The 72,089-nt window shown below is 34.4% G+C and overlaps 2 protein-coding genes across 5 annotated transcripts; both read left to right on the top strand.

Moving 5' to 3' along the window:
* The first annotated feature begins 24,432 nt into the window (after positions 1–24,432).
* On the top strand, positions 24,433–33,084 carry LOC127118872 (uncharacterized). 4 transcript variants are annotated; one of them, XM_051049111.1, is made up of 15 exons: positions 24,433–24,631; positions 25,465–25,534; positions 29,640–29,924; positions 30,011–30,316; positions 30,408–30,524; positions 30,660–30,965; positions 31,060–31,317; positions 31,407–31,478; positions 31,559–31,806; positions 31,898–32,086; positions 32,177–32,287; positions 32,372–32,453; positions 32,542–32,637; positions 32,737–32,836; positions 32,930–33,084. In XM_051049111.1, exons 3-14 carry the CDS (start codon positions 29,640–29,642, stop codon positions 32,833–32,835), a joined length of 2,169 nt encoding a protein of 722 aa, XP_050905068.1. In that variant the 5' UTR covers positions 24,433–24,631; positions 25,465–25,534; the 3' UTR covers position 32,836; positions 32,930–33,084. The 4 variants fall into 4 exon arrangements, with proteins under 4 accessions (XP_050905068.1, XP_050905067.1, XP_050905069.1 ...); XM_051049110.1 differs by lacking the exon at positions 24,433–24,631 and having other exon boundaries at positions 24,652–25,534; XM_051049112.1 differs by lacking the exons at positions 24,433–24,631; positions 25,465–25,534 and adding an exon at positions 28,825–29,187.
* Positions 33,085–41,910: 8,826 nt separating this feature from the next.
* Positions 41,911–43,142, top strand: LOC127121305 (B3 domain-containing protein At3g18960). Its single transcript, XM_051051840.1, has 4 exons — positions 41,911–41,997; positions 42,134–42,572; positions 42,678–42,793; positions 42,882–43,142. The coding sequence occupies exons 1-4, from the start codon at positions 41,911–41,913 to the stop codon at positions 43,140–43,142; spliced, it is 903 nt and encodes a 300-aa protein (XP_050907797.1).
* The last annotated feature ends 28,947 nt before the right edge of the window (positions 43,143–72,089 follow it).

The raw sequence follows: 72,089 nt of genomic DNA, 5'->3' as shown, positions 1-72,089 counted from the left end.
CTGAATATTGATTTGTAAATCCATTTGATGTGTGGTATACGTCCGCTCCTCATCTGTTTTGGGTAAAACGATGTTTTCGTTGATTAATACAATATAGCTTTCGCTAAAATAGACCAACAAACAAACATTTTTCTACCCAGAACTACGTAAGCCTTGACTTCTCTATTGAGATACGTAGGAGCAGGATTTGTAAATCTTGTCAGGCCCACTAATAAAAAACTTAGGTTTAGTCCTTCATCAAAAATCCAAAAACATTTCTTCTCTCTTCTATTCTTTCTTTCCCACCTAATAACTTGAAAAGCCTAACATTTCAAACTAACACTAACGCGCACAACTAACCTAATGGTTCCCGTTGAGTACAACGGACGTGAGGGGTGCTAATACCTTCCCCTTGCGTAATCGACTCCCGAACCCTGATATTGGTTGCGACGACCATAATCATTGTCGTTTTGTCTTGGGTTTTATTGATATTTCCCCTTTCCTTTTTAGGAATAAATAAAGTTCAGTGGCGACTCTGCTCAGTCCATCATTGCGAGTGTGCGATTGCACTTCGCTAGGTCGTATTCCCACTTTTTCATGAGGTGCGACAGATGGCGACTCTGCTAGGGAGTTCTGATTCTCCCTAAGTGAGTCAAGCCTAGTTAGGTCATTTGTGTGCCTTTGTTTGTTTACCTGTGTGGCTTTTTCTTTATTGTTTTGCTATATTTATTGTCCTATTGATATAAATCTGTTGTATTGGTTTGACTATGGTTTGGTGCTTGGATACTCTAATTGCAAACCTTGTGGGAAAGACTTTTTACCCGAGTCTCGAGTAAAAACGTAAGATAGGACAAGGTTGAGTAGTGCGGGTCCGCGAGATGAATTTCTCGTTGGGTCGGTGCGAGAACCTTACTTAGAGTAGATTCTTGAGAGGATGTTGTCGCTCGGCAAGTAAGTTACCGTAAGCTTCGATATTTTCTTTATGGATCAATGACTCTGAGAACCATTTGTAGAACCTTAGTTCTTTGTCCAACTAGGAAGGATGGTTGCGTAGTGTGGGTCCGCGAGATGAATTTCTCGTTAGATCGATGCGAGAACCTCACTTAGAGTAGATTCTTTGGATGGAGTTGATGCCCGGCAAGTAAGTTGCCGCAGGCAGCAAACAATCTGATGGATCCATGACTTTGGGAACTTTTGTAACCCTAGATCATACCCGGTGAGAACCTATTCTTGGAAAGCAATCAGATTCACCAGTACCTCAGACTTTTGAACCCGTGTATTAAAAAAAACAAATATGCATGTCTTGCATTGCATTCATTCACATTCCATTGCGTCTGCATCCCATCATAATGCATGTCATCTTCCAGACAAAATACAAAAAAACTCATCCACCCTTTGTCCATGATCAGCAAAGTGATTCCTGACACGCGTTTAGAACAAAGAACCATGTCTCAAGAGATGATGGACGAGCTAAGGAAAAGTCAAGAAGCATTGAAGGAGGAACTCAATCATTTGAAGAGCCAAATGGGATGGGTCGTGGAAACCCTGCAAGCCTTATTGAGAAAAGAGGGTCATCCCATACCCATTGCTGCAACAGAGGGAGCTACTGCTCCACATCCATCCGGTGTTACCTCGAGTCAAAGGCAAATCTATACGGCAACTCCTCATCTACCGGCATATGGCCCTCCCTCAAGATGTCATCATCAACATCATTTGGCTATTCTTCCTTGTCGCATTACGCGAAAAACCGGCGGGAAAACAAAACAACAGAGCCGCCACCGTGCGTTATTTATCCCAAAAGAGGGAAAGGAAACGCTCGAAGTAAACCTGGAAAAGACATGGTCTCGCGACCAAAAAGAATGGGATCAGGAGTCGGTTATGCGAAGGGAAGGTATTAGCACCCCTACGCATCCGTCGTACTCGACGGGATCCACGCACAAAATGAAGGAATAAAGGTTGCTAGAAACTGCTCAAACAAACAAACACTGGCTGAAAGAGACACAAGAAAACAAAAGAAACTGACTCGGCAGGATATCGCATCCTGGGCCTACGTAGTCTGTCAGGCACAGACATCAGAGTCGACGTAGTTCGGGACTAGGGGAAACATGCTCGCTAGGATGTCGCATCCTATGCATACGTATTTTCTCGGACTAAAGAAGAATCAGAGCACTCGTAGCTCAGCTAACGCACGCAAGACAAAACAACACAGGAAATCGACTGCCAATCGCTGGACTTACGTCAAACTCCACACAAAAACAGGCAAACATGGAAACCGAATGCCAATCGCTGGACTTACATCAGACTCCGAACCAAACTCACGCACACTGGAAACCAAATGCCAACCGCTGGACTTACATCGGACTCCAAGCACACAACAAGAGGATACGGAATGCCAATCGCTGGTCTTACATCCATCTCCTAACACACACAAGAGACAAAACAAAAAGGGCGCCCGGAGAGATCTGCTCATCTCCTCCCTACGTACCTCATCAGGTATGAGGATCAGGGCGACGTAGTTCCCCTACGCAGGGACAAAGGACTAGCCTAACCAGATAACAGAGGGAGACACAACTAGGGAGACTACGACTCGAGCCTAGATGTTATCATGCATATCATCCCTAAGTTAAGGTTGCTATCTAACTTGCACAGGGAGCAAGCTATCCTATACAGCACAGGCAAAGCAAAACAATCACACAAATAGCACACACTATATACACACAAAGTGGGCTCACACAAGGGTTAGGCTGCAAAAGCAAGCCAACTGTATCAGGGTGATGTTAGCTCTTAACCCTAACATTGAGAGTTAGGGTGAAGCTGATGAAAGGTGAGTGAAGGGTGTGCCTCACAGCTCTTATCCCTGGCCTGGGAGAGCTTTAGACAAAAGAAGTGTGGGTTCAGAAAGTGGGAACCCTTCTACACTTATGACACTGACTCAACTGTACAACTGTACAAGGATCTTATGGCATGGTAAATAAATTCCACAAATTGGACAAGAAATGGTGTGACACAAATTGTCACACCTCCAATGATCATATCATATCTCACAAACCAGGAATGCAAAAATCACAAACTCTATACCAAAATGTTCCTAAAGGTGTCTAGAATAAGCATGCAAATTTTCAGCTCCATTGGATCAAGCATCAGAATTTCACAATCAAAATGGTAAGCAAGGTGCAAGGAATGACATGCAAGAACAAACCCTAGCCAAAATATAAATCCACACGTGCACAATTTTTGCAAAAATCATCATAAAATGGTAGACATCTTAAGGAATATGGCACAAAAAACCTCATGTGAATTGGACTAATATTGAATGAGTTATGATTTTTGGAAAATTGGAATGAAAATGAAATTAAAATTGAGAATGAAAATGGATTAATTGTTTTTAAATGGAATAATGGCAAAGTGGTAAATAATCTGAACTCTGGCCGGGTCCAAAACGATGCGTTTCACTTATGTGAAACGCAGGCCAATCCGGTGGCGACACATGACCCAGTACATGCGCAGAAAACACGAAAACGCATGCAATCAGCGAAGGCACGGATCAAATAATTTTCTGGAAACGAAATTCTAGGGTTCATACGCACATTCATCCAATTCATCATTCAAGAACCATTTCGCACAGAAAATCACAAGCAGCATACCAATAGAATCCTCTCTTCATGTACATCAACAATCTAAACTCGAATTAACCTAATTCTTCCTATCAAGCACGGATCGAGCAAAAGAAATCTCACATGTCAATCTTAAGATCAGCATAACTTGCTTAATTCTCAATGAAAATCCACGATTCAAAGTGCAGTACAATCAGCATGGCAAGATCTATGATAAGCATATCAACATTTCAACATTTGCAAGATTCGAATTCCAACCTGATTTGAAGAGCAGAAATGGATTTGAGGTTTCCAGGACTTGTAAGGCTGAAACAGCAACTCTTTGATGCTCAAGTTGATGAAAGGATGATGGATCGTGGCTCAAAGATGCTTGATGTAGCTCAAAAATGCAACTACCATTGATGGAGCTTGATGTAACAGTCCACGATTCTGCTCAACAGTGGCGATTTCTTGCTTCAATTCAACTCCAATAGGCTTGTGTATGTTGGAACAACAAAGATCAATGCCAGTTCTATGAAGATTTTGCAGAAAAAATGAAGAGGAAAAGTTAAGAGAATTTGCAATTTGGATCTAGATCTGGGTAGAAATGAAATGCTAATGTGTTTTCTGTTTTGATTATGCATATATACCATCTGTTAATGATCTTTGCTAATCAAGATTAAGCTAAGCCTTGGTAATTAGTGAAATGAGTGTTTATGTGCAAATTGCTAATTCACCTCATGTGCATGGAAATGCTGCTATAGTACACGAAATTGGGCCTAAACACACTCCAAACTCTGTTTGTAAGCCAATGGAAATGTTGACAAGTGTAAACAATGCATTATGTTAAGATTTGAAAATTCCATCCAAAAAATCAAGTGAAAAATCAAATAATTATGTGATGAGATTTGATGAAATGTCATGAATGATTATGATAGAGCATGTTAAAAGGAGATTGTAGCAAAAAACCCCACTCCATTTGGCCTTGTGGTGTGAAAGTTATCCAAGTTTGAAGTTCAAAATCCATGGACAAAGATTGGATCATATCTTGCCAACCACACATGAGAAATGGATGTTCTTGGACTTTTTGGAAAGGTGAGAACAATATCTTCAACTTTCATGTTGGACAAAATTCCACTTGAAGCTTGCTTGATGATGTAAACTTGAGGAGAAAACCTTTCTATTTTTGGCAATTTCCAATTACAGGTCACTTGCTATTTTTGGAAACTTTTTTTCTGACCTCAAATTCTTCAATGTTGATCTTTATAATGTCAAATGAGACTTGTATGAACATGAATGAGGCCTTTCAAACCATCTCCCACCTTCAAATCCATGAATTCATGCACAGTTGACCACAATTGACTTTCTAGGGTTTCAGATGAAATTCAGCTTGACTGTTGAGCTTTGATCATCCAATCTTTGGCCAAATCACTTCAAAATGATCCCTAGATCATATGAACATGTTGAACCAACCATAGGGATTTGCTTCAATAGGAAATGCACTTGCTTGCTTGCTTGACTGGATCTCCTGACCAGTTGACCTAATCTTGTCTGATGACTTGCACTTGGGCAAAGGACAATGCAATGCTATGCAGTGGACAATGTAATGTTAATGACCTAATCATGAAAATGTATGTACAAAATGGGAGGTACAAATTTTAGGTGCTACACTCCTCAAAATCACCGAAGTCATGTTCAAAGCAAAAATCTGAATCAGAACAAGGGGAACAAAAATCACAACGACCCGATTCCGGTGCCATATAGCAAGCTCTACCCACAACTGATCCAGAATGCTTTGGTGACCCCTCGAGCTCTCACACCTACGTCACCATGCCTGCCATGGTACAATCCAAATGCAACATGTGAATTCCATAAAGGAGCATTGGGACATAACATGGATTCTTGCTTAGCGCTGAAAGCCTTGGTACGAGAATTGATTAACAAAAAGAGCTTAGTCTTTGAAGAAGATCACCCGAAGGTCAAGTGCGGATACCATACTGGAACAATGGGGCACTCCATCGAGGAATGCAAGAGTTTTAAGCTCAAGCTGCAAAGATTGATTGACATAAGGTCACCAACACTCAAGGAGGAAGGCTCAGGTACATATATCTTCATTTCTGGGCCAGGTAATGAGAAAGGGAAAGGACCCCTGAAACCCCTCAAGGTTTTGTACCACAAGGAAGAGGTCAAGGATGTGGCTAATGAGATATCATCATTTCCTGGTAAGAGCATTGAGGTATCGCCTTAGATTTCCAATGTCACGACCCATACCAACGAAAGAAAAGAGAAATGAGTAATGGATCCAAGAGGGTTGCGTTCAACGATGAGATTGAAGGAAAAGCATTTGAAGATCATCGTGCCAATGTCAAAAAACTTCTTGATCCCAACCTTCACGTGGCTGAAAATGAGCAGTTAACAATGCCCAAAGTGCCATACCAGCAACCACTGCCTTTTTGGTCTTCATTACCAACAATCCTGGTTTGCTTCTCATCCAAATCAACAAGCCCAAGACCCAAGATATTGAAATCAGCATAGGCCCCAAACTAACTTGGAAAGAAGAAATGCTCCTCGTCATCCAATCGTCATGACATATAGCCAACTTCTGCAGCCTCTGATTCAAAACTCATTGGTGGTTCCCAAGTCTCTTAAGCCGGTTCCACAACCTTACCCACCCGGATATGACTTAAGTGTGAAATGTGGATATCATGCCAGATCAGAAGGGAATTCAACTGAAGACTGCAATGTTTTTAAAGCCAAAGTACAACAGCTGATTGACAACAGGTACATAGCCTTTCAAGAAGGAAGCTTGGTGGTAAACGTTAACCTATCAACCGGATAAGTGTGAAGATCTCAGGGGGTGTCCCCTGAAGTTATTTGAAGAAGTCAATTCCCTAAAGCTGGCAATCATTTGGTTGTTTCAACATTTCTTTTGTAGTTTCTTCGCATGTTGATTGTTAATTTCTTTTAAGCATTGTTGTTTTCTTTGAATTGGTAAGATTAATGAAATCTTTATGCATCTTTTGAATTAATCCATTCGTATTCACTCGTTTTTCGTTTATGTTAAAAACAAAAATACTCCTCTCATTCACTTTTGTTTATCAAACCGTTGTGTTAACAAAGATTGGAAGGAGGATGATGAAACGAAACACCTGAAATTGTTGTGGTATGCTTTTGAATAAAACCTTGCCGATGATGTAAGGCATTGTTTCAAATCCCCAAACACTGAAGAGATAAGGAGTTAATCCCTAGTCAACCACTTTGAGCCTAGAAGTTGGTGTTTATTTCGGATCTAAAACCCTTAATCTTAACCTGGGGAAGGGTAGTTATGTTCAGATAGTTTGACCGTGCATTCGATCTTTCAAAAAAAAGTTCGTCCATATGTACACCCTCCAATTAGGTTCAACCACATGTTATCCTTCGTGCATATGTTGAAGTGTCGAAGAAGCTGAGAAAAGCTAAAATTAGTGTTCGTTGATCCTCATCCACCAATAATGTGGCAGTCAACACCTTTAAAAAACAGAAAAAAGCCCGCTAAGTCAAATACCACAAAATGACTTAGGCAAAAATCAGGGCATCCTGATGGACCGAAAGCTTCAAAGAAGCGGTCAGGCAAAATTAGGGATAAAGAAAATCAATCAAAAGAGGTCACCAAAATCCTTAACAAAAACAAAATAAGGTGACTGCCATTTCAAGAAAATCTCATCCTGAATCCTCATTTTCACTTTCGCACCTTCGAAGTTGAATGCATGTATTGAATTAACTAAACATAGGAACTGGAGATCATCAAGAAGAAGGGGTGGGTAAAAATAAATTTTGAGCCTTATATCCTTTTGTTTCAAAAAAACCGTTAACCAGACCACGTTACAATCCTTAAAAGACCTAATTGAGGCAGAGTCTATTTTGAAAGCATATAACAGCAAGGTTGCGTTAACCTGACTCCAAACGATCTTTGTTAATCATTTGATCACGTCATCTTGCACACTGTGAGTGACTAGATCATCATGGTGTTCTTATCATTGACCCGCTCACTATATTTCACCCATTCATATCAATAAATTTTGATTTCAAATTTTTGTATAAGCACTGCATTAAAATTACCATTTTTTGAATGAACAATCTTATTTGCAAGTCAACACTTAGCATCAAAGAAATTCCAACAATATATAGTTGAGGAAACTGATAAAGTGAAAGAAATCCAGTTAGGGGAAATCACTTTGAGTATCAGTCCATCTGAGCCAATCACCCAAAGGGTCATTTAGTCAAGAGTAATTTGCTTCAAGACTCAGACTGGGGAAAGCCACCTCAGAAGCTCATTGTGTCCAACTATCTATGGACATACAATCAGAAGTCTACCATTCCAGGTCTTGGTTAGTCAGGGTTAGATCATTGCGGTATTCAAACATTGGGGCAAGCCATCTTGATATCGTCTCATGTCAAGCTATCTCAAACTCACTTTCAAGGTGAACATTTTCAAAGACCCAACAGATTGGAGCAAGATGAGCCATAGAGGGGTAGAACCTCTTTCTTCATGCTTTCAAACTACTCAAACAAATTCTGCCACACGTCAACAACTATTGAGTTTAAGATGAGTGCCCAAAAATTATGCTAGCACGAGTCATTAATCCTCCAAAAGGATCCCATTAGCTAAGTTGTGGTTGTCAAGCTTGATAGAATTCTCCTTTGATAACATCTATCATAAAATATTTGGTTGAGTTCTCGTTGTTGAGGAATCATGATCTCCATAAAAAACCTTTACAAACTCCCCGTCCACTCAGGTGTCAGCATTTTCATATCATGATCATTCATATATCATGCATAAAAGGAAATTCAAATCATACATAGCCGAAATGTACTTCGTGCTCATTTTGCATTGACCCAGGTCTTGTTGTTGATCCTATATCCTTTGACCTCTAATTCCAGTTTGTCTTTGGTGCCCTTAAACCATCATCCGATTTTCGCAATCATTTTCAAGTCCAACCCAATTGGCACCTATCAGAAAATTTTCCATTAGGTTCAATTCCTTTTTGGATTATCCGATGAATTTCCGGATTACTCCTTTGTTTATTGATGTATTTCCATAACTTGTCTGATGTGTTTCTAGATGTTTCCCCACCTATCTGATGTATTCTCGAATATGTTTGTCTTGAATTCTGATGTATTTCTAGAATTTCCTTGATGTATTACCGGATGTGTCTGTATTCTGCTGTATTTCCAGAATATCACTTATAATTCTGATGCATTTCCAGAATTCATTTCTTTTATTCTCTGATGAACTCCCAGACATGTCATTTTTGTTCTGACGCACTTCCAGAACCCCTATGCCACTCCCTAGAATTATTTCAAGACTCATTGGTGTCTCCTAAAATTCAGTTGTTACTAGGCATTATTCCAAGCTCAGTGGTCACTAGAACTCATTTTAAACCCAATTTTTGTTGGAATCACTGTCACTTCATTTGTAAATACAATAGTGTTTGGTATCTAGAGTTTGGTCGTTGCCAACATCATTTAAAGTCCAATTGTCGTTGGCAAAATCTGTTAAAAGTTGGTTGTAATCCATTGCTTACAGTCAAAGTCCAATTGTTGTTGGCAAAATCTGTTAAAAGCTGGTTGTAATCCATTGCTTACAGTCAAAGTCCAATTGTTGTTGGCAACAATCCGTTAAAAGCTGGTTGTAATCCATTGCTTACAGTCAAAGTCCAATTGTTGTTGGCAAAATCTGTTAAAAGCTGTTTGTAATCCATTGCTTACAGTCAAAGTCCAATTGTTGTTGGCAAAATCCGTTAAAAGTTGGTTGTAATCCATTGCTTACGGTCAAAGTCCAATTGTTGTTGGCACGTATAGAGAGTTTGATTACCCTGTCTTTCCTGATGGTTCCGTGAAAGTCATGTATGACTTATCATCTTGAGGAATTCCCAGAAGCTTGGAGGTTTTTCGTGTTAGAACACTCCAATGATGTTGGTTTTGTTTGATTTCTTTGTAAAGAATCATCTTAGCCTTTTGTGTGGATGATCTACTTATAAGAAGACTCCCGTTTATCTTTGTTTTGCATAAATTCCCTGTTAGGAATCTCCAAAATCTTTGATTGGATGAATTTCTTGTGAGAAATCTCCAAAATTGTCAGATGTATTCTAAAGTGTTGGGTCATGTATGAACCTGTTGATGAAACTCGCTTTGTATGTTTCCCAATATTGTCAGGTCATGTATGAACCTATGGATGTATTTTCTTTGAATTTTCCAGTGTCGTTGGGTCATGTATGAACCAGTTGATAAAACTCCCTTTGATTTTTTCCCAAGTGTCGTCAAGTCATGTCTGAATATGTGAGTGAAACTTTCTTTGAATATCCAAATGTTGAGGTCACATATGAACCTATTGATTAAAAATTCTTTGGTTTTCTAATTTTCTTAGGTCATGTTAGAACCTATTGTCGAAACGCTTTGAATTTTTCAATGCTGTTAGGTCAGGTATGAGCCTGTTGATGGAACTTTTCTTTGTACGTTTTCCAGTATTGTCAGGTCATGTTTGAACCTGTTTATGGAACCTTTTTATATCCCCTAACATTGTCAGGTCATGTTTGAACCAGTTGTTGAAAATTCTTTGAATTTTACGGTGTTGTCAGGTCATGTATGAACCTGTTGATATACTCTTTTTGAATTTTTTCTGAGTTTGTTAGGTCATGTCTGAACCTGCTATCAGAACTTCTTGATATTCCCCAGCATTGTCAGGTCATGTATGAACCTGTTGTTGAGCTTTCATTCCAGTATTACTAGGTCATGTATGAACCTGTTTTGAAGAATCTTTCTCTATGATTGTTTCGGTGTTGTCAGGTCATGTATGAACCTGTTGTAGAAAAATTTTCTTATTCGGGTTTAGTAAGTCATGTGTGAACTTACTGTCAAAACCTCTTGTATTCTAAGTGTTGTTTATCAAATTTCACTTTGAGTACTCCTCGGTGTGTGTCTGACTCTCCAGCAGGATTATTTTCCCCAGCGAGTTGGTTTTTACCATTCGTCTGTCTCCCTGTGGACCATCGGCATTCCCCACAGATTGGTCTGTCTAGTAGCATCTCTTGTTAAGGGTTCACCATATCCCTAGTGTAAGACCCCAATTTTGTCCCTAAGATCCCTCATGGCATCATATCATAACATTGCATTGCCTCAAGGATCATTGGACACCTTGCTTCCTTCCCTATGGGTGGGTCATCTTTTTGAGAGTGATTCTTGATCACCAAGCATGTTTGCATTTGTATATCATTGCTTTTCTTTTTATCACTAACCAAAAAGTACAAAAATATGCCATCTAACCTTTGTCTTGTAGATGAAGCATTAACAGGTCAAGGCAATCAAAGGCATTCATTGAGCAATAGATGGTGGTCATTCTTGAGATTTGGACCCCATGATCATTCACAAGAGTTCATATGAGCTATGATGTTATTTTGAAGCAAAATCCCAAGTGGTAGAGGCTTGAATTTCATCAGAACATTGTCAAGTCAACTGAAGACCTAGAAAGTCAACTGCAAAGTCAACTGTGGATTTGGAGGTGGGAAGTGATTAGAGATACTTCATTCATGTTCAAACAAGTCTCATTTGACATTTCAAACAATCACATTGAAGAATTTGAAGTCAGGTCAAGAATTTCCAAAAATAGCAAGTGACCTATAATTTGAACTTTCCAAAAATGGAAAGATTTTGGACCAACTTCAACTCAATATTACATCATCAAGAAGGCTTCAAATGAAATTTTGTTGAACATGAAAGTTGTAGATCTTTCTCTCCCATTTCCAAAATGTCCAAGATCATGAATTTCTCATGTGTGGTTAAGGAGATATGATCAAATCATGGCAAAGTGTGCATGGGACTTCAAATGGGCATAACTTTTCAACCAAAGCTCCAAAATGAGCGGTTCTTTTTATAGTATTCTCCTCTTGACCTCTATTTTCCAAATCATGCATCACATTACATGAATTTTCATCACATGATCATTTGTTAATCCATGGTCTTTTTGGAGGGAAGTACAAAATTCAAAAATGGTGCATTGTTTGAACTTTTTGCCATTACCATTGGTCTTAAAAATTGATTTTAAGTGAAAATGGATCAGATTCGTGTACTGTTCACACATGCATTCCATGCATGGGGGTGAAAATCCAATTTGTGCATACACCTTAAAACTTGATTAATTTCAATTAGATTTGGCTTAAACAGGTTTTAAACATGATTAGCATGGCATATATAAGAATAATCATAACTGCATTTGCCATTAACTACAATTTCAGATCTAGATCCAAAAATCATCCAAACTTTTCTCTCAATTTTTTTTTTGCAAATTCTTCAAACAAAAGCACATTCTATTGGTTGATTCATGCTCCTGAGGTGTTTTTGAGAAGATTTGGACGTGGAATTGGATAAAACCGTGCCATATTTGCTCATACTCAAAGCTTGAAGGTTCCATGGATTTTGCAAATTGAGCTGGATTCGTGTATGCTGGAGCTTCAAATTCATCATCAATCAACTCCATAAGCATTGTAAAGAAGATTTGGAGCATTGGCTGAGCTTGTAGCGCGCGATTCCAACTTTTGCACTTCAAGAGGTCACAATTCGAATCTCTTATTTTTGAAATTCATTGCTATGTTATTGTAGATCGTGTTGTCCTGATGAATTTGAGCTTTGAATCATGTGATTTGGTGCTGTTTTGAGTTAGTTAGGGATGATTGAAAGTTTGATGATGAATTTTTATTTTCTTCGATCCGTGCGTGTTTTGATTTTTTTGCTTGATTTGTTCATGGATCTTTGATGTACATGTGATGATGATTCGAATGCTATGCTTGATTGTGATTTCTGGACACATTTTTGAAAATCTGGAAAATCCAGATGAAGATCATCATGATCTTCATCTTCAACCTTTGAAGTTCATCATTTCCAGGTTTTGCTACGAACTGGCTTCAGATTAGCTACGAACATTTGAATTAGCTACGAAATTTTTGGCGCGTTGGGGTTTAGGTACTAAACGGCGTCGTTTTGATTGAGTGCTCAAATTCAAATGCATACTGACTTCGATTCCGGGCGATGGCAATGTTTTCAAATGCTTTCATATTTTCTCATTTTCCCTCCTTTGGCCATGCTATGCTCATTTTTGATTTTTAATTTTTTCCTTAACTTTAAAAAATCATATAAAATTGAAAACTCATCCAAATTGACTCCAATTTTTTGCTATGTTCTCCTCATGTTGTCTAGTTTTTTTATGAGCATAAATTGGAAAGTTGTGCTTGGCTGGATATTATTTTGTGCTAGAATGATTGATCATATGTCTAATTGTGACCTTGCTTGATTCAAACTATCATGAAATGCTTGTTTCTTATCCAATGAACTTGAAATTTTGCATGATGAAACTAGACACATTGCTGGACATTTTGGTTTTGGTTTGGCATTTTTTCAATGCTCCATTTCTGTTTTATGCATGTGCTAACTTGGTGTGACAATTTGTGTCACACCTTTTGATGTTCAACTTGTGCCATGTGATTGCCATGCCAAATGATGTCCAATGCTTCTGATTTTTTGTATGTTGATCATGATAGATGTTTTGAATGTGCATGAAGTTTTCCAGATTTATTTGAATCATTTCTGTTTTGATTTGAATTTTTCATTCTTGTTGATCACATATGAGCTTTAAAATTGCCTTGAACTTCACTTGATCATGAAATGCTTTTGGTAATTGATTTTGATGTGAGACCTTTTGGAATGTGTCAAGATGTGATTGAAGTTGATTAATGTTAAATTTGAGCTCCTGTTTTGAATTTTTTCTCCATCTTTGAACCTAGGCTTTGACCTAGTGGTTTGTGGCTTATATTTGAGCTTTGATTTCAGGTTGAACATCCAAGTTCCATAGTTGATGATGCTTCATCATGTGATTGTTGATGTTTGCTTTTGATTACTAACAGTTGTGTGTCCTGTAGGTTGATGCTAACTCATTTGAGTTTTCCTTTTGGCTTACACATTTTGTACATTGGGATTGTCTGTTGCTTATTGACTGTTGTCTGTTTGTCTGAGCATTGTACTGATTTGTTTAGTTATTTCCACAGGTACTTAAGTTGCTTTAAGTTCATTGTGAACTTTGCTTTGCTTGGTTGCTTAACCACTTAGGTATAATCTCTAATCTTCATGTAGTCTGGAAGACCTACTGTTATTGGTAGGCACCTGTCTGAAGCCCTCCTTAAGAGGCAATGCTTGTGATTGTTTAATTTTTGTGCCAAGCAGGACAAGTCCTCTTAAGAGGCAATTGGCAGATAAAAGAGATGTGTAATCCATCTCCTGCTACTCAGTGTGTCATTCACCTTGCTCACACAATGTGTTGATGCATTGTGAATAATAACCCAAGATCTTATAGAGTCCATCATTTGTGGAGAAGAGTTCCAACTTTATGAACTCCCACACTTTCTATTGTTTAAAGCTCTCCCTGACCAGGGATAAGAGCTATGAGGCACACCCCTCATCTCCATTTCATCTGCTTCACCCTAACTCTCAATGTTAGGGTTAAGAGCTCAAAATACCCCATTCCAGTTGGCTGTAAAGCCTAACCTTGCTTGAGCCTAATTGATTGTATATAGTGTGTGCTAACTGATTGCTTGATTGCTTAACTGTACATCTTTCATGTTTGCTTTTGCATACCTACTTGCATCATTCCATGTGCTTGTTTTTGCTTTTCATAGCATATTTGATTTATGTGAGGAGTCAGATGTAATACCATTGATTGGGTATCTATTTCCTATGATCATTTGTGGAGGTGGACATAAGACCATTGATTGGCACTCCATATCCTATTTTTGTTTTGTCCATGGAGGAGGCAAGCATAAGTCCATTGATTGGCAGTCGTTTCCTATGATATGGTAGGAGATTGGTATAAGTCCATTGATTGGCATCCGGTATCCATTTTGTTTTGTGAGACTAGTATAAGTCCATTGATTGGCATCTGGTATCCCTGTTTCTCTTTGCTTTAGGAGATTGGTATAAGTCCATTGATTGGCATCCGGTATCCATTTTGTTTTGTGAGATTGGAATAAGTCCATTGATTGGCATCCGGTATCCATTTACTTTGTTCATCTGTTATTTGCATTGTTGCCTTTTCCAAAGGAATCACTTGGATCATCTACATATGATCTCAAGAGGTGAACATCTAAGAAGTTTTACTTCCTCACCCTCCCACCTTTTATTTCTTTAAACCTCCATTTGCATATTAACCCAAAACCTGAAAACTATTGTGCAAACATTTTCATTTGATTTCAAATTAGAAACCTAGGCCTTAAGCCTCTGATTTTTCAAACTTCATTTTCATAATACTTCTTTTGAATTGAATTCTAATCATATCTTGACCACTTTTGTGAATAATCCTAATTGGTTAATTTCACTCACTCAATTGTTTTGTGGCTTTGTCCATTCTTGATAAGTTTTCATACATTAGCCATAGGTTTGATTTATCCTAGTTGGTTGATGTTAATCTCACCTTTTGTCCTTAGTGATTGAATTGTAAGACTTCCTTGCTTATTATAGGGTTAACCCCTCACTAGCAAGTTGAAGCTTTTCTCACATGGTTGACTTGTTGTTTGTATAAGGTTGAGTTTTCTCCCGTGGATAACGAAAGACCTTAGGGCTTTTGTTTTAAAATCAATTCACCCATACTTTTGGAAATCTTTTAGCCGAACTACGGTGTTTTGATCCTTACCTTCCATGGAAAGGTACGTAGGCAACGGGTTCATCCGTTCAAACACAAAAATAATAACTTGTATATTCTTTTCTCATCCCTTCATTCATGTTTGCACAATAAATATTTCATAAACAAATAACATTTCATACAACAAGTTGTGAAAAGAGGTTCCCTAGGAGTACCTAGGACGTTTTGGGTGCCTAACACCTTCCCATTGCGTAATTAACCCCTTACCCAGATCTCTGATCTTTTCATTAGTTTTCTATGTGTAAAACTTCTTAGGCTTTTGTTCGCTTTTTAGCGATTCCTTTGGATAAATAAAAGTGCGGTGGCGACTCGATTCTTTGTATGCTTTGCTTTTGATTTAATCAATAAATCATAAAGTGACGAATACACCGCTACACCTGGCAGATAAAAATTACAAAAAAAGAGAATCTTTCACCCATGCATATCATCTCATATCATTTGCATTTCAGGATCAAAGTCCGGGTCTTCTTAGTATTTAACTATCTCCCACTATGATCATATGAAAAGTGTATTGCTTCATCTTATCATGTTGAAGATACTTAAATAGGGGCAACTGTCACACCCCAATTTTGATCCTGAATCGCTAATTCAATACATTCATCATAACTATTGCATCTCTACATAGCATGTCATGCATTCCATACCGCATAATGCCTAGAATATCAATCGAAATATTTTTTTTTTGGAATTACAGGCGAACCGGTTGAATTAATCGCCAGATGTGCATCAAATCAGTAGACGAAATTTTTTAAAATCAAGCTTGGAAACACCACTTTTATTAATCTATGTTCCGTGTAGTTTAATCTGGTATGCTCGATTTATTTTTCGGCTAATTTTTCGGTCACCTTTTGACCCGGCTGAGCCTTTTAACCGGTCAAAATTTATTTCAAAATTAAAAGAAACGTTGTATTTTTTCAATAAGTATATTTCGTGTTGATCATTTTAGTGCATCCGATTTAATTTTTCGAGCGAATTTTTTCCCGACTTTTATTCGTAATCAATCATTTTTATTTTTGTTTCTTTGTCCAAATATCCAAATTAATTAATCAGATTTCTTCTACTATTTAGTTTGAATTTGGGCTAATTGTTTTAATAAGTTTTATTACTTATTTTATTTATTTAGCATTAAAATATTGATTTTTTTTATAAAAAAAGAGAAGAAGGAATCAAATAATAATTATGTGCATAGGATCCCCCAAGGGATCTTTTTTCTCTACTACCAAACAATTTGTCTCTTTCTCAAATTAGGTGGTGACAACTATTGGTACAGAGAAAGGAATAGAGAAATAAAAATAAAAAAAGAGGATCTTTTTCTTCTCTCTTGGACACACACTAAAGGGGCCTCTCTTCATAACTCAGTAAAAACACCCCTACGGTCTTCTACCTGCGCCGGGTTCATCCTTATTAAACCATTTTCTCACAACATAACCATCGTATCTGTGTCATTTTTCTTCTATGCATCTTCATCACATCGCAGGGACATACTTAACCACCTTCAAAACTCCATTGTCACCACTATAATACCTTCATCTCCTTCTTTGATAACAACGACACAGCTCACCATATACAACATAAACAACCACGCACTGTAGCGGATCTACAACTTCACTGAAATTCCGAACACCACGTCCATAACCTCTCTTCACCGGTCCACTGTTCTTCCTTCATTTTCAACTCCATTGAGCTCCAGCATAACCGTTTCATACAAGAATATTCATTTGCTAAATCCATGCAACAAACTGCAAATAGTCACCACAAAAATCGCATTGCATTTCTACAGCCACAACCAATTCAAGTCACGCTTGGAACAACTCCGAATCGCAGCAAAATTTGACAGTTCAGTTAATACGCGAGGTAACCGTCTCTACGACAAAATCATTATTATTCGTGGTGGTTCAAGTTTTGGTTTCTCCTTGTTTATCTCTCTCAATGGGTTCTATTTTAACTTGCTGATGTTGATTTTCATCTCTCATCATTGTTTAGATATGTATTGTCACCGTTTTTTTTTGTTTTTTTTCCGACTTCGGTTTCACAAATTTTTGCTTCAATTTTGGGTAATGGTTGTTGTTGTTAATCATTTGGATGGTTGTTTGTTTGCGTTGTTGCGTATATTTTGGTTATCGATTGTAGTTCTATTACATTGTGCTTGAGTTGGATTCACATGCTATAACTTGAATGCCGATATCAAAAATTGTTTGAAGTTATTCTTCTATTTCTCGTGGTATAATTTTTTTTCCTCTTTTGTTTCAACTCTAATCTTTGCCACTTATTATTATTCAGTAGAATATTCAGCAGAATATGGTACTTTTATATTAAAGTTTGGTTTAGTTATAATAATGTAGTAAATATTTATGTTGATATTTGCTGCTACTGCTCCTGTGAGTTTGTCCACTTCTTGTTACAGAAAATTAAAAGAGAGAAAATGGTGTTTAGTTTAAATTGTTTTGGTTCACTTTTGAAAAGTCAAATCCAATTATTATTTTGAATCTTTGAAGTCCATGTGTTCCCTTGATGAAAAATGTTACTATCCTTTCTCATGTATTTGATTAATTTGTTTCTCATATGAATGATTTGTATTAGTATATTAAAAGAAATTATATTAGGTTCATTTGATTATTGAGAAATTAGGCTCACTTTTAATTGTCTTATGCACTGTTTGTTTTACTAAATTGTACTTCTTAAGTGTTAGAAATAATTTTGTAAATATTTTTAATATCATGTGGTTGCCGTTATTTTATTTTGGTTGCGTGTGTGATTTTTTTTTTAATCTATGGATTCAATTCCTATGTTGTTATTCCATGATTATTTTATTGATATATTGATAGTATTTCGCCGCGTTATGATTAATCGCATATGACTTTTCGATTGTTGTCAATATGTGCAAACCGACTTTGAGCACATTACGTAGGATTTTGTTTATTTCTCAATTTTCATTTCTCTTTGCACGTTCTTGCGTTATGTAACTTTGATTCACATCCTCGCATCCCGATTTCCATCCGTGCAAATCCCAATTTTACTTTTTTCGATTTAATTTTTAAGTGTGTTGTAACTATAACTTGTTGTGTTATTTATTTTCTTCACATGGCTTACTCTCGGGCCTTCTTACAATGAGACAGTTCTCTTGCACCTACACTTATACATTGCATTATTTGTTGTTTGGGCCCGATTTAATTATTCCAGTACTTTGAATCCCCATTTGACAAAATGTACCCCACTCCCCCGACGTGTAATAATTTTACTGTTTTATTTCTTTATTGCTTGATTGTTTAGTTAGCTACTAACACAAGAATAAAATCAACCATTTCCTTAAGCAAATTTGGAAGAAAAAGATTACCCTGGATGGAATATTCAGTCGTAAACCCGAATATTAAGCCCAAGTTGTAAGAGCTTGTAAGCCCTATGTATTCGTCTTCTCTTCAAAATGCTCCAATATTCAAATCAATTTCATAAGTGAAACTGAAGAAAAAGATTACCTGGATGAAATATCCAGTCGTAATCCCGAATATGAAACCCAAGTTGTAAGAGCTTGTAAGCCCTATGTATTCGTCTTCTCTTCAAAATGCTCCAATATTCAAATCATTTCCTTAAGCAAATTTGGAAGAAAAAGATTACCTGGGTGAAATATCCAGATGTAGTCTCGAGTATTAGACCCAAGCTGTAAGAGCTTGCAAGTCACAAATACTCGTCTTTCAAACTCCAAAATACTTAATCTTTATTAAATACTTTTTCCAGTAAGATGGAAATGGAACGTGGTGGATACCACGCACTCCTGAGACTAGGATTCGAGATGGATATCTCGCTCATCCAAGTTTTCGCCATCACTCAAAATACATCCAACCAATCATACTCTTTTCTTTGCCGTCGTGCAACTAATCAAAAAATCTTTTCATAAATGAAAGATATCTTGTCTTAAGGTGATGCAATGCAATGTTTCGGCCACAATTGTTGAGTTGAGATAAGTGACGTTTTTCTGAATATTGATTTGTAAATCCATTTGATGTGTGGTATACGTCCACTCCTCATCTGTTTTGGGTAAAACGATGTTTTCGTTGATTAATACAATATAGCTTTCGCTAAAATCGACCAACAAACAAACATTTTTCTACCCAGAACTACGTAAGCCTTGACTTCTCTATTGAGATACGTAGGAGTAGGATTTGTAAATCTTGTCAGGCCCACTAATAAAAAACTTAGGTTTAGTCCTTCGTCAAAAATCCAAAAACATTTCTTCTCTCTTCTATTCTTTCTTTCCCACCTAATAACTTGAAAAGCCTAACATTTCAAACTAACACTAACGCGCACAACTAATCTAATGGTTCCCGTTGAGTACAACGGACGTGAGGGGTGCTAATACCTTCCCCTTGCGTAATCGACTCCTGAACCCTGATATTGGTTGCGACGACCATAATCATTGTCGTTCTTTCTTGGGTTTTATCGATATTTCCCCTTTCCTTTTTAGGAATAAATAAAGTTCGGTGGCGACTCTATTCAGTCCATCATTGCGAGCGTGCGATTGCGCTTCGCTTAAGTCGTGTTCTCATTTTTCGAGGTGCGACATATATATAAAAAATGTATCATATAAAAAATTAAAATATCATACGTCATAAGTTTCTGGTTGTTAGATCAATCTTACAACGTATTTTTATTGAAATAAATTAATTCAAATACTTCTATGAGCAGTCCAAGCGTTAAATATATAATTAATTTAAAAAATAGACATCCTATGATATAATTAACTATTAAACACAAGTCTCCTAGTTATCAGATCGTTCCTTGTTATTAATCATTAACAATCTATTATGAATATATATCATATTAATCATTAGTTATAAGTCTCCTCGTAATCAGATTGATACTTATTATTAAACGACTAACAAAAAATTGATTTTATATTATATATTTTTTTTATAAAAAATCCTCTAATTAAGAGAAATAGTAATTTAATATATATATATATATAATTTAATATATATATATATATATATATATATATATATATATATATATATATATATATATATATATATATATATATATATATATATATATATATATATATATATTAAATTAGGAGACTAAGAGACATTTGAATAAACCATGTGTCTTGAAAATCACTACAGAAACTTTATTTTATATAGAGAGATTATAACTAATTACATGATATAGTCGATGTGAGACTATTCGATATACAAATATTCTTAATATTATATTTACAAATATCAACACCCCCCCTCAAGCTTGAGCATATAAGTCAAATGCACCAAGCTTGTTACATATATAATTAGTTCTAGAGCTTCGCAGAGATTTTGTAAACACGTCTGCCAATTGATCATTAGAGTTGACAAAGTTTGTGACGATGTCACCTGATTCGATTTTCTCTCTGACAAAGTGACAGTCTATCTCAATATGTTTGGTCCTCTCATGGAAGACTGGATTTGAAGCAATGTACAATGCGGCTTGATTATCACAAATAAGTGTCATTGGTCTTGCTTCTTCAATTTGAAGTTCCTTGAGCAACTGTTTTAACCAAATAAGTTCACATGTTGCCATTGCCATGGCCCTATACTCTGCCTCGACGCTTGATCTTGCAACTACGTTTTGTTTCTTACTTTTCCAGGATATAAGGTTTCCTCCAACAAGTAAACAATACCCAGAGGTGGATCGTCTATCAATGGGTGACCCTGCCCAATCAACATCGGAGTATCCAACTATCTGAGTATGTCCTTTATTTTCATACACTAGACCTTTTCCTGGAGCACGTTTGATGTATCTCAGAATCCGAATAACAACATCCATGTATTCCTGACAAGGGGAGTTTAAGAACTGACTTACCACACTAACTGCAAAAGAAATGTATGGACGAGTGACTTTGAGATAATTCAACTTTCCAACCAATCTTCTATACCTTCCTGAGTCAGATAGAGGCTCTCCCTGATTGGGTAGTAGTTTGACACCTGGATCCATAATAGTATCAACTGGTTTAGCATTCAATAAACCTGTTTCTTCCAAAATATCCATAGCATATTTCCGTTGAGAAATCACCAAACCATCTATAGATTGGGCTACCTTAATACCCAAGAAGTAACAAAGTTTATCAAGATCTTTTGTCTGAAATTGATTTGAGAGATGTTGCTTTAACTGGAGTATACCCTGCTGATCACTACCAGTTATGACAATATCATCTACATACATAATAAGATAAATACACCCTTGGGCTGAGTGACGATAAAAAACAGAATGGTCAGCTTCACTACGAACCATACCAAACTGTTGTACTATAGTGTTGAATCTGTCGAACCAAACTCTCGGAGATTGCTTAAGACCATAAAGAGACCTGTGTAACCTACACACCATATTCGATGACTCCCCCTGAGCAACAAATCCAGGTGGTTGCTCCATATATACTTCCTCTTCAAGATCACCTTGTAAAAAATCATTTTTGATGTCAAGTTGATGAAGAGGCCAATGTCGAATGGCTGCAATGGCTAGAAGAAGTCTAACAGATGCCATCTTGGCTACAGGCGAGAAGGTATCACTATAATCCAATCCAAAAATCTGAGTGTATCCTTTGGCTACCAAGCGAGCTTTAAATCGATCAATCTTACCATCTGGACCAACCTTCACTGTATAAAGCCAACGACAACCAACTAAAGATTTCCCATGGGGTAGAGGAACCAGTTCCCAAGTACCACTACTTTGAAGAGCACACATTTCATCAATCATTGCTTGCCTCCACTCAGTGTGAGACAATGCTTCACATGGAGTTTTAGGAATAGAAACAGAAGACAAAGAAGACAAACAAGTATACTGCAAAGGGGAAAGACGATGATAACATAAATCAATATAATGTGAAGAAGGATTTCGTGTTTGACGTATACCTTTTCGAAGGGCAATCAGAAGATCAGACTCAGGTTGCAGGATCAGATCCGGTGATGGCGGAGGCGTCGGAGGAGAGTCTGTAATGCCCTCAGGGACAGGTATGACCTCAGGGACAAGGACGACAGGTGTTGGGTGACGACGCTGATATGTTTGAAATGGTCGAGAAGTGGGTGGGTCAGGAGCCCTAGACTGATGGGGGATAATGGTAGGCGGGACATTAATAACTGCCGGAAAAGGTGTGGGAGTACTTTCTTGAATGGGTTCTGGAGTTACGTGACTGGACTCAAAATATGGAACCGACTCGAAGAAGGTAACATCGACCGATACTAGGTATCGTTGTAGAGTATGTGAATAACAACGATAACCTTTTTGGGATCGATGATAACCAAGAAAGACACACTTTAGTGATCGAGCTGAGAGTTTATCAAGACCAGGAGAGAGATTGTGTACAAAACATGTGGACCCGAAGACTCGGGGAGGAATTGGGTGAAGTGGGGAATTGGGAAAATGGATTGAATGAGGGATTTTATTGTTAAGGACAGATGAGGGCATGCGATTTATAAGATAACATGCCTTAGCACAGCATCCCCCCAAAATCGAAGTGGATCATTACCATGGAGAAGTAGGGTCCAAGTGGTTTCTACAAGATCCTGATTTTTGCGTTCGGCTACCCCGTTTTGTTGAGGTGTGTGAGGGAAAGATGTTTGATGGAGAATACCATTGCGTGATATGAAATTTTGAAATTGTTGGGATAAATATTCACGAGCATTGTCACTTCTTAAGGTACGGATAGACACACCAAATTGAGTTTTTATTTCTTGATAGAATTGTTCAAAAATAGAAAATAATCCAGATCCATTCTTCATTAAGAATAACCACGTGTAACGTGAAAAATCATCAATAAAGGTGACAAAATACCTAGACTCAAGAGTAGAGACAGTACGCGAGGGACCCCAAACATCGGTGTGAACTAAAGCAAAAAGGGACGAAGCTCGTTTATTGACTCGATTGGGAAACTGACCACGAGTGTGTTTCCCTAGCTGACACGACTCACAATGTAAATTAGATACCTTCGATAAATTTGGCACCAACTTATGTAGTTTGGAAAGACTGGGATGACCTAACTGAGCATGGATAGTGAGTGGAGAATCTTTGGCTGAGCATGTCTGAGATGACACTGAGAGGTAATAAAGGCCTTGAGACTCACATCAGACACCAATCGTCCATCCCGAACTCCGATCCTGCAGGGTAACATTATTATTAGTGAAGGTGACACTACAATCAAGAGAACGAGTTAAACGACTGATTGAAAGTAAATTAAATGGACAATTAGGTACATAGAGGACATAAGTAACCGAGAGAGAAGGTAGAATTCGAACAGTACCAATCCCTTCGGATCGGGTTTGAGAACCATTGGCAGAAGTTATAGTAGGTAAGAAACCGGATGTAGAGATGGAAGAGAAAAGATTTTTATTACCGGTAACATGATCAGACGCACCAGAATCAAGGACCCAAGATCCAAGAGAAGATGATTGAGAGAGACAAGCAGATGAATTACCAGTGTGTGCTACCGAAGCAGTAGAATCTAAGTTCTGATAATTCTGATACCACCTGAGGAAATCATCGTAGTTTGGCGTAAAGTTATAAGGAGTAGCCATGAGTATCGGGTCTGAAACAATTGCCCTATGGAGAGTGGAGTGGTGGAAAAATTGTCGGGATCGGTCGTCGGATGTGCTGTCACGTGCAGAGGTTTCTGCCGATGAAAAGTGGGGAACAGCTGGATCGGAAGAGGCGCTTCTGCTGGTAGCACTACGCCAAAACAGGTTTTTGGCAGCGCCCCTTAGACAGCGCTTTTCTCCAAAAGCGCTGCTACACGTTAAAAAAAAATAAAAATAAGGAAACTGAATACGTAGATGGCTTAAAGCGCTGCTAAATGGATGGTCTTAGACAGCGCTTTTTAAAAGCGCTGCTAAATGGCCTACCTTAGACAGCGCTTTTGAGAAGGTCCACCTTATACAGCGCTTCTCCCAAAAGCGCTGTCTAAGGCCTTAAAATTATTTAAATTAATCACAACAAAAGCGCTGTCTAAGGCCTACCTTATACAGCGCTTTTTAGAAGGTCACCTTAGACAGCGCTTTTGGGAGAAGCGCTGTATAAGGCCTTAAAATTATTTAAATTAATCACAACAAAAGCGCTGTCTAAGGCCATTTTAATTTGTGAGCTTAGCCAGCGCTTTTCATAAAAGCGCTGTCTAAGGCCTTATTTACCAAATTTTTTTTTTAGTAAATTATAATATATGAATTCATTCAGTACGTTAAGACCCATTTTGTTTCCCTCGCTCCCACAACCTTCTTCTCACTGCGTTCATACTCGTTGCGTTCATCATCACTGCTTCTCCCAAAACCTCCATTCTTGATTCCTGCGTTCATCACTCACTTCGTTCATCACCGTTTACATTTTTGTAAGTGCATTTTCTGTTCGTTTCATCTTTCTTTATTTAGGGCAGTTTATTAGTGATAAAGGTTTGCTTCTGGGTTGATTCTTTTGTGGTTCATGTGTTAGGGCAGTTGATTCTCTTGTGTTAGGGCAGTTGATTCTTTTGTGTGTTAGGGCAGTTGATTCTTTTGTGGTATGTTAACAAATGTATATATTTTTGATATTAATCACCATGTCAAAGGGAGATGGTTTGTGTTTGCTTCCATTAGGTTTCTATTATACTGATGATGAATTGTAGCAAGTGTTAAATGTGATTGTTAGCATTGGCGTGTAAGTTGGATAGGATTAGATAGAACTGTTAAAGGGAGATGGTGTTAGTGTTAATGAAATAGTTAATTAGTGTGGTTAGTGTTAGAATGAAAAACTGAAATGCAAGTTTAGAAAATGCAGGTCAGCTGTTAGACAGTTAAAGAAAGGCTAGCTTGTTAGAATGGGAATGATGTGAGTCAAAGTTAATTGAATGGAACTGCATTGACTTGGCTTGTGATTTTACCTTGTTGAATTGTTTTTTTTCTGATGCCATGAAACTGAACTGATTAAACTTGAATTATGTTGGACTGCTGAACTATATTGCACATTTGAACTACACTTGTTATTTGCTTGAATGTGTTGGACTGGTTTGGAAAATATTTTGCTAAGTTGGATTGGTATTAAATTGGTTTTTGACAATGCTGAACTAGTTTTGGATTGACATATTACCCTACTTGAATTGCTTGTACTTTAGTTGATTACTTTACTGACTGATTGATACATTGCTTGATCTGTTTAATGTCTAATAAGCTGTTGTTTATTTTATAGGGTGTTCATTTCCTTAGGACTCAATTGAGGACTATTGCTAACAAGCTTTGTTGACATCCACAATTAAAAGGTAGTAACTTATTGCCTCTTCTTCTTTTTTTCATAGAAATGACTTATAATATAAGCAATTATATGATAAACGCGGAAATAAGTTGTTTATTCATATAGGGTGTTAGTCCTCTAAATTATTTCCAATCATTTGACATTCAATCATAATAAATATCCAAATTGTCATGATTTTAATAGCATAACTACAACATAGTTATAGTTACTTCACTTCATAGTTAGTAGAAGAATAGATATATATATATATATATATATATATATATATATATATATATATATATATATATATATATATAATTTATTAGTTTGTAATAATCTTCTTTTTGTGACGCGAAAGTGTTTATCTTAGGAAATTCTTCTTTTATGTTGTTTTGAAATAGTTGCGTGAATAATTTAGGAAAACCATGGATAAAAAATGGATGTCTGCCGATCGATTGTCGAAAGAGTACGAGAATGGGGTATTGGAATTCGTTAAGTTTGCTGTTGAACATGTCAAAGACCCCAGTCGAATGAAATGTCCTTGCTTGGGTTGTTGTTATATGGGTCGGGTTGACGCAGATGGATTGAAATCGCATTTACTGATGCGTGGAATTGATCGAAGTTATACGTGTTGGATATTTCATGGTGAGAAAATTAACGAGAATGTTGAACAGAGGGAGAAAAGTAATACGACCTATGCTTCATACGACAAAGACACGGAAACATACGATTGTGATCGAGTTGAAGAGATTGTAGAAGCACTGGATGAAGATCTTCATGATTGTCCTGAAATGTTTGAGAGGATGGTAAGCGATGCAGAGAAACCGTTGTACAAAGGTTGCACTAAATTCTCAAGACTTTCTGCGGTATTAAAGTTGTACAACTTAAAGGCGGGCAATGGATGGTCGGATAAAAGTTTCACAGAGTTGTTGGCCCTTATGAGAGAAATGCTACCGGATGATAATGTTCTTCCTAATCGAACCTATGAGGCAAAAAAATGTTGTGCTCTATTGGCATGAGCTATGATAAGATACATGCTTGTCCTAACGATTGCATTTTGTTTCGTAACGAATATGCAATGTTAACTGAGTGCCCTAAATGCGGTTTGTCTCGATATAAGAAAAGATTATCTCCCGCAAAAGTCTTATGGTATTTTCCGATAATTCCGAGATTTAGGCGCATGTTTCGTAGTGAAACCGATGCAAGACATCTTACTTGGCATGCAGATGAAAGAATTATTGATGGAAAGTATCGGCATCCGGCTGATTCACCACAGTGGTCGAAGATTGATAATGATTATCCTGAGTTTGGATCAGAAGCAAGAAACCTTCGATTGGCATTATCTACTGATGGAATGAACCCACATGGTCTTCAAAGTATCTCACATACCACATGGCCTGTGATTCTTATGATTTATAACCTACCTCCGTGGCTATGTATGAAGCGTAAGTACATGATGTTATCTATGTTAATCTCTGGGCCTAAACAACCAGGGAATGACATAGACGTATACTTGACACCTCTGATCGAAGATTTAAAGATTTTGTGGGAGAACGGTGTGGAGGTTTATGATGGATATAGGAAAGAAAGTTTCAATTTGAGGGCGATGTTGTTTGGCACAATTAATGATTTTCCAGCATACGGGAATCTATCTGGGTATAGCATTAAAGGTCAACGTGCGTGTCCTGTTTGTGAAGACGGAACCGATACGATTCGATTGGAACTTTGCCAGAAGAATGTGTTTCTCGGTCATCGTAGATTCTTACATTCTAAACATCACTACCGTGGGTGGAGAAAAGCATTCAATGGAGACACCGAACATCGTAGAGCTCCACCCGCATTGTCAGGTGAACAAGTTTTTGAAAAGGTGAAAGATGTGCGTACTGAGTTTGGCAAGCCTTTTGCACATAAGATTGTGAAAGGTGGGTGGAAGAAAAGGTCGATATTTTTTGAATTGCCATATTGGAAGTCTTTGTACGTGAGACATTTTCTCGATGTTATGCATATTGAAAAAAACGTATTTGAAAGTGTTATCGGTACATTACTCAATATAAAAGGCAAGTCTAAGGATGGCCTTAAAGCAAGGCAGGACATGTTAAAAATGGGAATGAGAACTGAATTAGCACCCGTGAAGAAAGGAAGACGAACATATCTACCACCTGCCGCTTTTACTTTATCTAGAAAGGAGAAAAAAATTTTGTGTAAGTCTCTGAGTGAAGTTAAGGTTCCAGAAGGTTACTCATCTGATATCAGAAGACTTGTTTCTATGAAAGACCTCAAGTTGAAGAATTTGAAGACACATGATTGCCATGTTATAATGGAACATTTTCTACCGATAGGTATACGTTCTATTTTGCCAGAAAAAGTAAGAAGTGCCATAACTAAATTGTGTTTTTTCTTTAGGTCAATTTGTAGTAAGGTGATCGATCCCGAGATCTTACCAACACTACAAAAAGAGATTGTAATTACCTTGTGTGAGCTTGAAATGTATTTTCCTCCGTCTTTTTTTGACATAATGGTTCATTTAGTTGTTCATCTTGTGAAAGAGACACAGTTGTGTGGACCAGCTTATATGAGATGGATGTACCCTGCTGAACGGTATATGAAAATATTAAAAGGGTACGTGAAATCCCGAAGTCGACCAGAGGGTTGTATTGTTGAACGATACATTGTTGAAGAAGCTGTTGAGTTTTGTACTGAATATTTGTCTAACGTTCAATCGATTGGACTCCCCAGAGCTCAGATTTTCGACAAAATGGAAGGTAAAAAATTAATTGGGAATAAAATTGTGACAATATCAAGGGATGAACGGGATCAAGTTCATTTGTATGTTCTGCACAATAATAATGAGGTTGAGCCATATGTTGAAATGCACAAGGATGTACTCCGAAGGTTAAATCCGAACAGAAATGAAAATTGGATAGTTATAGAGCACAATCAAAGTTTCATACAATGGTTGAAGGATCATATTTATTTGAAGCGCTCTTCAGATCCTTCTTCGGTAACAGAAAGGTTGAGATGTTTGGCATATGGTCCAAGTTTGCATGTGTTTTCTCATAGCGCATATTCAATTAATGGATACACATTTTATACCAAAGAACAAGATGATAAGAGTACTATGCAAAATAGTGGTGTCACCGTGCTAGCTGAAGCAATGCATATATCAAGTATGAAGGACTTAAACCCCAAATATGCAAATTTGTCATATTTTGGAGTTATTGAGCACATTTGGGTGTTTGATTACGAGAAGTTTCAGATTCCCATCTTTGGTTGCAAGTGGGTGAATAGTAGTGGCATACGAATGGATAAGTCTGGATTTTTGCAAGTTGATCTTACTAGGGTGGGGTACAAAGATGAACCTTTTATTCTAGCATCTCAAGCTAAACAAGTGTTCTATGTGAATGACCCGAAGAGTACAAAATGGTCTATAGTGCTTTTCTCTAACAAAGTCACTGATGATAGCGGTGTCGATCAATGTGATATTGATGTTGAGAATGAGTCATGCATTAGACGGAATGAGTTGAATAGAAATGATGAAGTTGATGATCTTATACCGGATGAGTCATATATAAGAAACGATCATAATGAGGGAATTTGGATCAATTCATCCGTACGCATTGCTAAGAAACAAGTGATTAATATTCCAACAAAGAAAAGAAAGAGATGTTAGTGACTTAGGTAAATTATCCATGGTTTCTTTATTCTTTTGTTTTCAATTGCTTTGATTATAAGTTATATCTGATAATGCATGATTTCATTATATTTTTGTTTTCAATTGCTTTGATTATAAGTTATATCTGATAATGCATGATTTCTTTATATTTTTGAATCGTGATGAGTTTTAATGCATGTGATTAATGAAAATAGACTTTCTCCACGATTCCGGAGCCAATGGTATACTTTGTTTTTCGATTCGGACAACTTTTTCCCTGATTTTACTGTTGCTGTACTGTTACAAAAAACATGCTTCCACTCGGAATTTGGACGAATCGAGTTCATTTTTGAGTCCTTTGGCCCGTTTGTAGGCTACCATGTAATTTTCGTCCAATTCAATACACTTTGACTTTGACACTTACTTGATTTGTATTCATATTTGCTTAATATTGTGTTTATGTTTTTCTTTATTACAGATGGCTAGTAACGAGGATCACCCACATGGTGATGAGACCGTTGGTGGTGCGGAAAGGGAAATTAAACGTGGAATAACGGTTATGAAGAAAGTTATTCGAGATAGAGATCGAGGCGTTTTAATAAAAGTGCATTGGAACGAAGGTGGACAACTAATTGAGCCTAACGGTTCAACATTGACAAGTTTTATTGGTGCATTGGTAAGGAATGAAGTTCCAATTACTTGTGATAATTGGAGAAATAAACAATTGAACGAAGCTAAAGACAAAATATGGAGTGAGATAAAGGTACCATATGTGATGTTATTTGTTTTTAATGACGATTATGTCTTTAAATTAATTGTACTAACGCAATGTGTGTATGTTTTTCGTAGAGGTGTTTCGACATCGAAGAAAACAGAAGAGATCATTGTCTCAAATTGGCCGGAAAGTTACTAAGAGGGTTTAGAACCTTTTTATCAACCACCTTTCTTAGGGATACGGAAGGTACTTTTGTTGATGCAGAGCTTCCATCTAAATATGCAAGTTTGATTTCACCTAAAGAATGGGAAACGTTTAAATCCAAACGAAAAACCCAAGAATTTAAGAGTGTAAGTGAAACAAACCGGCAAAGAGCATCAAGTCCGGCGTATCCCTATAGAAAAGGGCGTGTTGGATATGGACGCTTAGAGCAGTCTATAGTAAGTATCTATAAATTGCATTGATATACTTGTTATATTTGATCATATTTTGTCATGAGTTATATTTGATCATATTATGCTTAATGTGTAGTTAACAAAGGAGAATAGTTCTGAAACATCTCTTCCGGCACATGTTTTGTGGAAGGAAGCCCGTGTCGGTAAGGATGGAAAGATTAAAGAAGACGTTCAACAAATATTTGAGAAATGTGTAAGTATAGCATTATTTAAGACAATAACACTTTGACTTTGACACTTTTGAATCGTCCAATTTCGAACACTTTGACTTTGACACTTACTTAAGACAATAACATTACTATTGTGTGTATGTTCATATGATTTTCAGGAGACTCTATCTCAATCTATAGTTCCATATGAAGACACTGATTGCAGGAGCATACTGAGTCGAGCATTAGATGTTCCCGAGTATTCTGGTCGGGTGAGGGGCAAGGGATTTGGGATCACTCAAAAATCCTTGAATATTAAAAAACAAAAGACTCCTAGCAATAAAGAACTGCAGCAAACTTTGGAAGCATTAAAAGCTGAAGTTCTTGAATTAAGAAAGGAAAGAGAAAGAGATCGAGCAGCGGGTTTTAAAGATACTAGTGACAAAGATAGTATCAATTGTAATTTTCAACCGACTATTCCAGAGGTAATTATATATCTTATTATGAAATTAAATTAGCTTAATTTATTTAATTGTCATATATACACATTAAAAATGTCATATTTATTATTGGTTTTAGGGCATTTCACCTTGTCACCTCTACTTAGCGAGACCGACTTATCGGATGGTTGGCAAGGGGAAAGTTCATAACAATTTGGGTGAATTACTTCACACTAAACCGCTCCCTACTGGATCTTTGAAAGTCTCGGTTGATATTGCTTTGGAGAAGGATGCGTTATTACCACATCCTGACGATGTTTCGGATGCAACTTTATTGGGAGATGCCATAGGTTCATTTGTTGCATGGCCGACAGACCTCATTATCGTAGGATATGAGGTATGCTTAAAACCATTATGAACCTTTAGGTATTCAAATTTTTTACGCGCATTTTACGTACACATTTTTTACATGTTAATGTTAATTAGACTCCCACAAAATCCAAAGCAAAAGATAAGGGGATTGCGCGGGAAATCGAGTCAGTTGCATCGCAAAAAGAGGTACATCACAATTATATGCTATTTAGATTCCTGTTAATTCGTCATCTTACACTTCACCTTACTAATTATATGATATTTAGATTCCTGTTGCTAAGAAGACTGAAATTTCCAAGAGGACCGGGGCTAAAAAGAAAAATCCTTCCAAGTATAGAGCGTGCCTCCATACATATTTAGAAACGACAGATATTTCGGATGGATGTGTTCGTTTAATACCTATGGATGGAGCTATTTTTGGTTTTGAGTATGCCGAGTCATTGGGTAAAGAGGATTTTGATCAAATTTTGTATCATACGCAATTAAGCGTTGGTGTTATCAACACATACATGAGGTATATCCGATCTACTTTGTTTAAATTCTTGAACAAGTTATTTACTCGTTTCATATGAATAGTCTAAATGTTAATGATGTTTTTATATAAGGTATTTATATGACAAATTGATGGGTCCGCGTGGGTTGGAGCAAAGATTCTCATTCTTAAATCCCATGAAAACGAACTTAACCGAAATGATAAGAAAACCAGATGAAGTCAGGACGTATGTAGTCGAGCGCTTTATGGCCGACACAGATAGAGAAAAGTTGTTCTTTTTACCGTTTAATACCGGCGACGGGTTAGTTCTTCAATCTAAATTCATCTGTTATAATTTTTCATATTTTGACGTCGTGTAGAAAGTTTCCATCTAACATTTGTTTTATTACAGTGGACATTGGTTGTTGGTCGCGATAAATCCTTTTAAAGAAATTGTGTATTATTTGGATTCTTTACACAATGATTGGACAACATACCCTGCTATGAAGACGATAGTTGACACGTAAGTGCAAATAACCCAATATTCGTGTGTATACTTATTTATTTATGTGAATTGTTCTAAATATTCGTTTATATTTCATTATAGCATTATACAAACTGTTCGAGCACAAAGAAAAATTCAAGTACCAAAGAGAAAAGCCAATAACATTACATGGAATAGAGTGGAGGTATATTAATTATCGCAATTTTGATTATATTAGTGATGACACATGATAAAACTTAGGATATTTATCCATATTGTTTTTCCATGTGTAGTGTCCTCGACAGCGTAATAATATAGATTGTGGATATTACACGTTGAGGTTTATGAAAGAAACTCTTCTTATGGATCGAACAGATATTCCATCTGATGTATGGATTTCTAACTTATGAGTTATTTTCATATTTAACACATATTTCTCATAATTAAATAGATTTAACTAAATCATACTATGTTATATTATTATGTAGTACTTTGATGAATATAGATGTGCTTATTACTCAAAAGATCAGTTGGATGAAATTAAAGAGGAATTGTGTCAATTCATTATCGAGCTACAGGTTTTGTGAGGTATTGAACTCTTACTTTAATTTTGAATGTGATCTGAATAACTTTGAGTGAATTCCATTTGCTTACTACAATCTTTATTTGGTGTTGTTTCAGGTTATATAGCATATTTAGAAGATAGAACTAGAATGTGTTGAAATACATTTTGATTAGCATTTTTGGAGGTTATTAGAAATGTGTAGATTTTTTGTAAAGGCAAACATTTTCAAGTATATATATAAATACTCAAAAAACTGCTGAAATTAGAAGTATATTGTGTTGAACTATAATGTGTTTATAATGCATATAGATTTTCAAGTATATGTGCATATTCAGAAGATAGAACTACAATGTGTTGAACTATAAGGTGCATATAGATTGGATTCAAGCTCCAATTTATGAAAATCTGCTGAAATTTGCAATTTACAGGTGCTAAATAATGTGGTGAAAACGTATAAAAAGATCCTCCAAAATTTGGAGTCTTAGACAGCGCTTTTAGGCAAAAAGCGCTGGTAAAGGCATTTTAATTTTGACCTTAGACAGCGCTTTTATCAAAAAAGCGCTGGCATAGGTGGTTAATTCAACAAAATATAGTGTAAAAAAGCGCTGGCATAGGGTGGGCTATACCAGCGCTTTTTCTGTAAAAGCGCTGGTATAGCCCACCCTATGCCAGCGCTTTTTTACACTATATTTTGTTGAATTAACCACCTATGCCAGCGCTTTTTTAATAAAAGCGCTGGCATAGGGGGGGTTTAGACAGCGCTTTTTCAGTAAAAGCGCTGTCTAAACCCCCCCTATGCCAGCGCTTTTTAGTTAATTTCAACATGAAATTAACTAAAAAAGCGCTGGCATAGGGGGGTTTTAGACAGCGCTTTTACTGAAAAAGCGCTGTCTAAACCCCCCCTATGCCAGCGCTTTTTTAGTAAATTAAGCGCTGTCTAAGACCTATACCAGCGCCAGTATAGCCAGCGCTTTTAAGCGCTGTCTAATGTCAAAAAAAGCGCTGTCTAATCCCTTGTTTGGCATAGTGTAGGTTACCAGAGAATTTTGAAAAGTGAGAAGCAAACCGGAGTGATGACACGGTTTGTAAAAAAATTCTCACCGGAAGACAGTGGGTCAACCGGGTAAAGTACGACGAAAAAAGAATTGTCTCTTAGCAGGCTCTAGATACCATGTTAAATTAGGAGACTAAGAGACATTTGAATAAAACGTGTGTCTTGAAAAACACTACGGAGACTTTATTTTATATAGAGAGATTATAACTAATTACATCATGTAATCAAAGCCTTTTAGAATACCAAAAATGTTTAGAATTAATCCTTTTAGAATACCAAAAATGTTTAGAATTAATCCTTATACATAATATGAAACGATTATATCTTACACGATATAGACCATCTCGATACATAATATAATATAATTATATTTTACCACGTATGATTCTAAACTATTTAATAAAATTGAAACTGTAATATATATAACAACATAAATTGTTCCAAGTTAAATATAATCATACTTGCAGCTTATAAGACGTCACTAACATGCTCACATTTATATTTGTATATATTATCGATTTACTAAAGAATATATATATATATATATATATATATATATATATATATATATATATATATATATATATATATATTATATATATATATATATATATATATATATATATATATTATATATATATATATATATATATATATATATATATATATATATATATATATATATATATATATATATATATATATATATAACCGTCACGGTTAAGCGTACAAATTTTTTAATAAAATATTATTGTCGCTTCAATATTATTTGAATTATTGATATCAATTGAAAATATCTAGTGTTCATAATACATATAGTGGAATGAAATTGGATCTATTTTTGCAAAATAAATATATTATTTTAGACAAGATATAAAAAATACACCTACTGATCAATTCGTGAATCATGAAAATTTCTTCAAATCTATGAAAACTCTACATATATCCACGTCGAGATCAATTTTTACTATCATTAGTGAAATAAGATTATCTTTGAACAATACGTGTATAATATTAAGAAAAATATGTGCCTTAACTGATTATTTTGAAATCTATTTATAGACTTATTCCTATATACGTGTTAATTAAAAAAACTATTTTTTATTCTCAACATATTATATATGATAAGCATAATATATGTTAATAAAAAAATCCGTTTCCTATTCCTAACATATTAATATATCATAATGCATAATAATAATTATATCTATTAATGTCATATTATATAAATAACCATTATTTTTTAAGAATTGAAGAATCACAATCCAAAATGATGAGTTTGAAAACTTTATAATTTTCATGGTGCATTTATATATTTCATTTATTTATTTTTCAAAATAAATATGCTCAGTTTTTCTATATATATATATATATATATATATATATATATATATATATATATATATATATATATATATATATATATATATATATTTTGTGCTAGTAAAAAATACTATAATATTCTACTTAGAATATTTTATTTTATTAATTATATTCTATAATTTAATTATTGGATGATAAAATAATTCTTTAGTAAAATCAAAACACTCGTTTGTGTGTGACTATGTAAGTTCATTACTATGTCGATAATATAATAATCAAATATATTAATCAAGGTAGGCGTCTAACAATATTCCTTAACGTCTAGATAGTATGAAGTATTTATTTACTTTCAAGAACCACTAGAAGAATAATATAATATTTTTCTTCCATTACAATATTTTTCTTCCATTACAACTCTAATTAACTCTAGAGTATCGTATTATTGACAAACTCTAATAAGTTAATATCAATGACTTAAAAAACTCATTTTTTCTTCAATTGATTTTTTTCTAGCCATGATTTAATCATAAAGCTCAAACTCATTACCACGAGTGGATGGATCCCATCTTGATTATTCTTTTATTATATAAGTGTTTAATCATATTCAATATCTTTTCAACTAGTACCCTAAGGTATTAGGTGTCTATAATCAAAATACAATAAATAATTTGTTAATTACTATGATAATCTCATAGAGAATATTCTATTGATAGATTAAGGTAATATTAACCATTAAAAAATCTCATTTGAGTCAGTTCAATGATCATATCTGTTATACCCCAACTTTATCCGGACATTTTAAAATTTTCATACATCTGACTTTATTTTTACTTTGCATCATCTGCATAGCATAACATGTCTTTCATCACACGTATTACCTAAAATGTTGTCTAGAATAAATTTTCGGATCAACACATAGACCAGTTGAATCGTTTTTCAAATGTACATAAAATTAGCGGGCGAAAATCTTAAAGATCGTGCATGCAAACGTCAGTTTTATTAATCTATTATTCCCGTAGTTTAACCTGGCATGCTCATTTTATTTTTTCGACTACTTTTTCAGTCAAATTTTGATCAGGTTGAGTCTCTTTAACCGATCATTTTTATTTCAAAATTTGGTCTAAATTATACGTTTCCGAGAAGTTCATTTTACACTGATCATTTTAGTGCGTTCACTTTAATCTTTTGAGCACTTTTGCACTCAATTTTTATTCATATTCAGTCATTTTATTTTTATTCTTTTGTCAAAATATTCAAAAAAATTAAATATGAATTTGCATGTCTTCATTTTATTTTTGTTGTATTTATTTAACAGTGTGTGATTTGTTGAATTTGCATGTCTTCATTTGTTTAAATTTATTTAATTGATTTTTAATCTTTTAAAGCTTCTGAAAAGAGCTTTATATGCATTTTAAATTATGTGTGCTTCTTTGATTTAATCTGGATAATTGATTCAAATTAATCAATGACTCATGTTAGCTATCCTTGTCTATTTCCACCATCCAATCAAAAATCAAATAATAATATTAATAATAAAGAAAAATCAGAAAAAGTAATAAAAGTATCTCTCTCCATCCATTAATGACATGCCACATGTCCTTATTTCATTGAAGACTTGTTGTCATGATCTCCCTCTCATTGGTTGTTAAATAGAAGGGGAAGAATTAACCAATTGAGCATTGCCACGTGTCCCAAATGATGAAGAGAAAATATGTTTTTTGGGCTTCTTTCGGAAATCCTAACAGAGCCTAAGGAGGCCACTCTCTATCACGTTAAGGGGTACGGGATTTCTTTTAAGGAAAATGGCTTCTGACCTTGAAGAAAGGGGAGGATCCCATTTTGAATAAAAAAAGAAAAATGGAACTTCCTTTTCTATGAGTTTTACTGTTCTTCTTTTTCAAAGAACATACCAATCGATTCACATATTCCCTCTATAAACTACCACTAAACCGTCCTCTCCATCTACTCCACCCTACATCGGTGACGAACAACAACCTTCCAATAACCACCATCTAAACCACTCTTCCGCAGTGAACCACTCCACAACATTCAATAACGAGATAACCTCATCGTACTTCATTGCTTCCACCACCTACAACCACCCAAAAAACCTACATCACTATTTTTTTTATCAGCAAACTCAACCACTACCCAAACATCTACCAATCGCAACAACTCAAACAACATCACTTCAATCTTGACCTGCTTCATCTTGCCACACCTCCATAACCACCCATCACTGATTTACACCTATCTTTTTCCTCAACTTTTGATCTACTTTCGAAACACACTCACTCTTTCACGACCAAAACATCAGCCACCAAATTCCCCTGTTCATCTCTGTCTCCCGTCTCGCTCAACACAACCCAAAACCTACATTCACCTTACTTCAAATGAATGAGGGAGCAAAATGATGCGATAATATCATTTGAGTTGGAATGCAACGATCCTGAAAATAGAATGGTACATAAGTCAGTTTTTTAGTGTTCGAGAATTCTGAACGCTCGCTCTTAATTTCTCTCTCAATCACTTTCTGAGTTGCATCAATTTGAAGAAGCTATTGCAATACCATGCCCATCGAAGAGCATATAGTTGACGTTGATGCAGTGGACTTTCCTTTCAATAGATAAAGCAGTAGCGTCTCATGTCCATTGCAAGATCTGCAACGTGAATACTCAGCAACATATATTATAAATAAATTTATGTATATTTATAATTATTGTATATTATTATTACAAAAACTGAATTTAATTTAAGTATTGCCTTTTTGTATGAATGTTAGGCTCATTAACCTTTTTGCACTTCCCATATATTGTAAATAAATTTATATTGTTGTTATTTAATTTCATTGTGATAAATCATATTTTAAATCGCAGATTTATCAATTTTATGTCATTATGTCATTGAAAATTTCAATATATTGATAGATATTTTTGTCGCGTTATGGTTAACCATAAATTGAGCATATTATGGTTAACTTTGCATTTTTTTATTACCATTTTACTCATGAATTAATTAAGTAATAAGACGACTTAACATGTACGTTTTCAATAAGCAAAAATCCTTGGTCCAACGCCAAGTGTATTCTTTTTCTCAAACCAATCTGTTTCGATTCAATTCAACTTCAAACCATTCCGAAACCGATTTACAATCAAAACCTTTCAAACTCATTTTTCACAACAACTTGGATGAAAAAGAATGATGGGTGTATACCTTTTTCCTTCCTGATTATTTGGGCAATGTTGTAGCGCTTTATGTCCTGAATGCTCGTCTTTTGTAATAAAATACAATAACTAATTGAATTTAGTTGATTCTCTTATAGAAGAAAAATGACTGATTAGGTTTAGACCTTCCTCTGTCTCCGATTATTTGGACACTGCTGTAGAGCTTCATGTCCGAATAATCGTCTTCTGTTAATGAACTTGGACTGAAATTTGCCGCATTTTTTTGTAATAAAGAATAAAAAGGATTGATTAGGTTTAGACCTTCCTCAATCTTTGATTATTTGAACACTATTGTAGAGCTCTCTGTTTGGATAATCGTCTTCCCTCTAAAACATATTCAAACACATTAAACCTAACTTCTCTCCCCATGGATCGAAACCAATCAAACTTATCTTTTTCTTACCCCGTGCGATCGAAACCTTTTCACATGCGAACATTTTTTAGTCCTTTCTAACGCGTATACATCAAGCGCTTAAAGCCCCCCATGCGTGAGCATACAACTAAATGTTCAAACTGCTAGAACATGATCAAACATAATCCATTCTACCGTAACATAAACAAACGCTAAGTCTCATGTCCGTGAGCAAACAAGTCAGCGTCTAACCTTTATAACGCAACCTAAACATTTGTCCATTAAAATCAATCAACCAACACTATTGGCTACCAAGAACTACATAGATTTAAGGTCTCCACGCACCTGGAGATATGTAGGAGCGAGATTTATCATCTCGTCAAACATTATAACAAAAACCACCAAAAATATCTTTTGTCTTGCCCAGAACTACGTAGCTTTGAATTCCTCATTATACTTGAGGATACGTAGTAGCAAGCCTCACAATCTTGTCAAGCACCCTAATAAAAACATTTTTGCGACCCCTTTTCTTTTCCTTTTACACTTTTTCATTACTCGAAGAAAACAAATAGCATAAGTTAACAATCAATCGCAAGTTTCACTAAAAGATTCTCGTTGAGTACAATAGACGTTAGGGGTGTTAATACCTTCCCCTTGCGTAATCAACTTCCGAATCCGAATTTGTTTGCGATGACCATTTTCTTTTTTTAAAAACTTTATCGATATTTTCCCTTTCCTTCATTAGAATAAATAAAGTTTGTGGCGACTCTGTTAGAATCATTTTTTTCCGCGACCATCACAAAGAATCTTATTTTTCAAGATGCGACAATATTAACATATGCATCATCTATATGTGCAAATTATCCAATAAACACCATCACATATATATTTATCTATCTAAATTATTGACATAAGCTAACATTCAATCGCAAGCTTAACTAAAAGGTTCTCGTTGAGTACAATAGACGTTAGGGGTGCTAATACTTTTTCCTTGCATAATCGAATTCCGAACTCGTATTTGGTTGCGACAATCATTTTCTTTTTTCAAAGGTTTTATCGATATTTTCTTTTTCCTTCATTAGAATAAATAAAGTCCGTGGCAACTCTGTTAGAATCGTTTTTTTCCGTGACCATCACGAAGAATCATATTTTTCAAGATGCGGCAATATCAACATATGCATCATCTATATATGCAAATTAATAAATGAGAGCTATTAATCTTTATCCAATAAAGATCGTCACATATATATTTATCTATCTGAGTTATTGACATAAGCTAACATTCAATCACAAGTTTAACTAAAAGGTTCTCGTTGAGTACAATAGACGTTAGGGGTGCTAATATATTCCCCTTGCGTAATCGACTACAAAACCCGAATTTGGTTGCGACGATCATTTTCTTTTTAAAAATATTTTATCAACATTTTACCTTTCCTTCATTATAATAAATAAAGTTTGTGGCGACTCGGTTAAAATCATTTTTTTCCGCGACCATCACGAAGAATCGTATTTTTCAAGATGCAAAAATATCAACATATGCATCATCTATATCTGCAAATTAATAAATGAGAGCTATTAATCTTTATCCAATAAAGATCATCACATATATATTTATCTATTTGAATTATTGACATAAGCTTGCATTCAATCGTAAGTTTAACTAAAAGGTTTTCGTTGAGTAGAATAGATGTTAGGGATGCTAATATTTTTCCCTTGTGTAATTGACTTTCGAACCCGAATTTGGTTGCGATGACCATTTTCTTTTTTTAAAGATTTTATCGATATTTTCCCTTTCCTTTATTAGAATAAATAAAGTTCGTGGAGACTCTGTTAGAATCATTTTTTTCCGCGACGATCACGAAGAATCATATTTTTCAAGATGGGTCAATATCAACATATGCATAATCTATATATGCAAATTAATAAATGAGAGCTATTAATCTTTATCCAATAATGACCATGACATATATATTTATTTATCTGAATTATTGACATAAGCTAACATTCAATCGCAAGTTTAACTAAAAGGTTCTCGTTGAGTACAATAGACGTTAGTGGTGCTAATACCTTCCCCTTGCGTAATCGAGTTCCGAATCTGAATTTGGTTGCGATGATCATTTTCTTTTTTTAAAGATTTTATCGATATTTTCTCTTTCCTTCATTAAAATAAATAAAGTTCGTGGTGGCTCTGTTAAAATTATTTTTTTTCCGCGATCGTCACGAAGAATCGTATTTTTTAAGATGCGACAATATCAACCTATGCATCATCTATATATGCAAATTAATAAATGAGAGCTATTAATATTTATTCATTAAAGACCATCACACATACATTTAACTATCAAGTTATTGATGTCCTATTCACAATAATTCTACTATTAGTAACTCTTTAGATTAAAATAACAAAAGATTTGTTTCTCAATATGATAATCTCTATCATAATAACAAGTCTATAATTTTAATCAAAGACTTATCAAATTTAACTTTTATACTAAATAGTAAATATGACAATGAAATGTAATAATTTATTAATTTCAATATTTAATTATTTCCAACAAAATATTTAATTGGAAAAAATATAATTAGTATTAATAATGTTATATGATTAAAAATAATTGAATTTTTTATTCACAAGTTAACGACTTAGTTTAGGAAGATTGATTACTTTAAATAGATTTTTTAAAAATAGTTTTCAAAGACTTGCTGACTTAAAAGGAAAGAAAATACTCTTACATTTAATATTTACTTACCTAAACAAACTAACATAAAAAAAATAAAGATTAAAAAATTAGTAAAAAAATCGTGTTCTTAAATAAATTTATTTTTAGCAACTAAAATCATCTATTTGCTCTTTACAAAACAGGATCCAAATTTATTTAAAATTAAATTAATATAAAATAAAATCACCCAACTATATAATCAATTAGTTGACAAATAAAATCAAAATATTCTTTTTATATTCCCTCCCATAAATATATTATATAATATCGTTTTTTTAGATTATATTTGTTTATTTGTAACGTTGTATCTGATGTTTAAAAGGCTACAGTCTTGACCATTAATTTTGTATGACTATGCATTGATATATCACATCCTTCTTTGTTTTCCTAAAACATTATTTTGGTTCTTCTGAAAAGTTACAGCATGTCTTCTCAAGAGGTTGATCATTGGAATAATGGTGTCCACTTTTTCAAGATTATTCTTGAAAGTACCCTCCAAGAAGAAAAACTGGTAACAACTCTTGAATTTTTTCAACTGATATTTTTTTTATTTAAATATGTTGCTTAGGAAAATCCATACTTATAATAAAATTTCTTTTTAATAAAAAAAAATAACAATTTTGTTGCTTTGTTTATGTGTGTATCAGAGAGTTCCTATCAGTTTTGTGAAAGGGTATTGGAAGGGAATAGAAAACCCAGTTACCCTAAGGCTACCAAATATGATTCAAAAGAAAGTTTTTTGGGAGAAAAATAGTGATTATGAAGTTTTGTTTTACAATGGTTGGAAAGAATTTGCTAATTATTTATCTATGGGGGATTCACAACTTTTGGTCTTTCAATATCAAGAAAACTCTCTTTTTAATGTGATTGTATTCGGTAAAAACGGATTAGAAATAAAATATGATTTACCAGAGATTAATGAAGAATCTATTGAGATTGAAGAGACAGAAAATTCTTTGCAAATTATTGGAAGGCCAAAATCTTCAAAAGTTTTTAAGAGGAAAATCAATCCAAAAGAATCAAAACATGAGAAGAGAAAAGTCCAAAAGAATGGAAGATCCCATAATCTTATAGATGTGGACAATGGTAGATTTTATTCTCTCATCTTGTTATTATTATTATTATTTTGATATTATTTTATGGAATTTGTTACTTATTTTTGTTTTTTTTTTTTTTTTCTATTGAACTAAGAAGATCGGAAGGAGAGAAGTAGGGTTTTGTATGATAAAGTGAAGAACACATTTCACTCTAACAAGGACTTCTTTATATGCATGATTCAAAAGACATCCATCGAAAGAGATCTCTTGGTAACTAACTTTATTGTTTGATTATTCTTTGTAGTAATAATTTATTTTAAAGTTAGAAATTGCACTCATTTTACTATTTTGTGTTTAGGGCATACCAAGTGAATTTGGTAAGAAATTTTTGCATGGAATGCAAGGAAGAAATGTTACTCTTTTTATTAACCCTAAGAAAACATGGATTGTCAATTTGAAATTCACTTCAGATCATCGATATACACTAAATGGTGGTTGGAGTAAATTTCGGACTCATAATAATCTGAAATTTGGCGATATATGTGTTCTTATGCTTAATAAAACCAAAGGAAAAATTTCATTCAAAGTTACTATTTTCTCTCTAGAAAATGATATTTGAGGTAATTTATTTACTTGTTGTTTTTCTTTTACCATCTTTTACTTCTTTTTTTTTCATTTGCTAATAATTTTAAAAATGTTTATATTGTATATTTGATTTGTAATTATATTTATTAATTATTTATGTTGGTGCAGGGAATAGAAATAAAGTTTTAGTGCAAGATTGTTAGAGTTGAATTTGTGAAGGGTTGTGATATGAAAGAGTGTAAAGCTTGGCTATTGAAGAAGAAGATGTTGACGAGGAAAAGCTTTCAAATCATGTGCATGAGTTTTAATTTATTGTTTCATGTTTTATTTCTCATTCCAAATTACATGGATTGAAATTGCTTGCTTTAAACATTTTTTATGAATATGTTGTTTATTTGGTTTTGATTATTAATTAATTGGAAGATTTGTTTAATGACATAATCCTAAAACAATCGGATATATACTGACATTTGACAAAATCATTATTATTTGTGATTTATATTTTATTAAAAAATATTTGAGATAATTAAACATATACATTAACATTGAATAATTTTGTATATTCAACCGATCATCCTGTATATTTCTAAATTACCTTAATATTTTTAAGAATTTCTTTTGAATGACACTGTAAACAAATTTTACATTGTCAGTATATTATCTTTAATTTCAAATTAAAATAAAATTTATTATAATAATCGACATTTAAAATATAATAATATCTTCCGGATCTGACACTGTTATTAGTATAAAAATTTTGTTTTTATTTTATTTGAAAACATTTACAAAAATTATGAGCAAAAGAAAATTTAATATAATAATTATGAGTAATATAATTTTAAAACTAACAAGTTGTTAACAAATTTCAAAACTCATAATTAAAAAGATTCTACATTTTATTATTTATTTTTAAAATTATATATATTTTTAAATTCTAAAGACGAATTTAAGAAAGGACAAATGGTCACAAGTTATGTTACAGATATGTGTATAGTAATTAATCCCTTATAATTAATTATTTTAAAATAATTGTAATTTAATGAGTTAAACATTTATACTAAAATTAATCTATTCATAATTGCAATCCCTTTTTTAAAACAAACTAATTTATTTAACTTAAGAAAACAAACATAATAAATTGATTTATTTTTACTAGAAATATTCAAACCTAATTTTTGTGCTAACTTTTCAATCCTAGATGATAGTAAAAAAATATGATATCTTTAATTTTTTATGTAGTGTAAATTTGATGACTATACAATTTTTTTTCCAGAATTATTAAAATGGGAAAGGCGGAAATATATAAAACAAAAGATATAAATATATAATTTAAATATATAAAGATTAAATATATATAATTTTTATTTTTTAGTAAAGTAACATAACTAAACATAATTTTTTTTAAATAACATCTGTTTTGAAAGGTCTAAAACAGATCATTATAACCGTCTAAAGATAATGAAGATGAATAACTAGAGGTCTCAAGAGGATGTTTTTTCACTCCCCACCTCTTCCTCATTCTCCGTCACGGAGAATATTATTCCCCATCCCCATAGATCCTCACGAAGAATCGAAGATATGCGGAGATCGAGTATTTTTTTTATCAAAATTATAACACTAATATTTCGTTATTTTTTGCTTTTTAAAAATGTATATTTTTCATTTTTACTTTATAAAAATACATATGGTATCAATAACAAAAAAAATGAAAAAACACTTGCAGATACGAAAGCATAACTAGTAATTTACTAATTAAATAAAAAATAGATTACTAATTGAAGTATAATGAATTACCATAAACATAATAAATAAAAGAGAGTGGTTGTTTTGATGAGAGAATAAAGGAAATGAGGAATGGAGGAGGCAAAGAGAATTGAGAAAAAAGGAATAAGAGACATTATGTATGGTGTATCTAATGGATGCACTTTTATAAGATTGAATACTTGTGTAATGAAACAATGCATTATACAAAAAAATAAAAATAATTAATCGATAACTCTTCATTTTCTAATATGCAAAATTATATATATATATATATATATATATATATATATATATATATATATATATATATATATATATATATATATATATATATATATATATATATATATATATATATATAATTTAAATAATATGGTCGGAGTCGAGGAATCCGCGGGACGAATGGTATTTTCCCAATCCTCACCCTGAAGTGTCATCGGGGAAACTTTTCTCTCCACCTCATTCCCACAGAGATAAAATTACCGACTTTGGAGCTCCACACAGACAATCCTCGTAGGGATCCCCATTAACCTATGCAAATTGACATCCCTATGAACAATCACTTAACTTCAATTAAACTAGCGTCTAGACGGACCCTCTCGTACCCGTCTATCCCGTGTCCATCTATCTGTTTTTTACTGAACACATGTAAAAATATATACAATATTTTTTTTATTTAATGTTAATTTTAAATGGAAGTTATCTAGAAAATTAATAGTAGGAAGTTGTGTAAAATATAATAGTAATGGTTTTAATAGAAATTATTATTTACGTATTGTAAGGGTAAAATTGCTAGAAAAATATATTATACCAAAATCAAATTTTGTCTATATATTATTATAGAGATAACAAAATCAATAAGTGCCTAATTTTTATTTAATGTTAATGATGACTTTAGATTATGTTTGGTCATATATTTTTTAAATTTATAATTTATAAGCTTATATGATAATAAAGTATATATTTGATAACATTTTTTTTTATCAAAGCTTATAACTTATTTTTACTAGTTTATAACTTATTTTTTAAAATATTGTTTTAAATAGCATTTTAGCTTATAATTTATTATTTTTTCTTTCTCTTTTGTCTTTATTATTTTAACTAAAATTCACTGCTATTTTTTATAATTTAATTTAATTTAAAATAAAATAATTATATATTAAATATTTTTTATATCATTTTAATTTTTCAGTAAATTAAACTATTAATTTTATCAAACACTTTAATTAATTTATCATCTAATTGAACCTACACCACCAATTATTTTTATTAAATAAAACCTTAATTTCCAAATTTAATGGCAGATAATTCAGTGATGTGGAATCTTCTATCTTAAAAATAATTCAGTGATGTGGAACCAACTATAATTGTTCTTTTTATTTTATTTTTTATTTTAGAAATTATATAGTGGAGAATAAAAATTAATTATATGGATATTCTTTTTTAGTTAAGTAACAAAATTATCCATAACTTAAAAAAAAATCTATCAAATTAGTAGGCTACATATCTTCATAGTCACATTTTAAAACATAGAACGAGAAAATGTTCGAAAGAAATAAAACCACCATCAGTTTTTTTCTAAAAGGGAAAAGCGTTGATAAAGTTCTCAAAGAATAAAAATATGGTCATCACAATTAAATTTAAGTTCGGGAGTCGATTATGCGTAGGGAAGATGTTAGCACCCTACGACATAAGATATTGTTAACTATAATGTATTTGATTTCTCCTAATTATTACGATAAATTTATAAGAAAGGGAAACATGTTTTTTTTTTATTTGGGTGCTTGACAAGATTTTACTCTTGCTCTTAGAGATACTTCTTAGTAGAAAAATATTATGCGTTGATTAATTTTAAATAAAAAATTTTTGATCGCTTTAAGGCGGAAAAAAAGTTGTTTGTCGGTCTAAAATAAAATAAAAAGGATTTGTTAGCACTAAGACAGAAAGAAAGTTATTTGTTGGTTGTAATTGCTTATTAGGAGGAAGACAAGTATTTGAACTAACAAGTTGTACGACTCGTGCATGCAAAGTCGAGGATAAAAGGATGTACATTCAATTAATCCATTTTAATTTGATTTTGGTTTATAAGAAAAAGATGAGACTTGAAACAATCAAGTTGTACAACTTGCATTTTGAGAACACAAAAATTATAATGGATGTACATCTATTTAACCGATTTTTTATTATTTACTCTTTGGATGACTATTAATTTATTAAAAGACAAGACTTAGGACAACTAAGTTGTTTTCGGGAAGGAAGTCGAGAGTTAGAATGCGAAAGTCGTACTACTCGTACCACTTGTGTCCAAACCCTTGAGGATAAAAGGATGTACATCCTATTAATCCATTTTTAGTTCAAGTTTGTTTATGAGGTTCAAAACGACCGAGTTGTACAACTTGTGTCTTGAACTATCGACGATTAAAATAGATGTAATCTATTTAATCAACTTTCATACGATTGGGTTGTTAAAGCGAGACTTGGAATGACTAGATCACATTCAGGAAGGAAAATGAGCATTCAAACCAATAAGTCGTATGACTTGTGTCCGAGCACTCGAGGGTTAAGATGACGTACACCTAATTAATAATTTTTGTATTATGAAAAAAATGAGATTCAAAACGACACATAATTTATGTCTTGAAAGCTTGACGATTAAGTTAAATATACATCTATTTAACCGCTTTTCTTAGTAATATATTGGAAAAGAGAACAAAATGATCTTTTTTTAAATTTAATTATCAGATTGTCTAAAATTCAAATTTCTTAAATGAAATGAGACACAAGATAACTAATTGTTTTTTGAATTTTAACAACTAAATTTAACATTATATATAAATATATACATATCACATATAATAATAAATAAATAAATAAACTGATATAAAAAATTTCTTAATTTTATATTATAAAAATACTTTTTGATTTCTAATTTTTAAGTTAGTATTTATAAAATAAAGTATTTGTTTTAATATAAAGTATAATAATATAAAAAATATGGAACGAACATTACAGTATGCATTAGTAATTTAAAAGTAATAATACCATACATATGCCAACTGTCACCGGATTTCAGTGTTTCTCTTTTGAGTTTTTTTATTTATAAAAGGTTGTTTTAATGGCATTGATGGGTGGTGATGTTTGTGATTTGTATTGAAGATGTTTATTAGGGTGGTTAGAGATTGTGATGATAAAAGTGGTTATTGTATTTTTTTTTGTTACATTTTCTTTGGGTTTGCTTTTTTATTTTCTATCTCCTTTCAAAATTTGAAATTTTGACAGTCCTGTCATATTTTTAGAAAAAATATACTGAAGTATCATTTATTTTTAAATATGTGTCAAATTACCGTCGTTTTAAAAAAATTGTTTTTGTTACAAAGCAACGGTCCATTACTTTGGCGGAAGTTTGTAAAAAATTTGGGAACGCCTATTGAAATGGACGGCAATATATTAAAATTAAAGGGATTGCCCATTGAAAGAGCAAACGTTTTTTTTTTCTGTTTTAAATTATAATTGAATTTAATTTTAATATAATATTAATCATTTTAATTAATTTAGTTGATTATTATTATTTATATTTAATATCTATTTAAATAAAAAATAAAAAATAATTAAAGTTATATTTAATTAATAAATAAAATATTATTGAAAGAAATATTTATTTATTTATGTAATAAAAAAGTACATTAAACCCTCATTTAGCCTTGATTTTGATTTGGTCGATGAAAGCGTTGGTGGATTTCTTATGCGGAAGCTTGTTCTATTCGGGTAGACCTTTTATGATTTTCATCAACATTTGTTGGTCGAGTAGAAGGCCCCACATCATTCCTAGGATCCATTAATTCATCGACCATTTCATCATTTAGTAAGTATATCGCCGTCGTACTACCATAACTTAATTTGTCTTTTTCGTTATTCTAGTTTGGTTGGGTAGTAGGTGGCATTGAGCTATGCATGTAGGGGACGTATGGTTGTTGGTCTTGGGATGGATTTTGGGTGAAGGTTTATGATTGGTAAAAAGGGATTTGTGGTTGGGGTGTTTGGTAGTTGTGTTCTTGTGGGGTGGGTTGTGAGAATGAGTATTAGTTATTGTGGGTGTTAGATGTTGTTTGTGGTTGGGTGTATGATGTTAAGGGGGTAAATTGAGGGTTTGTTAGTTGTGTTCTTATGGGGTAGGTTGTGAGAATGAGTATTAGTTATAGTGAATGTTGGATGGTGTTTGTGGTTGGGTGTATGATGTTAAGGGGGTAAGTTTTGGGTTTTGTTGTTGGGTGTTGTAAGGGTTTGGGTTAAATGATGGGTATTATTGATGACAGTGTTGACTTGGGGTAAAATGTTGTTGTGTTAGGTTGAAAGGTTGTTAGGTGTTACACGCAGGATGTTAGGTGTTACATGTAGGTTGTTGGGTGTAAGTGTTGGTTTATGGTCTAGTGTAGGGTTGTAAATGACTCGAGTCGAGTCAAACTCACATCAGTTCGGCTCAACTTGTTAAGAATTGGTTCAACTTAAATCTCGGTTCAAGTTTGGAACAGATTTTTTTAAGCTCAAGCTCAACTCGTTATAAGTTCACTGACAATTTAGTTCAACTCGTTAGGTTCATTTCGTTAGGTTGAGATCACTTGCTTCACGAACTTAAAAGTCATTTTTAAGTATATTATATATATATATATATATATATATATATATATATATATATATATATATATATATATATATATATATTTGATATTTTAAATTAATATATATTTTTAAAAAAATATATTGAAATAAAATAAAAGTTATCAGATTGGAAGTTAACTTTGTCTAAAAAATCTACTAATTTAAAAATTACACAACTTTCAAGAGATACATTTGAAAGTCTAATTCAAAAACTACTCAATTGGCGTTTAAATTTGTCTCAAAAATTCATAAATTCATCTAAATATTTAGATACCTTACAAATTTAATGAAGTAGTCCATCAAAATTTATTAGAAATTGAGACATTTCCATCACAGAATAATTGCACCACTTGCAACATTCATTACACATGTTATTTTCGTGAATGCCATAATGCCTGCAACAAGGATGACTCTAAATGAAATTATCAGCTTTACTGTCATAACTAGTACGTAAGGGACAATATGGGGTTAAGATTTGAAGTAAATCTTTAAACATACTCTTAAAGATAATATAATCATTCTCATATATAATCGAGTTGACTCATGAACCTAACGTGTCAAACTATGTATAGTTCAAGCTCAACTCATTTAGTTAACGAACTTAGTTTTTTTTGCTCATATTCAGCTCATCTGATTCATGAACCTAGTTCAAAGATTTAATTATTGAACCGATTTCCAAACTATTTTCGAGTTGGTTCGGTTCATTGTCAACCCTAGTCTAGTGTGTTGGAAGTTTGAAGATATGGGTTGGTTACGAGGATCAACTAGTAATCTATTTTGTGATAGACACAAATTTAACACAGATCTATACCAATCCATGTATTCCCTACCTGGTTTACATTCATTTGGCATGATATCTCCTTGCAAGACAGTGTTGCGCCGATTTTTCCATTGATGACGCTCTTGTCTATAATGGTCTTTTCAATTTGGAAATTTCCATTGGTCTAATGTTTGAATTATGTGGTACTCCTCCATGGACCTAGGTGGACTCGAAATTTCTTGTTGAATCCCAAATTGGAGTTTAACCCTATATGAATGATGCATTTCAACAGTAGTGAAATAGATTAAAAGCGTTGTTGAACTCCACATGTCACTTTCAATTGGATCCTCATCTCCAAGTTCAAGATATGGCCTCAATAGAAACTGTTACGTAGTGGTAAAAAGGATTAGTTAAAAAAATTATAAATAAACTTTAAATATTAGTAGTATAAGTCTTGAAGATAATACATCATTTGCCTCGAAATGATCGAAGAATACCCGATATCCAAGGGCACAATGATGAGTTTTTTTTCGTAATTCATCCCATATGCGGACCACCTAAAAAATAAATAGTTATTAGAAAATACCTAGAAAATATATATCTAAAAAAATAATTTATTTTAGACGTACTTGGTCACATATAGAAACTGCAAGGATTGGGATTTGTTGGTGATAGTCTGACATTCTTGACGAACCCCAATCTTGAAGTAAAACTCCACATCCAACAAATTATGCACTTTTTTTAGCGCATCTACACAAATTTCTGTATAGATGCGCTAAATTAGCAGCGCCCCAACTATATCTACCGATTTTATTCATGTATGCTAATAATGGTAAAAACTGAAGATGTATAGTGTTACGATTAGTATCAGGAAATACTAAGTCGGAAAAAAACAATAAAATATACATTCCAGTTTTCCAAAGTTTTACATCGTCGGGGGAATTCTCATCTAATCTCAAAGAAATGTAAAGGCATCCCCAATAGTTTTACATTCGTCTCATATGCCACATTTGTGCGTCCAATTACTTCAAAACCATTCACACGTACACCGAACAACATGTGTACATCCTCCATAGTGATTGTGCATTCATCGGTTGGAAGATGAGATGTATGAGTTTCGGGTCTCCATCTTTCGCATAAGGCGAGAATACATTTTCTATCAACGCCATATGAAGTTATATTAATAGCATGACCAAAGCCTGCTTATATTAAATATGGACGAATCATCTCGTCGACCTCGACGTATGAATGTGAGCGTGGTATGGAATTTCTTTCATTCTAAAAAGAAAATAAAAGCAATACATTACATTAGAAAAATTGCACAATGGAGTGCAGTGTTAGAATTTGGCCAAACATTTACAGAAAATTGCATGAAGGCGATGAGAGAAGAAACAATAAAATCCAACACGCATCAAATAACCTCTTTTGACTACCAACATCACACTTTCAGTGTGAAGGAGACGATGGACCACGGTGAGGGGGAACCTATGGAACGTTACAAGGTCGACCTGTTAAATGGCTGGTGTGACTGCAGAAAGTTTCAAGCTTACCGCATTCCTTGTTCACATGTTATCGTTGCATGTTTCAGTGTACTCCAAGACGCATATGCTCACTTGTCCAACGTTTATAAGGTCGAAAACCTATTTGGGATGTACAACACAAGCTTTCCAATACTACCATACGAGGAAGATTGGCTTCTTTATGAAGGAGATCGAATTTGCCATAAATCAAGTATGGGGCGGAACAAGAAAGGTTGCCCAATAAGCACACGTATTAGAACATAAATGGACATGGCTGATAAGTTGGAGAGGAAATATGAATTGTGTCGTCTTCCTGGTCAACACCAAACTCGATGTTCCACTGTAGGAACTGGTAATAATTAAGTTTTTTTGTTGTGCAATATTAATTTCAGATTATCATCAACTGTTAATTAAGTATTTATGCCATCATTAAATGAAGTTTTCTTAATAAAAAGATCTTTCACATTTAATAATAGATAACAAGACAAACGACACTTAACACTGAAGATTATCATCTCAAAATATAACATAAACAACAAATAAAAACACTTCATACCACAACGTTTCTAAGAGATTACAACAATCAAAACAATATCATCACCTCCAGACATCAGAGCTTTGACATCACTGTTATCTTTAACTCACACCCACATACTTTGGACGTCATTGTTGTCTTCTGCAATAGAGATATACGAAACAAGTCGCTCAATACTTCTAATTTTCACCATCATTAATCTCTCTATATAACCAACGAATCACGTTCTTCTCTAGTTGCTCAAAACTTTGGATGTTCCAAAAAAACATCCTCATCGGAGGCTTGACACTCGAATAAATAACATGCATGTAATGGCGATTCATGTTATAACAAATGAACAAAGTTAAAAATTAGAAGAAACTAATAATGGATATGAAAAAAACTAATCTCATCACACATCTATTTATTTGCCATGTGACTTCGCCAAAACAATTGACAGATTCATTATAGAAAAACCAGTGCAACCACCTATTGCAATTTCGAATCTGTACTTAAATAACAAAAAAAATAAAAAGTAATCACATATTGTAGTTCCAGACTTGTACTTAAATAATTAAAAATAAAAAATAAATGTTTATTACAGTTCCGGATCTTAAATAATAAAAAATAAAAATCATTCGTCTATTGCAGTTCTGGAGTTATTTTTAAATAATAAAAAATAATTACGTAAATATAAATAAATTGAAATTATTTATCGTATAATATTTATTTTTAAATATATTATTTAATATATTATTTAAATATATTAAATAAAATACTTAAAATACATTTTTAAGGCTACCATCCATTCAATGTGCGGGTGTATCTTATTTTTCAAAGATTCCGCCAATTCATTGGGCGGGTGTTCTAAGGAAGATTTTTTTTTGAAAATATGGTAGTTTGGTATATAATATTGAAATGAATCATAGATTGGATGTACTTTTTCAATAAAGTGGTATATTGGTAAAAAAAATCTTAATATTTCTCTCTTGAAGAACTCTTTGTGGTTTTTTTACCGAGATAACCCAGTTTTTCGAAAAAATTCCCAAAATACCCCACGTTTCAAAAAAATTCCCAAACTACCCCACTTTTAGGAGGTGTCGCCAATTGGATTGGCGACTCCTCTTAAAACTTAAAGGGAGGCGCCAATTCAATTGGCGACTCCCTTAAAAAATCCTCAAATGGCAAAACCTCCAACATGAAAGTTGTATATCTTTTCAAGACGATGAATTTGGACATAAATTTTGCATCATTTGGATTTTTTATGAGAAAGTTATGGGCAGTTGAAGTTGGACTACTGAGTTTTTCAACTGTTATCTGACCTATAATGTTTTGCATTATCCCATGTGTTTCTTTTAGAATTATGAAATTGTGTCCAACATAACATTTGAAGTAGCATCTCAAATTTTACAATTCACTTGGTCCCACCTCAAAATAATTAAAAATGAGTGAGTTAGGTCCTTGCGAACTTGACCCAAAATTAGGGTTTCTGTCAAAACATGTGTATGTGAATTTTGCCAAAAGGGACCAACTTCAAGCCCTTCTGTTTGAATGATAAAACCCTCAAATGACAAAACCTTCAATATAAAAGTTGTACATCTTTTCAAGACAATGAATTTGGACTAAAATTTTGCATCATTTGCATTTTTTTTGAGAAAGGTATGGGCACCTGAACTTGGACTCTTTGACATTTCAATTGTTATGTGGCCTATAATGTTTTGTATTATGAAATGTGTTTATTTTTGAATTATGAAATTTTGTCCAACATAACAATTTAAGTAGACATCTCAAACTTTCCAATGCACTTTGTCCCACCTCAAAATCATAAAAAATGAGTGAGTTAGGTTCTTGGGTAGTTGACCCAAAATTAGGGTTTCAGTTAAAACATGTGTATGTGAATTTTGCCAAAATAGAGTTTAGACAAAGAAACCTAATGTTTGGAGTTTACACAAAGATAAATTTGATATAATACGACTTGATATTAATAAAATTTGGAGTTTACAGAAAGAATCCTAATGGTGATGATCGGGATCACCTAACCGACCTCCGGTCCCACATCCCCTAGCTACCCTAACCCTTGGCCCTAACCCACATTGACAATTCTGCACCGGTGTTTGTTCATCTGAGGGGCCAGGAGCGTCATTACCTCATACAGGAGAAGATCCGTTGAGGTATTCAGCCAAGTCAGCATAGTCTTCAGTATTCAATGATGGTGTAGCGACGTAGCTGAGCTCATGACCCATGCCAGAGAAGTTGGGATGTGGTTGACTCATGGATGGGCGACCGGGACGGTTGAAGGGAGACATGGGTGTGAATGATGCGTCTAGGAAAGGCTGGAAAGGTTTTTGGGGTGTTTGTAAGAGATATGGTTGTGGGATGTTTTGGTTTTGTGATGTTTGGGCTTCTTGGCTACGGTAGGAGGAGGGGCGGTTAGTGTTTTGGCTAAGGCGACTTTGGTAGGGTGATGGTGTGGGGGCGAAGCGATGTTCGGTCTGAGGTTGATGGTCCATTTGTTGGTGGTGGTATGGGGTATGTTCTTGGTATTGGGGTTGGGTGAATGGCATGTTTTGGTTGTATGTTTGTGTGTTTGTGGAACGGAAAAGTTTGACGGATAGGTGGTTGTGAGAAACAGGGATGAGAATGTTGTTGGGGGTTAGATGTTGATCCTTCTTGTGTGTAACTTGTCTGGCGTGGGTCGTAGAGGTACATATCATCGGCGATGAATTGAAAACCAACCGATCTGTACCAAGCCATATAAGTACGACTTGGTTTTACCTCATTTGGCATGACTGCGTCAGTTAAGACATGGTCATGACGGTGCTTCCACTTGCGACACTCTGATCTTGCGAAGGTTTGCCAAGGGTTGAAGTTCCATTGGTCGTTCACTTTACGCATATGCCATTCTCCTAGACTAGCTGGGGGATCTGGGATATTCTGGACCATACCGAACTGCAGCTTCACACGATCGGTGTTGTGCATCTCCACAGTTGTGAACCGTATTATCGGTGTGCATGCTGTCCATACAGCTGCGTCTTCTGCGTTGACCTCATGCTCATGATCCAGATTAAGGTATGGACGCCAAATGAACTGAAATGTTAAAGAAGATAGGATTATAATGAATGTAGAAAAAGTTAACATAATATGACGAAATAATGAAGTTATTTTGCTTATGTCTGTCGGTCGAAGGTGATCCAACAGGTTGCGATACTGAGTAATACAGTGTCTCGGACATCTGCTGTAACTCATACCACGTGCCGACCATCTACACCAAAAAGTTAAACAAAATTAGTTTGAGGTAATAAACTTTAAGGAAGTAAGTAAAGATATAGTAATTTAAACAACTTACTTTTTTGCATATGGAAAAGTGAAAGGGTTGTTATTGACCGGTGCTAGAGACGGTAGTCTTGACCAACCTCATGCTTGTAGCAACACAGCACATCCAGAAAATGTAGATGTGTCTTTGTGGGAATTTTTACACAACGAACTATAGAGATAGGCTAGACAAGCGGATCCCCAACTGTAACTACCTATTCTATCTACATGTCTAAGTAGAGGTAAGTACATAATATGCATGCTAGAACCACTACCTTCGGGAAATAAAAAGGATCCTAATAACAGCATAATGTAACACTTAGTTTTTATTATTCGAGCATCTTCGGTAGAATGCTCATCTAAATATAAACTATTATAATATGACTTTAGGCGTGAGAGTAGTATACCTTGACCTCTAGCATTATCATCTAACAAATCAGTTTCTAAAAGCTCCATGCAAATTGAATTTGCATAGTTGGTCTTACCATTAACAGCTTTGCCTTCAATTCGTAGTCCTAAAAGCATGTAGACGTCTTCCAACGTCACGGTACACTCACCGGTTGGAAACCAAAATGTGTGTGTCTCTGGCCTCCATCTTTCGCATAAGGCTAGAATAAACTTGTTATCTATAGACCAAGACATAATCTTGCTAATATGACCAAAACCGGCGAGTTCAACATAAGGTTGAATCATCGGGTCCATTGGGACAAATTCGTAGCTTCAATGTCCGACACATCATCTCAGAACTAGCTAGCATGTGAGACACTGATACCATCTATTTAAGTGTCTTACTATCAACATCCAAGACACTTCACTCACATTCATTTGCACTTGCAAAATAGTTTTCATCTCCAAAATGTCATCTTCATCATTATACAGTGTCAACGTTCACTGCAACGGTGAAACTTTTGAGTCTGAGCTTCATGGTTTTTGTTTTCGAAACACTGATACCATTAGAATACAATCCTTTATAGGATCAGGTATTGTCTCAAAGATCACATATCAAAATCCAATATTTTTTGAGAATGGTCAATGCAAGTTTTTCCCCCTTAAGGTACGAGACGATGAAGATGTTGAAAACATGTTTCTTAGTCATGAACATTCAGGCATGGATTGTATCGAGTTGTACATTACTCTACAACCATGTATACCGTCTCAACAGTCTCAACTAACCGATCAGGATGCAGCTGGTGAAGATGCTGCAGATGATGCACAATGGTCAGATAAACTCAACCCAGAAGCAGAAGTAGAAGTCGACGTTGTTGATGAAGAAGAAGAGGAGACCGAGATACAGGTTGATCACATGCTGAACAACGACGATGAAGATGATGCTCAACCACCACCAATACCTCCTAGTCATGCCTACAATCCTCCTCAACATATGACAAATATGGATCTTCACGACGATGAAACATCCGACAGTGTCTTCTATAATCCGTATCCGAGACCAGTAGGCGAATTAAAGGTGGGAGACATGTTTCGTACAAAAGAAGAATGTGTCTTGGCAATCAAAAAATTCCACATGAACAACTTTGCTGACTTTACAGTGAAACGCACTGATTCTAGAAGGTATGTTATCGAATGTCGTAACATGCTTTGTAAGTTTCGTTTGGCTGCATCTTACAAGAAGAAAAATGACTCTTGGGAGATCGCTTCAATAGACCCACCGCACAGTTGCGTTGCAACTAACGTTGAACAAGATCACCGTAAACTAAGCACAACTTTGATATGTCAAGACATTCTGCCATTGGTAAATAAAGACCCATCAGTGAAGGTGAGTATAATTATATCCCATATCCGAACAACATATAATTATACTCCATCTTACAAGAAAGCATGGATTGCGAGGACAAAGGTTGTTGAACAGGTTTTCGGCAACTGAGAGGATTCATTCAAGGAATTACCACGGTTTTTATGGGAACTAAAAACTTATGTCCCAGGAACTGTGGCAATTATGAAGACAGTGCCAACAATGATGCCAGACGGAACCTGTGCTACAGGTAATAGAATATTTCACCGTCTCTTTTGGGCATTTGACCCGTGCATCAAAGGTTTCGCTTTCTGCAAACCTCTCTTACAAATTGATGGCACTTGGTTATACGGAAAATACAAGGGTACTTTGCTCATGGCGGTTGCACAAGACGGTAACAACAATGTATTTCCCATTGCCTTTGCTCTTGTTGAAGGTGAAACGGCTGGTGGATGGGGTTTCTTTCTTCGACATCTCAGAACGCATGTCGCTCCACAAGCCAATCTATGTTTGATTTCTGATAGACATGCTGCCATTAAAAGTGCCTACAACAACCATGACAACGGATGGCATGATCCTCCTTCTACACATGTCTACTGTATCAGACACATTGCACAAAACTTCATGCGTGCTATAAAAGATAAGAATCTTCGCAAGAAGGTGGTGAATGTTGGGTATGCTTTAACTCAACCGTCATTTCAATATTATCGTGATGAAATTCGACTGTCTAATGAAGACGCGGGGAGATGGATAAATAACATACCAGTAGAGCAGTGGACAAGAGCATTTGACGGTGGTTGTCGATGGGGCCACATGACAACAAACATTGTGGAATGCATGAACGGGGTTTTCAAAGGAATTCGAAATCTGCCGATAACCGCCTTGGTAAGATCAACCTATTATAGGTTGGCTTCTATGTTCGCAACCAGAGGTGAAAGATGGAGTGCAGTGTTAATGTCCAGACAAGTATTCAGTGAGTGTTGCATGAAGGTCATGAAAGAGGAGAGCATCAAAGCTACGACACACGCTGTAACAGTGTTTAACCGTCATAGACAAAATTTCAGTGTCCAGGAAACAATGGGCAACAATGAGGGGAGACCAAATTTAGCCTACGCTGTTAGACTACACAGAAGTTGGTGCGATTGTGGAAAATTTCAGGCCTTCCGCATACCTTGCTCCCATGTCATTGCAGCATGCGCTTATACTCGTCAAGACGCTTACACCCATTTATCTGATGTGTACAAGGCCAACACCATCATGAATGTATATAGTCAAAGCTTTTCAGTACTACCAATGGAGGATTACTGGCCTACATATGAAGGAGATATTGTTTGGCACAATGAAGAGATGCGTAGAAAGAAGAAAGGAAGGCCAAACATCACACGTATCAGAACAGAGATGGATTCCACAGATAAAATGATAAGATTATGTAGTATCTATCGTCAACCAGGACACAACAAAAACAACTGTCCCAATCAAGGAAAATCATCTAGATCTTAAGCTTTTTGTAACATTGTATCTAGATCTTAAGCTTTTTGTAACATTGTATTTCTGTAACAATCAATCATTATATATCATTAAGTTCTTGTTACAACGAGTTTTATAATAAACATCAGTATAAAACATCTGAAAACATAAATAATTCTAACTGATTACAACAATCAAATTAATGTCGTCTCGACCGAACATCATTTCCCTAGCATCCTTATCAGTCTTCATTCGCACCCAACCAAAGATACTGTCAAGTCTCTCAATACTTCTGATTTTTTCCTCTTCTGGTATTTTCCCGTCTAACCATCGAACCAGCTCCCTCTTCAGTTGATCTAACGTGGTGATGTTCCAAAACAGCATCAGCAATTGAGGTTTGTCTCTCGCATAAATCACCTTATCGTATCGGCGACGAACACCAAACATGATAGCCAAATGATTATATGAGTTGTGGAACAATTGGTCACACAACGCATCTATTTATAAGACAAAAAAGGCATTTTATGAGGGAGTCTCCAATTGAGTTGGCGCCTCCATTCAAGTTTTAACAACAGTCGCCATATGAACAACTTTCATGTTCATCAAAAATCCATTTGAAACTTGGAAGCTCATCATTCATTTCAAAACATTATAGGTCATTTTGACAGAAACCCTAATTTTGGGTCAAGTTCGCAGGGACCTAACTCACTCATTTTTAATTATTTTGAGGTGGGACCAAGTGCATTGCAAAATTTGAGATGTCTACTTCAAATGTTATGTTAGACAAAATTTCATATTTCTAAAAGAAACACATGCGATAATGCAAGACATTATAGGTCAGATAACAGTTGAAAAACTCCGAAGTCCAACTTCAACTGCCCATAACGTTCTCATAAAAAATCCAAATGATGCAAAATTTATGTTCAAATTCATTGTCTTGAAAAGATCTACAACTTTCATGTTGGAGGTTTTGCCATTTGAGGCTTTTTAAGGGTGTCGCCAATTGAATTGGCGACTCCTCTTAAAAATTACACATAGGCGCCAATTGGATTGGCTAGGGCAGGTGCCCTAGCCAATCCAATTGGCGCCTCCTTGCAATTTTTAAGATGAGTCGCCAATTCATTTGGCGCCTCCTCCTAAAAGTGGGGTAGATTGGGAATTTTGCTGAAAACTAGGGTATTTTGGAATTTTTTTGGAAAAACAGGGTTATCTTGGTAAAAAAACCACTCTTTGTTACTATTTATATCAGAAAAAATTAGGATGTATCCAAAAGAAGCCAAATTCTGTGTAGTGGAGAAGAGTAGTGGTATGGTGGAGAAGAGGCAAAGCAGGTTGAAGTGTTGCTCTGAAATATAGATGTTGTGATCAACGATGCAGCTTGAAACACACAAATAAAAATGAGAAAAAGTGAAGTAGAAAGAGGAAAAAAGATGGATACTAAAGATGAAATTCTATACTTTTCTATAGTAAATACTATTTTGTATTATTTTTTGTTTGCTTTGCGAAACTTGTAAAAGACTGAAAAATAGGTTAATGCTATAATAATAAAATTATTATTTTATGTTTTTTTATTTAAAAATAAATAGATTTTTGTTGCATTTTTTAATTTTAAAAGGAAAATAATAATGATGAAAAATGCAATAATATAAAACAAAATATTCAAATGATTTTTAGGATTTTTTTTTATTATAGTACTATAGAGCTCGAGATCAATAAGTTAATGAAAATAAATACAAAAGTGAGGGGAATAGGTCAAGACCTTAAGGATTAACTGCATCTAAGATTAAATAAGCCTCGCAAGTTTTCATTGTAGGCCACCAAGTATAATTTTTAGATGTTAGGCCTAAACTAGCTAAGATATATGCACATTGATTAGCCAAAAAATAATTTGAGTTGTATCAAGAAGACAATTGTTCTTCTTATTCCCTACCTTCTAAGGAACCAAAGATCATTTAGTAAAAGAGTTTATCACAAGTCTAAAAATCAGTTTAAAAAAAAAACAAGGCCAATTATTGGAGATAACATGTTCCATCATTAGAATGGAACCCATGATCTAAGCAAAGAAAAAATTACCAAGACAAAAGTAGCAAGCAAAGCTACCAAAATGTTTGTCCCGTCGAGAAAAATATCTGAATGCATCACACGCTCGAAGATACAACAAAGTCTCCATCGAACTTTATTCATTCTCGAAGGAAAGGGAAACTATCGATAAAATCCAAGGGAATGATAAATAAGGTAAGGAAGTTGGTTATGCAAGGGGAAAGTATTAGCACCCCTCACATCTGTTATACTCAACGAGAATCATTTTGTTTGCTCTTTGTGCAAATGAGTGTTATTATCTAAATGTTACTTGCGATAGGTAAAGAGGAATAAATAAGTTTATTAATTAGTGTGTTAGCCAAGATTTCAAAATCCTGTGTCTACGTATTCTCATAGTGCAATGAGAAAATCAGAGCTCCGTAGTTTGTGGTGTAAAATGAGTGTTTGTTGATTGTTTTTATTGAACAATGTTAACGTTCGCGTCCTAGCAGTTAAACGTTACTTGTATGCTTGTGAATGGGAGACTTAAGCGTTGTTTGTATTGCGGTAGAGTGGAAATAACATGTCCTTTGTGAAAAAGGTTTTGAATTCCCTAAGGCGGAAGATTGAATTTGATGGGTTGTGATTGATTTTAGACTTTGAAAAGATCGTCTTGATTTGAATTGCACTAAAGGCTATGAACGAAGGCGGATACTTTGAATAACTGGGACCTGTCATACCCCAATTTTGTCCGGCCATTTGTGGTTTACCCATGAGATCTCTTTGTTTCAAAGGCCCATTTGCATAAGTATGTTCATAATCTAAAATGTGGTTTGAATCTTTTTACATTACTAATCCAAAACCTATTTTTTTTATTAGTAAGTATTAAGAGCCATGTTATTATTTCTATGATCACTATTTACTAGTCCATTTACACATCCCAAATATTTATGCCAAGTTCTAAGTTCTTCATAGGTTCCCAAATTAAATTTGCATTTTTTTGAGGCATGTATGTGTTGTTTTTTTAAATTAAAAGTCCCATATCTAGATTTTTGTGTTTAAATTAGAATATGTGTTCTTTTTTTAAATTAAAAGTCCCATATTTAGATTTTTGTGTTTAAATTAGAATATGTGTTGTTTTTTAAATTAAAAGTTGCATATTTAGATTTTTTGTGTTTAAATTAGAATATGTGTTATTTTTTTTTAAATTACAAGTTCCATATTTAGATATTTTGTGTTTAAATTAGAATATGTGTTGTTTTTAAAATTAAAAGTTCCATGTTTAGATTTTTGTGTTTAAATTAGAATATGTGTTATTTTTTTAAAATTAAAAGTTTCATATTTAGATTTTTGTGTTTAAATTAGAATATGTGTTGTTTTTTAAATTAAAAGTCCCATATTTAGATTTTTGTGTTAAAATTAGAATATGTGTTGTTTTTTAAATTAAAAGTTTCATATTTAAATTTTTTGTGTTTAAATTAGAATATGTGTTGTTTTTTAAAATTAAAAGTTCCATATTTAGATTTTTGTGTTTAAGATAGAATTGTGTTGCTTTTTAAATTAAATCACTATATTTGGTTTCTCTGTACTTAAGTTAAAAGTGTGTTGTTTTTAAAAGTTGAAATTGCATTGGCATGCCTCATGTTAAATTTCTGGTCATAGTTAGATTTTGATTAAATGATAACATGCTAGAAACATTTTTGGTTGGATGTTCATGGTGGCCCAAGTAGGTTGTCAATTGAAATAAGATGACAAAATTCAAAATACTCTAATTGATTAGCATAAATAAATATTGAGTTAAGTTTTGAAAGCTTAAAAGGTTGAATACATAGTTATTAATGGCTATTAGATTTAATTCAATAAGTTACAAATAAGTCCAAATACACATTTTGTCTTAAAAAAACTAAACTAAGTAATTACATTTTAATTAAGTGGAAATTTGCTGCAAATGGAAACAAATCCTAAAGACTAAAGCCAGGTAATCAAGTTGAAAACCCATTGGACTTGGGCGCGCCTCCAAGTGTGCCTTCCATTCCATCAAGTCATTTCAGACCTGTAACCTGCAAAGAAAAAATAGCTTAAATAAAAAGCACTTTTTAAAAAGCACTTAAAGAACTAAAAAACAACTAATTAAATTACTAAGTTCAAAGCTTTACACAACAGGTTAACATGAATACTCAAAAAAGCATTGTTGACATTAGCTTATAATAGAACAAATCCACATAAATTAAATCCCACATAATCTGGGATGGGAAAATCGAAAAAGGAAGGAGTTCTTTTTTAAAACTTAAAAATTCTTCATAAAGATGGATGAGGAGACAACAGCAAAAATAGAGAAATTTTTTCTAAAAAACCTAAGGAACCCACACGAACACAGATCCATTTTTAAAAAAAAAAAACTAAAAGTTAACAGCAACACAGTAACATTTTCTCAAAACCCTAAACAAGAACAGAGCAATTTTTTTAAACAGCAAGAACACACAACAAAGATTTTTTCAAAAAACCTAAAGAACACAACAGCAAGAACACACCAAGAGATTATTTCGCAAAATCCTAAACAAGAACAGCAACAACAGAGCAAAATTTCTAAAAAAACCCTAAAAACGAAAATAGAAGAAAAAAGCTTATCTGGAGACGGGAGAGAGAAGGCATCATCGCCGGCAACTTCATCCTCTTCTCCTTCCAACAAATCGTTCTTCTACCTCCTTCGTTGTGGTAAGTAGGACGAATCCTCCTTCTTTTTTTCTTAAATCGCATGCAAAAGCTCTGAGTTTGGTTTGAGGGATTTCGGAGTTCGGATTCGAACTAGGAAGGTGGTAGGTGGTATTTTGTTTAGGTAGGGCGACCGGAGAAGAAGGGGGGTGTAGCACCTCAAATTTGCACCTATCATTGTACATACCATCTCATATTAGGTCATAGCATATCATGATACATTGCATAGCATTTGCATTGTTCCTCAGTTGCCTCAAGAGCAAGCAAGCAAGAATTAGGTCAAACTGATCAGGAGATCAGTCCACCAATCAAGCAAGGGTGTTTCTCAAGGATTAAAGTCCTAGGGTTTGTCCAACAAGTTCGCATGACTTGGAGGTCTATTTGAAGTGTTCAAGTCAAGGGTTGAAGGCTCAGATGTCATCAGTCAATGCACAGCCAAGCAAAAACCCTAGAAAGCCAATAATCAGTCAAAGCAATGGATGGTGGCCATTCTTGTGGAATTTGGGCACCATGGTCAATAATCAAGAGTTCATATGTTTTGGGACATCATCTGAAGTCAAGGTCTCAAGGAATTAGGGTTTGGAATTCATCAGAAGTGCACAGACAGTCCAAAACCCTAGAAAAGTCAAAGTTGGTCAACTGTGTTCGATTCTATGGTTTTGGTGGATGGAAATGGTTTGAGGGAGTTTATTCATGTCCTAATAAGCCTCATCTATCATGTCAAACCTCATCATGGAAGAAAATCAAGCCAATCAGAAAATTTTCCAGAAATAGCAAGTGGACCTGTAATTTCAACTGCCAAAAATGGAAACTTCTTGATCTTAAACTTACATCATGATACAAGCTCCAAATGAATTTTTGCCCAACATGAAAGTTGAAGATCTTGTTCTCCCATTTTCAAAAAGTCCAAGAACTCCCAAATCCCATGTGTGGTTGTCAAGATATGATCAAATCATTTTCACCAATTTTTGAACTTCAACAAGCCATATCTCTCAAACCATAAGGCCAAATTTGGTGGGGTTTTTTCCTACAAACCACATTTTTCATCCTCTTTCCAAAAATATAAATTTCATGACCTAAAACCTTACCAATCAAAATGGCATTTTTGGACCTTTTTCATTTAAAATCAAAGTTTGACCAAACTTTGACTTTTTGATTTATGGACTTTTTGAACAATTGACCAATTGGGAAATGTTCTACACATCATTTGTGACTTGTTCCAATTCCAAAACCATGTTCATACCACCCTTACATCATAATTTTGGCAAAAGTGCACAATTTGTTAGTTTTGCAAATGAGAGCATAAGAGAGTACAACAAGGACAGTCAACCTTCAGCAACATAAAACAGCCTTTGCAAATGTCTGCTAGCAGTCTATGCCCAGCCCACTCGACCACAAACATACCCCCATTTTCCACTTTGTCCAAAATTAGCAAAAATGGCAATTGGTTTTCATTAAGCTAAATCAACTTAGCATTTATTTTAGTAATGTTAAACAAGTGATATAAAGGTCATTTGCTGTCAATTCCACAACCCTAGAAAACTGACTGCAGCCAAAAGCATAACAGAAAATACTCTGCTCTCATTTTCTTCCATTTTCTGCTCGATTTGGATGCTTGTTGCTGAATCCTTAAACCTTGGAGCTTCTTCTGTTTCTCTTCATCATTCCATCACATTGTAAGCATTTGTATCAGGCTGCAACACCAAAACAGCATTGCATTTTGCTTCTGCTCTTCACAGTGGTAAATTTTCAAATCCTTCATTTTCCAAATCCATGCCATGCCTTGTGTTGTTCATGATTGATAAATAATAATGAGTGTATGTTGCTGTTTGTTTAAACCTAGCATAGTCCAGAAAATCTCATGAATATGCCTTGCTGTTGTTTATGATGAAAGCATGTAAATGCATGATACATACTGGTTGTTGCTGCATAAACCATACTGCTATGCTTGAACCCTATTTCTGTCCAGAAATTCCTCATGCTTATGTTGTCTTGCTGTTAGCTAGGGTTGATTGTTGATAAATGCTCATGGCCATGTTTCATTGTGGTTTTGTTATTCATGAGTTGATGATTGATGCTTGAATTTGAAGATGAATGCTGTTAGGTTTGAGAATCCTAAGTTCATTTCCAGAAATTTAAGGTTCTTGTATTTTGTTTGTTTGGTTGGTGATTGCATGAGTATCATCTGTTTCACCGTATGCTAGTTGGAGCTGGTTGAATTTTGATGAGGAACTTGGTTGATACACATGAACACCCTGCTGCTGTTATGATAATGCTGTTTGAAAATGAATGCTGTTGTGCTATCAACCATGCTGCTTGCTTGATGCTTGTTTTAATTGAGTTCATGATGAGGAACATGGATGATGAATATGAAGATGCTGTTACTACCCTGCTGTTATTTTGAATCTTATAACATCTGTCCTAAAAATCCATGAGATCATGAATGCTGTTGATTGCTTGATGAGTAAACATTGACAAATGCTATGCTGTTTGTGTATTTGCTGTTTGATTCTGTTTAGATGTTGGCTGAATTTGTTTGAAGTTTACCATGAACCATGCTAGTTAAATCCTGCTACTGTTATGCTTGAATCATGAGTATGCCCAGAATTTTCTCGTGATCCATGTCTTGCTTTGTTGTTGGTTGGTGCTACACATGAAAACCTTGCTGCAGTATTTGAAACTCTTTGAACATTTGTCATGAGATCCATGTGAAGCATTGTTGCATACTGTTGGTTGCTTGCTATGTGAATATTACCATGGCCATAATTAGTCGCTTCTGTTGGATTTCAATTGATAAATTGATGTTGCAAGTGCCCTACTGCTGTTTCAAACCTGTCATTTCCAGAACTTCCCTTTGATATGCTTGTTTTGGTTGTTGGTCGATATTGCTTAATGATGACAATGTTTCCTTGCCATGTTGGATGCTGTTGTTGTTTGTTGAATGAACATTACCATTGCCATGTTAGTTGTTGGTTTGCTGGAATTCCAACTGATAATGATTGATGAACACATGAAACCATTGCTGCTACACCATGCTGCTAAACCATACTGCAGTGTAAACCCTATCATTTCCAGAACTTCCCATGAATAGGTTTGAATGTGTTGGTTTACCATTGCTTTAATTGTATGAGAGTCAATACCATTGCCATATTGTGTCTTTCTTGCTGTTGGAATTTTGCTGTTGGGGTGAACAACATAAGCTTGACCTGCTGCTGCTACAACCAAGCACATAAATCTCAGTCATTTTCTAGATTCTTGTTGGTTGCTGTTGTTTGTTTTGATTGCATGAACCGTTACCCTTTGCTATGCTTTTGTTCATGGTCGAATCTTGCTTGAAGATGATGTTTACCTATGCTGTTTTACTATCTTAAACCATGCCTAGAAAATCCAGGAGAGCTATGTGGTATGCTGTTTGAATGCTTGCTAAATCCATGCTGTTGTGTGCTGTTGTTGGATTTCATTGTAATTGATTGCATGATGATGATTGAATGTGTACATGCTGCTTGTTTAAACCCTCCCCTGCCCAGAACATGAACCGTGTTTGGTTATTGCTATTGGTTTTTTATGTTGCATGAACCTTGCTGCTTTACTGCCATTTGGTTTGCCACGCTTTTGAATTTTGTTTTGGTATTGATTGCATGAAAATGAATGCATGATATTGCTGTTAAACCCTAAGCTGTATGAACCTTAAAGCCATTTCCAGAAAATATGAAGGTGATTGGTTGTTGTTGCTCTACACCCCGCATGCGCACTGTTCCATTAGAAATGAACCAATCACAACATTTCGTTGTGTAGATCAAAGCACTGCCGTTTTGTTAAGTAGAGAGTGTAATTACAAGAGTGCCATTCAGTTGACTTGTTGACCATCCATGCCATGTCTTTTGTTCATACTTCATTCCAATTATTTCCTCAACTTCATAAATTAATTTCTCATTCAAATTAAATCCAAAAATTATGATTCTTTTTCCACAATGTCCATGATTGAGTCTAGTTTATAATTATGATTTTTAATCATTTTTTCATTGACTGGATTTTTATTGACAATTGTTTTCCCAATATGTGTGCATAAATGATACATCTTACCATTTCAATTGTGAAATACTCTTGACATATCCATTGCCTTTGAAATTTTTTGTGATGAAACTAGACATGTTGAACTTTGTTTCCATATAGAGTTTGTGGATTTCCCATTTGTGGTTTGCTGTTTATGATTTTTTGAAGTCATGTGTTACATTTGTTGCTATACCATGATCATGCATTTTCCCCAATTTTGTTCACATGCTTCCTTGCATCCAATTGACCCCATTTTTTGCATGAATGATCCTTTGTATGTCTATTTCATGTATGAATTTTCTTGGAATTAATCTTGCTGTTTTCCATTTGATTGTGAATTTTCTTCCATGCTTGGTCATTTGTTGACCTTTTGTGCTATACATTGCCAAATCTTTTGTGAAATTCTCAAATCATATTGTATGACCATGAAATTTCATATGTGATAACTAGACATCTCAAGCTTTGCATTGGTGTTAATCTCATTCATTTCTCTTCTGTTTTCAAATTGATATGATTTTTTGAAGTTGACCCATGCTTGTTGACTTTCACCATGCTTACTTGAACTTGGTTTGACTTCATGATTTTACTTGACTGCCTTCCTCTCATCCAAATGCATTGAAATTTTACATGTATACCATGTTAGATGTTAGGATTGAGTGTGATTTATTTCATGATTTTTGAGATTGTTTGAGTTGACTTTTGAATGAAGTCTTTGCTGTTGACTTTTGTATGCTTCTCTTGCCATGCTTTGCATCCTTTTGCATATGAAATGACCATGATGCATGATATAATTATGAATCCAATTGAGAATGCTTCTTGAATGTTTAAACTTGGTTTGGGTTGACTTTTTCTTGCTGCCTTGACTTTTTCTTTCATCTTTGACCCTAGGCTAGTCCTAGTGGTCTTCTAAGCTTATGTTGAGTTCATCTGTTTCAGGTTGAGCACCAATGCCCCAAAGACCTTTCAATTTTGATTGAGTTGGTTTGTTTATCATGTGCTAACACTTGTTTTGTAGGTGACTCATATGCTTGAGTCTTTGTGCCTTACACAATTGGTCCCTCTGTGGTTGACTATTGGTTCATTTTCTTTTGATTTTGACTGTTGAACTGTTTGCTAATGAGTTTGACTTTTTCAGGTACTTTAGTTGCCTAAGTTCTTTGAACTTGCTTGCTTTGCTTTTTAGCATTTGCTTTGAGGTATAATTACTTCTTCTTCATGTAGTCTGGAGACCCGGTCTGTTATTTGACCGGGCAAACTGTCTGAAGTCCTCCTTAAGAGGCAATGCCTGTGTTTGTTTAAATTTGTCCTAAGCAGGAAAAGTCCTTCAAGTAAGGCAATTGGTGGAAGGTAGGGATAAGCAATCTATCCCCCACTATTCAGTGTGTCCTCTCTTTGCTCCCAGTACCTGGTTGAAGCATTGAGATAAATACCCAAGATCCGATCGAGTCAATAATGTGGAGAGAGTTCCTACTTTCTGAACTCCCACACTTTCTTTGATGCTCTCTCTGATTTGAGATAGAAGCAATGAGGCACACCCCTCATCTCCTTTTCATCTGCTTCACCTGAGCCCCTCAATGGCCAGGTTAAGAGCGACCTTCACCTATTACAGTGGACTTTCAAAGTCAAACCCTCTTGTGTGAGCCCCCTTTGTTTGGCTATAGAGTGTGCTGTTTGATATTCATTGATTGTTTGATTGCTTCATATGCACTTGCTTGCCTGTATGTTATGCATTTATCATCATCATCAATTGCCATTAGTGCATGATCATACCATTTGTCTGTGTGACTTTTGTTATTGTTGTTTGCCCATTGAGGACAATTGTAAGTCCCACAAGTTGGCATTTGTTCCTATGATATGGAAGTGAGTATAAGACCATCACATTGGCCACTCATTTTGTCTTTGCTTATTGCCTTGTTTGTTTGTATGTGAGGATACAATGGTAAGTCCCACAAGTTGGCAGTTGTTTTCCTAGGATCATACTGTGTGTTAGAGTAAGTCCCACAAGTTGGCATCTGACATCCCTGTTCTGCTTTGTTTGTTTGTATGTGAGGATACAATGGTAAGTCCCACAAGTTGGCAGTTGTTTTCCTAGGATCATACTGTGTGTTAGAGTAAGTCCCACAAGTTGGCATCTGACATCCCTGTTCTGCTTTCTTTGTTTGTGAGAGGATGCAATTGTAAGTCCCACAAGTTGGCATTTGCTTTCCTATGATCATGTGTGGAGTTAACCTAAGTCCCACAAGCTGGCAGTTGACTTCCATATTTCTTCATTGTTTTCTTTTTGAGGAGATTAGTGTAAGACCATTGAGTGGCCTCTGATATCCAGTTCTGTTTTAGGAGATTGGTGTAAACCCAGCTATTGGTATCCGATATCCGCTTTTGTTTGTGAGATTGGAGTAAGACCATTGAGTGGCATCCGGTATCATTTGTTTGTTTATTTTATCTTTACTTACTTTCCATTCCAAAGGACACCCTTGAATCATTTCTCATATGATCTCAAGAAGTGAACCTCCTAAGAAGTTTTACCTTCCATCATCATTCATTCATCCTCATTATGTCCTAGAACCTTTTCACACTTTGATCTTAAACTTGACATAGACATTGTGCAAACTTCTTCATGTTTTCAAACTAAAAACCTGGACTCAAGTCCTTGACTCTTTTTTGCAAACTCCATTTCATAATACTTCTTTTGAATTAATCTTAATCATACTTTGACTTCACTTTCATAATCACAATCAATTAACTTCACTCATTCACTTGTTTTGGCCATGTCCATTAATCTTTTCATGCATTAGCCGTAGGTTTCAATTATCATTGTGGTTGATGTAAACCTCACCTTATCTTTAGTGAGTCGACAGTAAGACTTCCGTACTGAAAATAGGGTTAACCCCTCTCGTATGTCGAAGCTATCCTCGCATGGTGGATGTTGGTTTTGGTCGAGTGTTCTCCCATTGATAATGAAAAGCCTCAGTGCTATTGTTTAATTGAATCCAACTCACTTTTGGAAATCTTTTAGCCGAACTACGGTGTTTTGATCCTTACCTTTGATGGAAGGTACGTAGGCAGCGGGTTCATCCGCTCAAACCCAATAAAAACTTGTATATTCTTTTCTCATCATCTCACTCCTGTTTGCACAATGCATATGTCTTAACAAATAACAATTTTTTACAACAAGTGTGAAAAGGGCTCCCTAGGAGTACCTAGGACGTAGTGGGTGCCTAACACCTTCCCATTGCGTAACTTACCCCTTACCCAGAATCTCTGATCTTTTATTAGTTTTCTACGTGTAAAACTTCTTAGGCTTTTGTTCGCTTTTTAGCCAATCCTTTGGATAAATAAAAGTGCGGTGGCGACTCGAAACTTCATTGTATGCTTTGCTTATGGTTTAATTGATAAATCATATGGCGACGAATACACCGCTACAGGGGGCTCCGCCGTGAGCCGCCGCCTTCGGCCATCTTCTCTGGGAGGAGAGAAATTTTAGGGTTTGCAGAGAGTTTGGAACGACTGGGAAATTGAAGAGAGAGAAAGACACTTGAAAAGTGATGTTTTCCTTTTCCTTTTTTTGGTTTTAAGGCTGACCCAGGCGGATTTTTCTTTGGGCTTTGTGATTCTGGCCCATCCGTTAATTCCTAGTAACATGCACCCCACCTTGCATTTTTTTAATCATAATTTTATTTAATTATTATCATTCTAATAATCAATCTAATACTTATTTCATTTTAATTAGTGGGTCCGGTCATTTAGTTATAAACTAATTTAATGAATGTGATGATTTTCTTTTATTAATTAACAAAAAAATCAAATTTAAACAGACCTAGGAAATTGAGTTAAATGTTTTCATTGCATATCATAAACCATGCCTTCCATTATCACATATTTTCTTTCACTTAATTAAGTTGATTAATCAATTGAGATTTTGCCTAATTAATTAATTACTATTAGCTAATTTTAATTAATATGATTATTTGGCTTAAATAAATAATTTTTGATAGTTAGTTTTAATTAAGTTAGTTAATCAATTGAGATTTTGCTTAATCAATTAATTACTATTAACTATTTTTAATTAGCATGATTATTCGGCTTAATTAAATAATTTTTGATAATTAGTTTTAATTAATTTAATTAATCAATTCAATCAAACTATAATTAATTAATTTGATTAATTAAATATTGATTGATTTATTTCGATCCAATTCATCATTGACTCAAAATGTCCAAACCAATTTAAAAAAAACAAAAAGTCAAACAATTCTCGATTCAAAGTCGAGCCCATTTTCAAAACACCTCTGTAAGTTGATCGCTTGTAAAAGCATCGCCATCAACCTCACATGACTTACTCTTGGGCTTTCTTATAATGAGACCTATTCGGTTTTAATTAATCGATTAAATGGATTATTCACCAAATAAATTCAATTCATTCACAAGAATGCAAATTTTAAAACCTCGATCCG

The sequence above is a fragment of the Lathyrus oleraceus genome, chromosome 2 (assembly GCF_024323335.1).
Source record: "Lathyrus oleraceus cultivar Zhongwan6 chromosome 2, CAAS_Psat_ZW6_1.0, whole genome shotgun sequence".
NCBI lineage: Eukaryota > Viridiplantae > Streptophyta > Magnoliopsida > Fabales > Fabaceae > Lathyrus > Lathyrus oleraceus.
The sequence above is the reverse complement of the archived record's forward strand: the minus strand, read 5'-3'. Positions and strand labels throughout refer to the sequence as shown.

Coding starts and splice junctions, on each gene's coding strand:
- LOC127118872 (XM_051049109.1), top strand. CDS start 29,354: ATGCATGTGATTAATGAAAATAGACTTTCTCCACGATTCCGGAGCCAA. Junction 30,525..30,659: donor AACAAATATTTGAGAAATGT/GTAAGTATAGCA, acceptor TATGATTTTCAG/GAGACTCTATCTCAATCTAT. Junction 32,638..32,736: donor GAACAGATATTCCATCTGAT/GTATGGATTTCT, acceptor ATTATTATGTAG/TACTTTGATGAATATAGATG.
- LOC127121305 (XM_051051840.1), top strand. CDS start 41,911: ATGTCTTCTCAAGAGGTTGATCATTGGAATAATGGTGTCCACTTTTTC. Junction 41,998..42,133: donor CCCTCCAAGAAGAAAAACTG/GTAACAACTCTT, acceptor TGTGTGTATCAG/AGAGTTCCTATCAGTTTTGT. Junction 42,573..42,677: donor TCTTATAGATGTGGACAATG/GTAGATTTTATT, acceptor TATTGAACTAAG/AAGATCGGAAGGAGAGAAGT.